Source organism: Chrysemys picta, chromosome 10 (genome assembly GCF_011386835.1).
Source record: "Chrysemys picta bellii isolate R12L10 chromosome 10, ASM1138683v2, whole genome shotgun sequence".
Classification (NCBI taxonomy): Eukaryota; Metazoa; Chordata; order Testudines; family Emydidae; genus Chrysemys; species Chrysemys picta.
The window spans coordinates 80,204,119-80,264,901 of NC_088800.1; the positions used below are offsets into that span (position 1 = coordinate 80,204,119).

A 60,783-nucleotide genomic window follows, 5' to 3' on the forward strand; every position below is an offset into this window, starting at 1 on the left:
ACCTCCCTGCTCTTCCGTGCAGGAATGAACAGGTGTTAGGATAGCTACAGAACTGAAACACACAGACACCCTCGGCTATGGAGGACAGAATTTAGACTGGTACAGCAGGGGCCCAGGCACGACCACAATACCAATCAAAAGCCATGAGACTCCCCGTTAGCTGGTGTAGGGCCGCACTCTGCTCAAAACAATCGCTCTAGCCAGTCTTCCGAGTTAACCTCGGACCTACTCCAAGCGGCTTAAAATTCCATTCTGCCAAGCCGGGGCGGGGTTAGGACTCTGGTTACTGAGCAAGACTAACAATAGCTTGTTAGCCATAGTTCTCAGAGCGCTTTCTGCAGGTCAGTGTCACTATCCCCACTGCACAGGTGGGGAAACTGAGGCATGGAAGGGCAAAGTGATTTGCCCATAGTCCCTCAGCAGGCCAGGAACAGAACAGAGGTCTCCTGAATCCCACTTTAGTGTTCTATCCACTAGGGAACACTGCTTATACCAGTACCTCTACACACTGTGTACACTGCGGTTGCCCTGACCTTCCCCGTTTGTTGCCTGGGTATGTTGTCATGTGTTAAACTAAGACTGCAATCTCTGGAGCAGGAGCTGTCTTTTGGCATATGTCTGTACAGCACCTAGCACCACAGGGCTCAGCTCCAACAGGAGGGGACATTACTGTAATACACTTCATTTGTTTCAATACCAATTCCAACACTGAAAATGGACAACTGTTAGGGGCAGCTGGAATGAGCAAGTGTTGATGTTCCAAGAAAAGCTCTTGAGAAATCGGTTTGGGGGCTTATTTTATTGAAAACAATGACCAAGTTAATGGTTACAGACCATTCTCGTAAGCACAAGGTGAGAGGGCCTTCTCCCACGGCAACAATTCTCTCTCTCTCTCTCTTTCTCCAAGCTCAGCTGGGTTCCAAGCAGTTACTTGGAGTTCTTCCACCAATCCTCCGAGGGAAAGCAACAGAGCCAGAAGAATAAAGGCCTTGGAGCGGAAGAAAACGGAACGGTAAAGCTGAAATACCCCAGAGCGAGATTTACTCCCGGTGCAGGCAGTCAGAACAATACCTAGGCATTATGTCAGTCACAGGGTGCGAGATTTGCTCCCCCGATGGGATTCCCCCATACAAAGGCAGAAGGAAAGTCCTTCCCATGCCATCAGGAGGAGAGTTGGAATCCAACCAGAGCCAGGGCTCTTTCGGGCAAGGTGAAAGGCATCCAAAACCCACGCAATAAACGATAGCCAATCCCCAAAACACCGGGGGGGAAATAAAGGAGGGAAAAGAGCTCAAAGTCAAAATAAAACAATCCCAACTAACCAACAAGGAAAAACACCATCGTACAGCGCAGCAGCAAAAGGTGCCGTCCCAAGCCTGTAGAGTGGCATCTACCACAAGTCTCATGAGGGTTCCAGGTGGTTTGCAGCGTGGGCGAGAGAAAGGAGCAGCTGAAAGCGTTCAATCACTTTCTTATTTGAACCATAGACCAGAGTAGGGCTTATCCGTCTCCAGTCAATAAACGGCGCTGGTTGTGGAAGGGATGGTCTAAAATGGGACATTAACCAGAACAGCTACTGCAGAATAAGCTATTCTGCAATAAAACGACCGCTGTGGACACTATTCCAGTACAGTCAACTTACCCTGGAATAACTGCTCTGCTCTGGAAGTGCACTAATTATTATAAAATAAAAGTGGCTCATTCCAGCATAGTCTCCACAAGGGGAGCTATTCCCGTCAATTTCCCCTTGTAGAGAAGCCCTTAGATGGACTCTGCAGAAAAACTACAAGAGCCATGAACTCAGGGCACCTGATTTATAAAGGGGCAGAGCACAAGTCAATGGAGCTGCACCCTGAAAGCCAGATCTCCCACGTACAAAGTTCCAAGAGGGGTCTTTAAAGAGGTTCGGTTAAAAAGATGCATTTTTACCAACAAAACCCAAATAACCCCACAATTCTTAGGCCTTGTTGTGACCCATCCCGGCCACCCCAAATGTAACCAGAAAGTTGCTAGCATTCACCAACCCACTAGCCACATATACATTTGTATGTTCATCAGTGGATTTAAAAATATACATATATATATATACACACATGCACACACACAAATATGTATTGGAAAGGGGAAAAAAAATCAGAAAACTCATTCATTTTAAAAACGTCATCCACATATGGCATGTGCATTCTGTGATCACACACAGCAGACGTTCCCCGGCCCATTTAAAGGCTTCTATGGCTGCGGGAGGGGGGACCCATCATCCGGTTTTCACAGTGGATTTGTTAAGGAAGGGGAAGCCCCCTTCCTCCCACAAGGAAAGGGTTTAATTTATAGCTAGTTCGATTAAAACTAGGAAATGAGTTACAAAGTCCATTGTATATACACATCAAAATGTACAATTACCGACACCACCTCTACACATCATTGGCTTTACATCGATTTTTTTTTGGTTAACACAGGACTGAGTAGGTATTAAAGCAACCTCAGAAACCAACAAGAGTCACAGTGCTGGGTCAGTTCTTGAGCTCCGGGTAGGAGGGCCCAGCCCCAGGGGGCAGAGGGGAAGGGGGACAAGTCATAGCCTCTATGAACATCTGAAACCCCGCTGAGGGTGGGATTTTGGCACCTAACTCACTGACTGCCAATGGGAGCTGGCCGCCTAACTGCCTAGCCAATCCCAGCCCGGTTTATTGGGGGAGGGGTGCCCGTTGAACCCTCTCCCCAAATACTATGGGCTTGTGTCCATTTGGACAGGGGTGCACTGGCCAGTGTGAGTGGGGAAGCGGGTCACCGATCCGAGACGGGAACGCAGACGCCCAGGGAGCGTGGGTGCAGGAGCTTAGAACAAGCTGGGACTGTTTGAACAGGCTTTTGAGTGAGGGTGTGTGAGGGGGGTCACTGTAACAGTCTAGGGAGACCTGACCTGTTTGTGGGTTTGCCTCAAGAGGGCTCTGGGAAGGGAGGGGCACCTCGGCTTTCGAGAGCCACGCACTTCTGATCCTGGAGCCATGACACCCCCCGCCACCTCTTCCACAAGCAGCAGCAAACTGCAGCTGTGCACAGATTTCCACAGACCCCTTTCTGAATAGAGCCCTGTGGGATCCCCGCAGCCAGGGTACTGGGCGGTGAGGGCGGAACAAGACTGAACTCTGATGGAGGCAGCCCGTGCACCCTCTGGCCCCCAGTGGCTCAGGAAGAGACCCCCCTCCCCACCTCTCCAGGTCTCGGAGAGGCAGGGACAGGAGACTGGAGAGTGCAAGAAGGATCTCTTGGCTCTGCTGCACAATAGAGGGAGCAAGTGCAAATATTCTCTGGACCCTTCACTGCCGAAACCAGACTGGTAGTGGGGGAGGGCACTTTCATACTCCCCCGGCCCCATCCTTGGGCATAGCAGATTCCTCAACTCAGATACCAGGAGTCTGGTTCCCCTGACACAACTGAGGAGGAATGTCTGGCCCCAGCAGGTCATCTCCTGAACCCACTCGGTCCCATGGGTTAGTCAGTAACGGCAGTGACCACTACGTGTGTCAATTTCCAAGGTCCTTCCTGTGTCCCTTTCAGCGTACAGGTGATAAAAACCAGAGTGCCCCCGCGCTCAGCTGGCTTGGAGATGAACACAGGCAGGGGAGATGCAATTTGTGCAAACCACCGTGAACATGAGTCCTCATTCTCTCTTGTGCAGGGAAGCCAGGACGTTGGTTTGAAGTGACTGTACGTGGCAGCGAGGCTGGTGAGTTAGGAGTCTTCCCCGAGGATCTCTGTCACGAAGGAGACCATGTCAGTCTCTTTGGTGTTGTGCAAGGTAAAGAAAGGATGTTCCTGCCAACGAGAACCAGGATGGGGTCAGCTTGGGCATGAGGAAGGACAACACTGAACACAATTGTGGCAGGAGTCACAAAGTCAGCAATACATTGTGGTGGCTCTCTTCCCACACAACCATACCCCTAGGCAAATACAACAAGAATGCCTAAGGTTGGTACATTGATCCTTTTAGACAGCACGTTTGAGGCCCTGGGCTTAATCTCAGTAGGACACTGAGCTGAACAGATTCATTTCACACTTTGTGACCTCTGCTTTCGAAGTATATGCAAGATTCAAAGACCAAAGTCAGACACCGGGGAGGAGTCAACCCCACTGCGCCACAGGTAGCAGAAGCCAGTGTAACCAGCCGATGGGCGTGTGTTACAGCTCCTCCTCTGTGCCGGTCAGCAGATTATCTGGGTTCTTACAGCCCCTATTCATTCATAGCTTTAGTTACAGGCCAAGATTTTGTGAGATCAAAGAATAAAAATCCACACTCACCATAAGTTCTAAATAGTTCATTCGTTCTGCAGGGTTCTTCCTTAAGCTGGAATAGAAAAAAAAAAAAATGTCCATGATACAGTGACTTCATCCCAGGAGTGGGAGACCGCTAGCCAGCATCCCCGTCTTTCTATTAGGCAACTACCAGTTCTTAACTCCCATTGGTTACACAAGCATTGGCTTTGAACCAAAGAGCCTAGCAAATCAATTAGGCAGGCAAATAGGAAAGCAGTGTCGGAAAGCAAACACAAATTTGTTAGTCTCTAAGGTGCCACAAATACTCCTGGTTCTTATTCCTGGCCTGGTAATCAATCACATGAAAACCTCACCCTTCACCTTGTACAGCCAGAGCACGTGCAAGCTATGCCCAAGATGAGAGGGTCTGGTACCACCCAACAGGACGGATACCGCATGCCAATACCTAGTCCAGAATCATAGGCCCAGCTAAGAGCCGAAGGCTACTACGGTGCAGATCCTAGTTGTGCTTAAAATGGTGCGCGAAGCGCAGCCCAGCTGAGATGTGCTTTATCCTCTGAAAATCCCAATCAACCTTCACCCAATTTTAAGTGGCAGCCAAAGGCAGCGTTGGGCAGCAGATGCACCAGGATGCTCTGGGTTGAGTTTCTGCAGCTGAACCAGTCATCACCGAAATTCCAACAGGGTGAACCGTACAAAGCGGCGGAGCAATCGGTTTCTTTTCAGCCGACCCAGCTGATTCAGGGCAGGAAGCCAAACCGATCTGTGGGGCGTTTGCGGCACAGATTGCAGGAGAGCGGTGATTCGGGATGAGGGGACAGGGAAGACTTAGGGGGGTCCCGAGGCAGAGTAAAGGTAAGTTTTGTGCTTTGATACAGGAGACCAGCACTCAGCATCGGGAAGCCTCCATAGGCTCTGACGGGAGACTGATGGGGTTCAGTTCAGACACTCACCACTGTGCTGTGAAGTCCACAAACTCCTTTGAGAAGCGATCCGCAGGGAGCTGGGGCGAAGGCTCCTCTACTACTTGCTTGAGTTGCTGGAAGGGGGTACCCCAGGACTCGTAGGGGAAGCGGAGAATGGCCATCTCGATCTAGGGGCGGAAGGGAGGAAAAAGGCAGCCATGAGGAATTGGCTATACTGCATGTCCGTCCTCAGACTGCTCTGCAGCATCATAGTACTTAGATAGTTCTCTGGGGTAGGGACGGTCTTTGTGTTTGTACAGCACCTAACACAAGGGGTCCTGGGCCATGACTCAGGTTCCTAGACACAACAGCAATACCAGCTTTAGGCCGATAGCCCCCAACTGGACACCAGTAGGTAATACTGTTTCAGTGAAAAAACGGTGACGCTTTTAAATGAACTTTGGTCAGAAAGTGAAAGTTTCCTGACAAAACGTTCCAGTTTTTCATTTAAAAAAAAAAAAAAGAAACCAGAAGCTAAAATGCTTTTCCACAACTCCAATTCTCCCCCCCCCCCCAAGTTTTTGGCTTCTCACCCATATACACCTTTACCCTGATATAACACGGCCCGATAGAACACAAATTCGGATATAACGCGGTAAAGCAGTGCTCCGGGGGGGCGGGGCTGCGCACTCCGGAGGATCAAAGCAAGTTCGATATGACACGGTTTCACCTATAACGCGATAAGATTTTTTGGCTCCCGAGGACAGCGTTCTATCGGAGTAGAAGTGTATTATATATTCTCCTAGGAAATTTTGAAAAACAGGATTTTTTTTTTTATTTTTTTTTTTAAATGTCCCTTCAGTATTACTCTGCCCGTTTTCAACATGTCCATCATGTGGCATCTGGGCATCTTTTAAGATTCCTAACACCCTCCTGAGTTAACACTAACCCCTACAGGGAATATTACTACACAAAAAGACACGCCCATGGAATAGGAAAGCCAATGGAAGAGAATTAGTTAGCAGAGAATTGGCTATGCCAGCTTGGACCATGAATCCACCAAACCTGCTATCTTTACTCTATCAGCAGCCTTTGCTGCATGTTTCAGAGGCATGCAAAATCCTACCAGGCACCCAGAGGCATCATGTCATGCTGGCCACGTAGAGAAAGGATGTTTACTTGGTGATCGGCTTATGCCCAGAATCAGGAGATTCAACCACCTCTACCCTGGCCTGCATAATTTCCAAATGTTCTTGGTCAAAGTCAGGCTGCCTCGTCAAATCCAACAAAAATCTCCAGCCTCCTGCGGGAGCACATTCCAGAGGCTTCTTTTCTTTTAAGTCTGATGGTAACTTGGAGCTCGCGCAAAGGAGGGACAATAGGAAAGAAGGGATTGATCAGCTCCGAGTACTCCCCACATACTTGCTTACTGCCCTCCAGCTCTTCTTTCAGAGCTACAACACTCAGCCTTCCTCCTCTCCTCTCGACTGCACGTTCTCCCGCATCTCTAGACAGCTTCGCTGCCCCTTCTCCGGAGCCACGGCTGCAGCTGTATCTTTAAGGTACATCGCCACACACCCTGTCTCGGGAGCAAAGATTGGGGAGGGGGCTCATGCGGTTGGCTCCTAAAGGAGAACGCTGCGGGCCAGTGGCCCAGCAAGCTCTGGAAGGGTTTGGAACGCGTAGAAGCCAGAGGCTAGCCAGCTTCATGGCCCAATGCAAGCTGTGCTAAGTTTAGCCTCTGCCGTTTATGCCCTTAACTACTACAATGAGAGTTGCCCTGTAAAAATTCTACGTAGTGCTGCGAGGGACAGCGGGGTAGGGCACCGCGTTACAGAGGATTCATGCCTGCCCTCAGACAGGCACTGTTACCTGCTGGAAGAGTCACTGCCTGCCTGGCACATGCCAGGATGGGAGGGCAGGCAGGAGCCCTCAATGAGCTCTCTGACACCCCGCAGGGACACTGGGCCCACAATGCAGCAGCCCCAGAAGGCTTTGATCTCATGTTTGGTGACCAGCCTGGATTCGGATTCTAGCTGCCGGAAAACTCTGTGCAACCCGCCCACGAAAAGACCCTATTTGGTACTAGCCAACCGTCCCGAAAACATGCTGGTCTGAAGTCATCAAGCCCCATTAGGTTACAAAAACAGGAAGCCACCCCAGAGGAAGACATTAGTAAGAGTCACACAGGTTGGGGCGAAAATCAGCTGCCTGCTGGCAGCATTTCAGTGGAGCCCTCCCTCTGGCTTTTAAATAAGCTGATAGATTTCCTCATTCACACAATCGCTCATTGCACGGCTTCCTGCATTTTGGGAGGAAAACTGAAGCATGATCACATTTCCAGGCTGCTGCGCGGGTGTCCAGTCAGCTCAGCTCCAGACTGGATGCAAATTCAAACAGAAAAAACGCACAAGTGTTGGAGGTGGCTTTTGCCCGGGGGGGGGGGGAGGCGGGCGGAGAGAGAGAGGGGCAGCTGGGGGAGAGAACATTTGCAAAGGCAGTTCTTTGCAGCATGCACAAACCAACTTCATGAATGTCACGGTTAAAAGCTTAGGGGAAATCCTAAAAAAAATTCTACCCACTCAGCCTCTCTATCTCTTGGAAGAGGCGAAAACATTTCCCAGGCTTTAACTTCTTTGAGCCAAGAACCGGGATTTCCTTCGTCCATTGGTGCCAGAAGGCTTAAGAGGCTCACTGAAACAGCAGTTTCTTACACTTGGTAGATAAGCTACCCTAAGCCACCACTACTATGAATCAGATTTATAACCAGTTAGCGGCGTGGCTGGCTTGAAACATTCCTTGTGTCCACGCATCACGAGAGCTATGTCTTCCCCACCCTCCCCAGCTAGAGGTCTTGAGACTGGTGCAACTCACTTCTTGCAGCACCCAGACCCCAAAAGCTGTGCTTTCTGTAACTGGTTTGGCTGGCCCTCCTTCCTCCCAGCTCTCTGTGCAGTGGAATATCCCACATCGCATTGACCCATCTGCTGCTCTGTGTGCATGTTCTCCGGGCACTATGGCATGACTTGCCCAGATATTCCCAGAATGCACTGTTACACAGGTCAGGCACATGGTACAAACAGCTGCACTGGCAGAAAGGTTGTTGCTTAGGTACAGACTGAACCACGTTCCTTGTAACCAGCTATGGAGACCATGCCCCCGACTGGCACGAGAGGGAAGCTGGAGGGTTGGCAGGGCCGTAAATGCGGTGTTAAAAGCCTGGACTCCTGGTTTCCCACAAGTAGCACCAGCACCCTCTTCATCAGTCTGGACCCAACACCCCTGGGAGCCCACAGCCCAGCCTGACATTTTCATTTGCCTGCCAAGGGATTTAAGCCCCTCTGGAGCGGGGAGTGGCTCAGAGCTAACCTGATACTGCACAATATACTTGTGAAAACCACAGCCGAGGAGCAAAACAGCTGTACCGGGGAACACAAGAACGGCAGTCTGTTGAGGGCCAAACCCAGAGGCCCTTACTGTGTCTTCATCCAGTCATGCTCCCATAGATGTGAACAGGAACTGGCCTTAGGATTTGGCCTCTGCTGGAATGTATCCTCTTGGGGTGGCAGTTTCCAAACCGCTTTAAGCATGACCAAGCTAGAAGCCGGAGTTAGGCCCACCTGGCCCTCCCCAGCGTGGTCACACAGACCACAGAGCGCGAGCACCATTACCATTGTGATTCCAAGACTCCACACGTCGGACTTCACGTTGTAGCCCTTCTGGTTCAGTTCCGGGTTTATTCTCTCGGGCTGTAACGACAAGATGGAAGATGCATTCAACTCAATCTCATTTGCCCAACGTAGAAGACAGATGGACAGACACCTGCCAGCGTATATCCTGGACTACGAAACCCAGCCTGGGTGGGCTCCCCATGGGCTGATGTTAGCGTATAGGCTCCCCAGAGAAAAGGTTACCTCTAAACATGACTGATCAAAGCAATGTCTTGATCAGCCTTATCTACATTAATTCTGTTCTTCTTTCCCCACATTCCAACTCCCAGAAATGGCTTCTACTGCAATTGCTGCTATTATCAGTTATGGTGGCCCTCCTGGTGCCAGGCACTGTGCAACCATCTGAGAAAAGGACAGGTCCTGCCCCAAGCAATGTGCAGTCTGCGCAGATAACAAGACAGCAACAGGTGGATAACGCTCGGCGGGGCACTGGGAGGACAAGGCAAGCAGTGAAACAATCCTGATTAGCTCAGTAAGTAGAAATGTCAGCACACTAAGTGTCTAGCCAATGAGGAGGCAGCCAGCTAACCAACAGGCATCTTCTGCCAACAGCCAGGCTGGTAAGATGATTCCCTGTGCTATTTTGAGGACAGAAGATGGCAGGGGAGCAGCCTGGGTTACAGTGACAACGCTTGGTGCCCAATCCAACAAAGCCCATGCTTAACTACGCGAGTAACCCAGCTGACTCAGTTATACAGATGTGCAGTGACTTGAGCGGGGCCAATTACATGCTTCAAATTAAACCAAGTGCTTTGCTGAATCGGTGCCCCCAGAGAACATTCTGTGAGCAGTTCCATTTCAGGGCAGGCCAAGGGGAGTGGGCGGGAGTTTGTTTTCAAACTACCCCATTCTGTTCCGACTTAAAATTAGGAGCTCGGGAGGGGACAGACCCACCCCCAGCTGATCCAAGGCAGAATGCAGGCTCAAGATGACAGACCAGATTACGCATCCACACACACTTACAGCCATGTAGGGTTTACAGCCAGCGTCCATGGTCTTAGCAACGGAGTCCACCAAGTAGCCACTGATTCCAAAGTCACACATTTTCACATGCCCCTCCTTGTTAATGAGAACGTTGGAAGGCTTCACATCTAACAGGATTACAGAGAGGGAGCGGATTACGCCTTCAATTCAGAAAGCACAAAAGAAGTGAGCGACAGAGTTAAGGAGGCTTAAAACCAGGAAGTCAATGTTTCTATCTGGTAGAGACTTTGCAGGGAATCCTGGCTGACTCAAGGGAGAGAGGATAAGCCAAAGGAAACAAGACCAGATGTCAAAAGCCCCATTGATCCTGGATTTTAATATTATATGCTCTTATTTTTAGTATGCTTTGCACTTCTACGCCCTTATATCCCAGGACAATGAGCTAAGCCTCTACCTCCTTAGGCAGCAGACAGATCTCCTCTGATGCAGAACCTGAAGCACAGACGGATTAAGTGACTTGCCCAAGGTTATGCCTCTGCTATAGCAGAGCAAGGAAGAGGACCTAAGTCTCCTGACTTCCAGGCCCCGAGTTTTAGCCATGAGTTCATCCTTCAGCCCCTGGCCAGCTGCAAGGAATTTGAGGGGATTTTTCTAACAGTCTGCAATTTATGCTCATTCTTCAGGAGCTGAGGTTATAAGAGTGGGCAGTATGTGGAAATGAAATTGTTCCACATTCAAGCTGGAAAGGAGAAAAGGCCCAGAATCATGTGGTGGGATAGAAGAAGGCTACGTTTTAGTCATTGGTATTTTGAGTAAAAGTCATGGACAGTAAACAAAAATTCACAGCCCGTGACCTGTCCATGACTTTTATTATATACCCCTAACGAAAATGTGGGCCGGGGGGGTGGTCTGGGGGGGGCACGCGGCAGCACACGGCCCAGGACCCCTGCTGGTGCTGGGGGCTCAAGCAGCCCCTGAGTCAGCACCAGCCGTTGCAGAAGTCACAGAGGTCACAGAATCCGTGACAGACACACAGCCTTAGTTATAAGGAACAACTTCAATGAGTCATAGGTGCCAAACATCCCTCAGGGTCAGGCCCTTAGGTTTGAAGCTTGTCTCAAGATTCTGCCAAATGAATCCAGGAGCCAGACACACCCAACATCCTACAGGATTTGTGCCCTTTGAAGATGGATTCCAAGGAGAGAGAATCGTGCCGGCTTGTCATTCTAGTCACCCAGCACTTACCTCTGTGAATCACTGACAGTTTACTGTGCAAATGCTCCAGTGCTCGCACAATCTAGAGAGCAGAAGAGAAAGAGCTTGTTAGACACACTGAACCTCACAGCGTCAGCCTTTCCCAGCAAAACCGCCACCAGCTTCTAAATGAGTATGTGTTCGAACAGGTGGCTTGTGCCATTAGCTTCAGGGCAACTGCGCCGGCAACGCGTGGTCTCCATGCGTACATATGAACGTCACAATGCTTAGGACCTGTGCAGCATGCATGCCAAGCCCTGGGGCACTGCAAGCTTCCAGAGTCAAAGGTGGGGTCCGCCGGGGGATGGTACTGAAGGACACCACACGGCATTCGCCGAGAGAAAGTCAGCCACTCACAGACACAGCGATCTTCCCGAGAATATCCTCGGGGATCGTCTTCTTCTTCTCCAGCACCTTCTTGTAGAATTTATCCAGAGACGTGTCCATCAGCTCCATGCAGATCCACACGTCGCCCTAATGAGGAGAGAAGCAGTTCATGAGGAAGAGGAGGAGGAATTTCCTTGCACAGAATCATCCTGAGATCAAATGAAGGTGCCAGTCCCTGCCCTTTTGATGCTTACAGCAACAGCTTACAGGTTTGCCCGCAGCAGCTCCTTCTGTATCAGAGCATCATGTCTGCCTGGGGCGTGGCGGGATGAAGACACATGGGCCAAAACTGCACTTAGATACCGTTGCAAGTACTGTTTTAGGGCCTGGTCCAAAGTACAGCGACGTTGATGGAAAGATCCCCATGGATGCAATGGGCTTTGAATCAGAGCCTTAGTATGGAGGTGGGACAGAGGAGGAGAGAGAGACTACCCCTCCACCCAGTCTCCTTGGCACTTTGTGGTTGTAATATGGTGGCCTAGGATCTACTCCTTCTGGAGAATTGACGGATCTGTGCCATGCTGGAGTCCAACCATCCACGGAAACAGCCCATGCAAAATGGCAAGGGGAGGCTGGATATGGGGTTCTTCAAGAAACCATTTCACCCCATACCATAAGCAGGTTAAGACCTGAGCTGCCAGGGTGCGCCAGACCTAATACTGCCCCGTTACCTCTCGGAAGAGGGCTCCATAGAAGGTGACTGTATAGAAGCAGTCTACTGTCCTCATGGAGATGTCCAAGTCCATCAGTAACCTCTTCTGCTCCTGAGTGTTCACCGTCGCTCGGATTCTCTGAGAAAGAAAAAAAAAGTCATTAGCTAACGGTTATGCTCTTGGGCCCACACGTGACACCTTAAAGCTCCAAGCACTTAATGGGAGGTCTAAGGGCCCCATTGTTAACCTAACCTTCACTAGGCCTCTCATCTTGCATCTGCAGTGCTGACGATGCACAGAATTGCACCCACACCTTACATCATTTAGATGCGTAGGTCCCAGATTTCCAGGTGGTGTGCATGGGTACCACTGAGGGATAGGAGTCTCCACTACCATTGGTTGACTCTGTGGCAGGCACTGAAGCATGCCAGCCCTTGAACGGGCACTTAGACATCCAAGTGGCCTACACAGCAGGTCCAAGTGACCGAGGGCACGAATAAAGTGGCTGGGATGTCATGCACTGAGCTTTGAAATGCTTCGAAGCTTCATGCCCTGCCGGAGTAGCGCTCCATTCCCTGCAGGAAGGTGGGTTCTGCTCATGCTTTCCCACTCGCCTAGTAAGTGCCTCCCCAAATCCAGCCCCACCAATGGAATGCTGGAGTCACACACGGAGCTAGGCAGGGTCTCCTTCACATCCAGGTACCCAAGGAGATGGGGGCTCAATCCAACAGCCAGTGGAGTCACTCGGGTTCTCTCCATCGGCTCCAACGGGAGCTAGACTGGGTTTCTAGAGGAGCTGCTCCCTGCTCTCTAGATCCTCACGCTCCGCTGCAGGAGACCCCAGTGTGCTGGTCTCACCTTGACAGCCATGATGGTGCCACTCTGCGCATGCCGTACTTTCTCCACCACTCCATAGGCCCCACGGCCCAGCTCCGAAATGGTCACCAAATCATCGGCCTCCACTTCAAAGTTCTGTAGGAGAGAGGACACATTACAGTCTACAACAGCACCGACAGGAAACGGATGAAACATGACTAAGAGCGGAGGAGCTACAATCCCTCCCCTGACTGCCACACACGAAAATGGACACCAACCACAGAACCATGCCTTGACCTGAAGTGTCCACCCCAGACATTCACTTTGATGAGACCGTAACACACTGGTGTAGTTCAGTCATGACTCCTGCTAGAGGTGGCCCACAGGACTATAGCAGCCTGCAGAATACGCACAGCTAGCGAAGTTACTTCTTTGGCTCAAGTGATAGACCTAAAATTTGGGTCCCAGGTTTCGTCCCCACTGACCGCTGTGTCTGTAAGCAGGTCAGACGAACAACTTCACATTGCAAGGGCAAGGGAGGTTAATTAGCCCACTTTTCATTTGTCCCACCACAACTTGACTAGCGAATAAGAGGAGAAACACTGTGGAGCGTCCACTGGACATACTCAACCATGCTGGAAACCCAGCACCATCCAGTTTAGACCTGTTCCGTACCTGTTGCCACTGCACAGGAGATGCTATCATGCAAAGAGAAGACCTACTTAGGGCTAACAGCATCCAGTGGGCTGAACTCAAGTCTGATTTCAGGCCATCAGAGCGCCTCCTCCCACCAGACCCCTGTGAAGTTGGCTCCGTCCAAAGTTATTGAAACGTATCCACATTTGACAATCTCCCAGAATGAATCCATAGTCACACTAGGTGCTAGCTGCAATCAACGAAGTGGTGGCCTAGGCTGGGCTTCTACCTGCACTGGCTGGGACACACTTCACCTAAAGCATTTCCTAACAGCACAGACTGGGCCAGCACTCCACGCTAGACAGGGACCAGTGTCTGCAATGTGACAATATTAACGTGAGAGACTCAGCTGCCATCGCAAGCAGACGTGGCTGGGAGAGCGGCACATAACTTGCTACGCAATATGCTCTAAAGACTGCAACTGCACCGCACGCTGCTAGGTTACTGCCTTTGTGAAGTGATTTAAACAGGACAGCGAGCCGGGCTCAGCGAACCGTCCCCTTCCCCGCCTGAGCACCTCCGCCAAGTGCTTCCACACCATGGTCTCACTAAGTGGCTTTGCTCAAGCATGTGAAATCAATTAAACACACACTGGCGCCACTAACCCACCTCAGATGAACTCTGCAGCGGCCCTGTTGCAGGGGGAGACATACTGTGTCTGACTAACAAAGTCATATGCTGGCTGTTACAGAAGCCTGGGTACTGTATATTTTCCCAGCCCCATGTCTGAGATAACTGCTAAGACGGGAAAGCAGATTCCTTGCTGCCTTCCTCCCCAGGACCTGTATGAAGCCCAATGCTCCACGAACACTTGGCAGTCAGAGCCCAATATTGTATCCCTTAACCCACAGCAAACTGCCATTACACACACACACACACACACACACACACACACACACTCTTCTTGGTGTCAGAATTGCTGGTGCAAGGATATTTCTATAGTGGCTGAATAAGCAGCAAACCTGAGCTGAATGCTGGGCCCGCTCTACCCTGTACCATCTTGCATTCCACACGAAATACGGGGAAGCCATATGTCAACCTCGGGTGCAGCTGTGACCCAAGTGTGACCTCCAGCAATCCTGGGAACTATGGAACGCTATAAGCCTGTCCATCCCCTGCTCCATTCTGCTTCGCAAACTTTTCAGACTCCAGCCAGGCAGCAAATGTGCTGCTACAGAAGCTCAATCAATAGACCTTTAGGGAACCTTATCAATGGGCATGCGCATCGCAGCTATCCAAGAGATCTTCCTCTTTCTGCCACTTTAAACTGACTAGTACCTAGGGACACGGAAGGAATGTCATTCAGTGCTGATCATGGATCCAAGCTTTTCTAGTTGGGTGAACCGATGGGAGAGAGAAAATGTTGACTCTCCAGCCCTAAGACATACAGAAGTCCCTTGTTTTAAAGGAACAATGCATTGTTATCGGTGTAAAACCCCATATATTCAAGGCAACTGGAACTAGGGAAAAGAGACTTCTGCCTTATTTACACTTCTTAGGAAGGACGGCCTGAAAGGTGAATCTTCCCTCAACTCCCCAAAAAAACATTAATAGTCATCTTGTTGATACCTTGGAAACTGCGATCTTGTCTACCCTAGGAGAGACTGGACAGCTGGAGAACTAGCAAGATTGTCAGGAATCGAAAGAAGATTGGAGATGGATAACAAGAGTACACAGATATAACAATACGGATTAAAAAACCCTATGAGGTTTAGAAGGATCCAAAACAGATTTCAGGGCATAAACCAATCTCTAACTAATTGGGGTTAGGGACAGACTTCCCTGGGGGCAGGTTATCCCACCACTGCCTCCTGTACCTTCCTCTGAAACTATGGCTACTAGCTATTGTGGGATCCAAGTTCCTGGACCAGATGGTCTGATCCAGTCTAGCAATTCCTGTAATGTCCCTCATGCCAATGAAATGAAAGCTGGTTAATCAAGGAAGGGATTTTAATTGAGACTGTTTTTCTTTTAGGTGTTAAATGCAACAAAGTTAGAGTCAACTCCACTCATCCCTTCTATCCTGGGCTGGGATAGCTTCCCGCACATCTGAGAGTCACTCAACAGTGCTTCCTTCGAAGAGATGAAGACTAGAATTGACGTTCCTGATATTTCTAAGGGTTGAGATTTTTTAACACACCCCTTTCCAGCCATCTTTATACATAGTGAGGAGCAGAAAGGGCTGACGCCCCCTTTGCTCTTTGCATCATCAAGTTTGTTACATTACAGCTCTTGCTACAAGGCAAAGCAGAATTTAAACAGGGGAACACAGATGGTGAAGTAGGACGCTTGCATGGCTGCGGGCCGTCTTCACCCACTCCAGGGCTCTCCCTACTTTCCATCTAGATATTATATGGCCATCGTCCCCTGGTATCTGTGCACCTGACAACCGTGAATGGATTTTATCCTTGCGACAGCTCTGTGAGATAGGGATGTGCAAGCCCCATTAAACAGACAGGGAACGGAGAGACCCAGGGTAGATTAAGTGACTTGCCCAAGGTCACACGGGGAGCATGTGCCCATGCTGATCCCATCTCTTGAGCCCAACCCACAGCTCCATCCGCTAGATTATCCTTCCCCCCCCCCTACATAATCATGGGCTACTCCCCCAAGATTTATTCGTACATCCATTCAGCACAACAAAGACCAATCCGTTCCTCGCCCCGAGAATTGTGCGAGGAAGCTGCGAGCACTCCGCCCAGCCAGCTGCAGCCCTCCCTTTGCAAGGCAAGATTGGAATGGCCCCTGGTTTTGCTTTGGTCTTCAGGAAATCAACTATTTACACAAGAGTCAAAGCTAAGCTGTGAGGAAGGGCGGGTAAGGTAAGACATTTGTTGCACAAGAGAGGACACTGCTCCAGAAACAACGCCTGCAGGTTACACCCAGAGTGGAGGGGGGAACAGTGCTGTGTGCCCTAAAGATCCCTCTCTGTATTAGCCACCGGACCGTGTAATGGTCAGGGGAGAACTCTGCCACACGTGGCCTTTTAACGCTCAACACCGTCCACTAACGCCAGATATCTCTGGCCCCCGTATGGTCCAGGAAGCAGGGGAGTTCCACGCCTGAGCTCAGCCGTCAGGCATGCACTGCCCAGCACAGGAAGACGCCAGCCGCTTCCCCTGCAATACAACACATCCTGGAAGGAGCTGGCTAGGGCAGGGGGCAGGTCAGCAAGCAGAGTTAGGCTGACCGCGAGACCCCATGCAAATCACTACCCAAGGGGGCTGCCTCCCGTCGATGGCAGCGGACGAAGCGTGCAGCAGCAGGCTCCCAGCTCCCAAGAGGGCATCTGCGCTGTGCACATTTTTATGGGTTGCAAAGATACAGTGGACTATGGCTGGGTTTCAAGGCACAATCGCAGGTGCCTCAATGCCCCCTCTCTGCCCAGGCCGTCTCCCTGCCCCATGCTGCTCCACTCTGATGTGCAGGCAGCACACAAGTCCCTGAGTCACAGGGAGCCAGAGCAAGACCCCGGCACACAAAGGGGAAGTCAAGGGGCTGTAGCGACGTTCATACCACAGCACAGCAGCCCGAGGGGAAAGAGGCCGCATGCACCTGCCGGAGAGGGAGGGGACGTTTCTGGCCAGCCAGTTCTGTCACTTGTTTAATTAAAACAAGCGGCACGTACACTGCACGCTCAGTGGCATCTAGTATCCCTCAAGGTCGGGAGGCAGCGTGCAGCTCCGCGCTGGGACTGCTTGGACCAGCGAGCAGAGAGTCCTTTCCCTGAGCTCCAGCCCCCGTAGAGCACCGCACTGCCAGGCTGCTACAAAGCATCTCTTTCTCCCCCCCAAACTATTAATATGCACATTACCCAATGGCCACTCAAACAAAGGCAATTGGGCCATCTTGCGGGAATGAGCGCAGGCTTCCCCTTCCCCCTGCACGGAGGGCTGGAGATCCCGATCTTATCTGACTTGCCACCTGCCCAGGATGGAAGGTAAACAGCTAGTTATAGCTCTCCTCTAAGGCACTATTTTTAGCCCCACTGCCAACAGCCTGACACGGCCCCAGGAGGGCCCGTAACAAGAGACCGAATGAGCAGAGGCAACAGCTATTTCCAGCTGGTGTTTTTCGTTAGATCACTAGGCATCGCAGGGTAAATCCAAGGGAGACAGGGGAGGAAAGGTGTGGAGTCACGGAAGGGTTCTGGCACCGTCCAAGACCCAGGCATGGCTTCTCTTTAGAGACCTGCAATGAACAGCCCTGGGAATTAGCAACACAAGCAGGGCTTCGTTAGTGAGAGTGCATGGAGCTCACTCTGACTGACTGCAGCTCTGCACACTGGAGGAAGGGTCCTTCACCTCTGGGCGAGGTCACCTTCTGCCCTTCAGCTGCACAGTGCTTCACACAGCTGGGTAAACTCATTCCCTCCCACATGGCTTCGGTGCAGTCCATTGGCCCCGCGATAAGGCAGGCATTGAAGCAAGCCACATGACATGCCACGTTGCCCTGTAGCCAGAGAGAGGATAAGGGCCCTGCTACTACTGCCAAGGGAGGGAGATTTCCGCTTGCTCAAGCAGCAGCCCATGCCTGGTGTAGGGGCCAAGAGATCAGGGTTGTAATCCCAACCCTGCACATGGGGGATTGTGCCTGTTCTCTGCAGCACGTGGATTTGTTCCAGAAGCACAATAGCTTTGCACACCCACCACAAGACTCTCTATCCTGCAGGATCCCAAAGTGATCTAACCAAGGAAGGCCAGACCTACACGACAAACTTTGGGCGACGCAAGTGACGTCGGCATTCAGCCACCCCAGCTGGTACACCGCTTGCATCAATACAAAGCGCAATGTCTTCTGGGAAATTTTTGCAACGTGTTGTGTGATAGACATGACTCGCCCAGGGATCTCTGGAAGCTAAGGGTCAAGTTCCCAGCATGCAACTTTCTCCAGCCCATAATGCTATCCATAGCCCATTTAAAAAAAAAAAAAAAAAAAAGGACATGAAAATTAAGTCCCTCAAACCCGCGTGGCTCATTTCGCTGTCCGCCGTCTGGGACAGAAGCAGGGAACCCGCAGAGCTCTGTTCTATTCTCATGAGCATTGCTGGGCCGGTGGCCTAAAGGAGACAGACTGGGGCTCAGAAGACCCAGTTCTGCCACAGATTTTCTGTGTGACCTTGAACAAGTCTCATCTTCTCTGTCCCTCAGCTTCTCCATGTAGAAAACAGAGACAATGCTGCCCTACAGCACAGGGTGCATTTCGAAACCCCGACGTAGAAGGTGCCAGAGACCTATTCGCTACACAGCCCAGGTGACGGCCCCCACCTCTGAGGCAGAAGGTGTCACTAGGCTGACAGTGGATGCACAGGACCGTGAGATGGGGGAGGTATTTTGGGCAAGCCTCCGTCTCTTACAATAAGGGGCCAGGGGATCCCCTCATGTCCATGCACAGAAGAAGAGAGCCTCTCTTCTTAAAGGTGCCGCCTTGACGAGCCCCACAAGGAATGCAGCATGCTATCTGCCTCTGAAGAACAATGGGTTTTGTCAGCTCGGTCTGGATTCCAACCAACGTGTCTGAAGAGCACAGGTTTTGCACTCCTGGTGCACTGATCCCTTAACCACCTCCTGCTAGAATCACTGCTGGTCTTGTTCCTTTCTGTACTGCAGGGCCCGCTCAGGGAGCCAAGGACTCCACTCCAGCAGGCCTCTGAGCCGCATCATCCTATTACTCACTCTCTCCGGCACCTACCATGACTTGGGTGGAGTTCTCTGGCCTGTGCCATGCAGGGGGTCAGGCTGGAGGATCGGAATGGTCCCTTCTGGCCTTAATCGATTAACTGCTAATTCCCAATTCCCCACCCCACCTCCATCAGCTCTACCATTTGGCCATTCACCTTTTAGACCCTGATGCAGAAACTCATCACTGAATGTGGGGAAGGTTTTGCAGACTGAAATATCAACCCATTGTAGAAACTCTAAGGGAGGCAGCAGGAGTGCACGTTGCCACCAGGTTGAGCTCAACGCTCTTTGAAATGTAAGACTGCTTTCGTAGAGGTTTGACAATTGGTGAGATGGGACAGACAGACGGATCTGACACACGTGCTTAATTATGGGGGTGGCGAGGTACGAGCAAGGACCAGAAGAAGGAAAAACCATTGAAACATACTTTATCTCCAATCGTAATGAAGGTTCTGGAGTCCAAGTTCCTCGGGGGCCTGCACGGAAAAAAGAGAAGTTAGCAAGGAGATCAGCGACTGCAGGTCTCAAACTCATGAAGCGCTTGCATTGCCCACATCTCCGTCCTTAGGGTCCCATTTACAAATACAGGCCTCTATCCTGCCAGCACTGGAGTACATACGTAGCCTTCCTCACGCACGGAGCCTCCGCTGCCTACTCGCACGATTCAAGCGATGCACGTGCTCCAGTGTTTGCTGAGTCCGGGCCATAGTCAACCCGAAGGAGTCAAATACATCCAACCAATGGGCCAGTGGAGATTCTCTCACATCAGGAGAGCAGCCAGAGATACTGATTTATGACATTCAGTGATTTCATGGTGGACTAGCCCAGCCAGTCACATCATGACATCCACCGTCAACACAACATAACTACCAAGTAGCATGAAAAACCCAGCTATAGAAGACAGAAGCTATTTCCTAGATGAGGCATTTTGTTTACTTAAGGGCCTGTTTCACTCACCTCTGACACTTCATGCATCCGATGAAGTGGGCTCTAGCCCACGAAAGCTTAGGCCCAAATAAATGTGTTAGTCTCTAAGGTGCCACAAGGACTCCTCATTGTTTTTGCTGATACAGACTAACACAGCTACCCCTCTGAAACCTGTCACAAGTAGACCTAACATTTTAGTGGCACTGTGCTGCAACTATCTACCACCTTCAATTATTGTTAAAATATATTTTAAAATCTAGGTTTATTTTCCATCACTCAAGCATGATTACTTCCCCCCTCGCTGCCACTCCTCCTTAGCTTGGAGAATAAGAACAGCTAGTTAAGTTTAGCCTCCGGGTTCTCGTGTGCTAGCACAACATTGCAACGTCTGCCTTCAAGGAATGGTTTCATTCCAAAGCAAAAGCTCTGCACTGCTCTCCAAGGTCACGGAAATATTTCTGTTACACTTTGTAAAGCTCAGAAAAACCTAGGTTTGGGGCCTAAGCTATTGTATAGCATCCCTTTTACGAGGAGCCCTCTGGGAGTGAGGACAAGGACAGGTAGATAACAGTACGTTCACACATTAGGCTTTCCCCTTTGGAGACTTGCATTCAAATGTTGAGAGGAGCATAACTGAAGGAGCCTGATGGTTCGCCAACTGGTGGCCTCTGCTAGGAGCGGTTTAGGAATAAACCTGGTGCGGTGCTGCAGGTCAGGACAAAGGGGCGGGCAGGGCCTTGTACCTGTCTGCATGCTGCCAAACTCTGATCACTGCTACGAATGGTTCTCCATCCCATGTGCAACCAGGAATGGCTTCCACAGTAAACAGGAGAGAGACACATTCCAGTGAGCTGCGATACAAGTGGGCGCAACACAGAGGCACCGGATTGCGGCAACACAAACAAACAAGATATTCTGGGCCCTCCTTGTACCAAGGCATTAGTGAGTTAATGACTGAAATTAACACCGATGCAGCAAGATTCCAGCGGCCTGTTAAATAACAGTTCCCAGCTCTGACGCCCGCAGTCGGCTCACAGGTCACATGGCGCTTCTAATCCTAACACACACAACACTGCAGCACGTCAGAGAGATCAATGGCTTGCAGCGTGGATTGGTCAATGCCACTGCGAGCTGGGCATCTAGGCGCTACCACAATACCGAGAAAAAAAGGTTTAAAAATTAAATGTACACCAAAAAAATAGAACTAAAAGAAAGCTGGATTTCTAAAATTGAAATGGAATATTCCTCTTGCGTTGGCAAATCTTTAAATCTTTAGCCTGAAATCTCAAGGCAGACTTGCAGGAGCATGGAAAGACAGCACTCAGCAGCAGCGACTTACGTTGGGTTCACGACAGGTTGCTTGATAGGGGGACATGTTATTTTCAGATCCCGTTTTTTCTTGCCTTTCACTGAAAGAGAGAAAAGACACCTGACAGCTACAGACATGTTTGCTAATTCCCCTCTCCCCAAAGCATCTTCCTACCCTGCAAATATAGACTGGCTACTGCAAAGTTACGGCCATTTGAACCCCGGGAATGGCTGGCTGCTTTCCATTATAGCTGGATCCAAGCAGAACAGGAAGTAACTCGGGGGTTCAGAAATGGTTTGAAGCCAGATATCACAGCCCAGTCTTAACCTTCCTGTGCCAGATCGTTCGGCCCATAAGGGAAACTGATCTACCTTGGGCTTCTCCTTAGTCTAGTCTTTTGTTCCTCCTCTCTCCAACTGCTTTGGTGGTTTCCTCCTCCTACCTCTCGAGAACAGTCTATGTCACAGCAGAACGTAGCCAGCAAGAGACACTGAAGAGCAAGTTGGCGGGGAATGCTCTCTTCATGACTGTCCCATTAAGGAACAGGGCAACTCCAGCACAACTGGGCTTCGAAGGGCTCTAAAAACAGACAAGTGGTGCAAGGAACCAGATGCACCAGCCTTTTGTTTCTGGGGAGACCAGAGGCCTGATTCTCCTCTGCCTTGCACCTTGTCATCAACACCTGTAGGAAGTGGGTGTAGTGCTACCAGCTGTAGGTGATAACAGGGCAGAGGAGGATCAAGCCATTGGCTTTACATTTTGTGTCAGTCACAAGTGAAAACAGGCTGTGGGTCTCGTCACAGCCACTAATGGACATTTGTCCACATCACAGCAGCCCAGGCTAGAACACCATTGTCCAAGGACAGCAGGACAAAAAGGGGCCTGGCAAAGCACCTTGGCCAAGCTGTGTGCGATCACACCGCTCTTACGATCTCTGATGCACTTTTAATTACGCAGATCAGCTTAAATAAATCATTTTGCTGGGCACCTACCTGGCTTGGGTGGCTCTAAAGATCCTCTGGGATCTAAAAAAAAAAGAGAAAGATTAGATCAGTTGTAATGGAGTAAGACCAGGCTTGGTACAAATCAAGCCTCCATGCTACTGGGTAACACAAAATTCACTCCAGCGCTCAACACACATCTGAAAAGGAAAGAAGCCCTGTTTGTATTTTCCGCAAAGGTAGGAGAAGCTCACAAAATGGAGCTGCAGCAGAATTGGAGAGGATATCCTGCAATTAAGGTGTTCTGTCAAATTCGGCAGAATTCATTAGGCATAGAAGCTGCAGTCTACAGCGGAGACTCTGCAAAAAGAGCACCTTCAATAAGCCGAGCTCCCCTCTTATTTTATGCGTTAACTGTGCTGGGTTGATAGGAGATCTTTTGGCCACATGAGGTCGCCGCACCATTAATGTTACATGACAGAAACCCAAGCCACCAGATCCCACAAGCTTCACTCAGCACAAGAGTATCGCTGATTTCATCCGGGAAGAGCTAGTAGGCAGCTGTTAAGAGGTTTTAACCCCCGTTTTACAGACACTAACCTACCTGAGCATTGTGAAAGTACCAAAGGAAAGATTGCAGCTCTTTTAGCGCATTGACCTAGAAGACACCTGAAGAGAGGAGTGTTCTAGTGACCTGATCGCAGGAACTCCCCGGTTCTACTAGCAGCTAAATGCCCGTAAGCAAGTTACAACCTCCCTGCGAAGTGGGAATGGTACCTACCCACCTGCCTCACGGGGGCATAGTCAAAGTGTGTCCAAGTCTCTGAACACAACAGAGGGGGAGCAGAGATCTCAGAGTGGAGACAGCAGGACATCAGTGCTGACTGGCAGCAAGGCTGCTGTGCGTACAGGAGAGGAGAATTCCTGCAGTAGCATCAACCGACCCAGAGAGGCAGCAATTGCCACGGCCCTCTGTGTCCTGATCAGACAGACGAGCCGTACATAATGTTCCCAACACAAACTGTTGCTGTGCATGTCACCAGATGCCCCTGACAATAAGAGCTCCTGAAATACACTTCTCATCTTCCCCTCCTCCCGCAAACTGCAGCCTGGTTAATGGCTCAGGACATGGAAGGGGGGCAGGGTGGAAAACGCAGATCTGAAGGTTTCTGCTAGGAGGCCGTGTGGATTCCAGCCCCTGGCACCCCAGTCAAAGAGCTTAATAATGCCACCTGCTTTCATACCACGCTGTAGGATGGCTCAGAACAAATGCCAGGAGGGAAACGTTATGCAGACCACCAGATCAGAGCAGCCACTGGATATCAGAGGCCCTTCCTCCACCACCCACTGCCTTTCATCTCCTCTGCTCCAGAGTTCAATGGAGCAGCAGCCTCCTTATGTCGCAGTCAATCCCTGCGATCTGGCGAACGTACACAACAGCGCTGAGCTAGAGCACTGGGCAAGCCATCCATCTTTGGTCACCCAACGGCCGACCACGCCCTGGCCTCTGGCTGCCAAAGTTCACCCCAGGAAGATTTGCTGGCACCAGCTACACCATGAGTTGCCCCATAGGGCATGCTCGGTTAATGACCATTGGTACCACCCCTTGCAATGGAAAGGTTAATCCCTCTGGGGTGTTCTCTACCCCTGTCCAAGCCCTGAAGAGACCTGGTGGAGACCCTCCTTGGAGCCTGTCAGTTCTGCTCCTAGACCAACTGGGACGCTGCTGAGCAAGGCAACCCCCTTCCCTCTCCCCAGGCCCAGTACCAAAGCACACTGCACCAGCAGCACTCCCGTCCTATCCCATTGAGGGAGGTGGGCTCGATCAGTAGCCCCTTCTTACTAGCCTCGCCTTCCCCATCATGCACCAACAAAACCAGCCTGGCAGCTCCCATATTCATTTCCACTGTGCAGTTGCAACACTTGTGATAAGGAAAAGGATCGTAACTTGTGTCACAATGAAATTCCCGCCACCTTAGCCAACGACACTCTTGGGGGGCCGAGGTGCAAGCTCTCTGACTAGTCTCAATAGCAAGTGGCCAGCTCCTAATGGAGCAAGCTCTGCTGGAGGGTCTGCCTTCCGTTTAACGAGCTGTCAACGCTGCATGCTAGCAAACCTGAAACCGACTGCTGCAGTTTTTCCTCACCGAGCCCAGCTGGGTGAGGGAAGCTATAAATAACCCTGGGAGATTTACACTCGGGTGATACTTCTCTGAATACTTGCTTGAGTACCATAGGAGCAAACACGAAACAAAGCACAACTCCATTCACCAGCTCTGAAATTCCCCACCCCCAGAAGCCAGGCGTTTCCAGGTGCCGCGAGCTCACCTCAGAGCCACAAAGTAGAGCCCTCTGACGCCAGCTCAGATCACCTCTCTGCTCTGCCCAATTCGCCTGCAGCAGCAGCGCAGAGCATGCACCAAGACTCACTGGCTTCTCCTGCACTTCATTTTGGCCCTGAATCAGCAAAACTCTTTAGCACGTGCTTAAGTTTAAGCACATGCTTGACTCCCCCCCTACTTAGCACTTAGGGTGGAATTTTTCCAAATGGGCTTAAGTGACTTGGGAGCACACGTCCCATTCACTTGCAGGGGCGAATTCCCTTTCAGTGGGCCCAACGTCCACAAGTCTGGAAAATCCCACCCAGAAGCACATACTTAAGTTCCATCAAAACAAAGGGATTTCAGTGCTTTGCTCAGTCAGGGCCTTTTAAGAGAACTCTGCCTCCTGCCCAACCCCCCAGCCCCAACAACGGGATGTAACCTTGTCCAAAAGTAGAGCCCTTTGCTCCCGCACTTCCTGCTGTGTGCATTCGCCCAGTCCGGTGCATTGATAAAGGCCGTGCAAGCCTCTTAGGGCGAATTCAGATGGAGTGAGGCTCCAGGTCTCAAATTGCCACCCGGCCATGCAGTGTACACGGTCCAGCTCCAACTACCCACTCAGAGAAGCGGTTCTGTGGGTGGGGGACGGGTCATTCTAAGAGGGTCCTGGGGCACTTGTATCCAGCACGAGTCCCATGGCTTTATAAAACACCAGCTTCCCTTTTTTTGTGCCTGCAAATGAGAACGAGTCAACATCTGCCTGCATGCCCCTCCCAATGAGATGCCCACATGCCTTTGTGTGCACCTGCAAATCATTATGCCCATAAAACTGCATCTGTCCTCGTTTGTGGGCACAGAAAGGGAGGCTGGTTTAAGGCCTCCATTGGGAGCCAGAGCTGAAGGGGGCTGTTACAAAGCCTCTGTCTCTGCTGGAAACTGAAATGAGCAGGATCTGGTTTAAAGGAAGCTATTTTGCTTAATCCTTCTGCTGCCCATTTACCCACTATTGCTCTGAAGTTACCATAGTAACTACCAGCAGCATATACAATGCCGCTTCTATGCTACAGGCTTCATTGAGGCTTGCAGCACCGTGATAAGTGACGCATTCAGCCGGTGCCTAGGCAGGCTCCAGGTACCGTTCTGACTCGCTGTAGACTCCCATCTTGGCCCTGAACATAAGGGTCAGTCCAGAGGTAGCTGGGGCCAAGTCAAACATCTCTGCACTACCTTACTTAATAGATTGCATGTCCGCAGAGAACAGTCCCCTTGCAATGGCAGAGAGGGAGGATGGTGCAGAGCTTAGGGCGTTCGCCTGTGACTCAGACCTGAGACGGATACCCTGCTCTGCCACAGCCTTCCCATGTGACCTTAGGTAAGACACTTAGTCTCCCTGGGTACGTCTACATGACAGACAGACACCCGCAGCTGGCCCGTGCCAGCCGACTTGGGCTAAGAGGCTCAGGGGTTATTTAATTGCCGAGTAGAGATTCGGGCCAAGGCTGGAGCCCGGGCTCTAGGACTCTGCGAGGTGGGAGGGTCCCAGAGTTCAGGCTGCAGCCCGAGACAGCATCTCTATTCTTCAATTAAACAGCTCCATGAGCCAGAGGCAATGCGGGTGTGTAATTGCAGTGCAGACATAGCCTCTGTGCCTCAGTTTCCCATCTGTAAAGCAGAGATTACAGCACCGTGGTTTTGCAAGGACAACACACACTGAAGACTGATGCACCCCGCTATATGGTCCATGGCGGGGGGGTATAGACTGAAAAGGCAGCTCTCAGGAATGGTTTCAGAGCTCCTGGTGAAAATGGAAGCATCCTTGCCCCTCACTCTGCTAGAAGACAAGCACAGGACCTCTGTCTGCTGGTGAACATGGGGACTTTGTTGTTTCTTTTACACATGCCCCCGCCCCTTCCCCCAAACGTAGCTCTCTGGTGCAGCCCAGCAGAATAGCTGCGCTACCTCCGTGTCAAAGGCGGCATGCACAGGAGTGACCTACTCCAGTAAGCTACCAAGGTAGCTGCTGCAGTACAATCTCTCTACAACGGTGTGACTCGCCCCCTCATCTAGGCACACCCTGAAGACACTTCCTGACTCAGATCTATAAACCATGACTAAACCAAGGCACGGAGGAGAAACTAGCAGGCTCCGCACCCAACTCCCTTGCTCTGGCAGTGCCTTTAACATCGATCCAAAGTACCCTCAGCGCTCACCCAGTGTCACATTGATGACCACGTGCGCAGCTGCTACAACGCACACACCGCTCGCGTGGGAGCCGGTGACCTGCAGCTGATCTCTGCATTCTAGCTGGATCATTAGGGCTCTCCCCAGGAAGAGGAAAACAGTAATCCTCTAAAGGGCTCTCTGTACTCTGGCAGCAGTCTCTTGCTCCAGAGGCAGACGCATACTTAATAAGCCCAACACTGCGCCAAGATCAGCCAGCACATCTCCAAGCGCAGACCAACTCTACCACTAAGGCAGGCTCTCGTGACCCCAGGGGTACTTGCCACAGCAGAGCTGTGTCATTCTTCATAAGCACAAGAATTGAGTAGGTCAGTGCCAGGCACTGCTCCTGGTAGGTAGGGAGGTGCACTGTGATTGCCTCCTGACAAGCAGACAGACACCCCATTTCAGAGCAAAGGAAGGGGTGGGGGAAAGAAAGAGAGTGGGAGGAGAATTACAAAATCCTGCAACTCAAGACCTTCCATCCTGACCAGCTCCTGGTAAAGCACCCATTTCCAGGCCCAGCAAGTGGCTACATACGAGCTCTTAACCACGTGTGTCATCTTGATTACCATCTCTCCCACACACTTGAATTCCAACAAGGTTTCCGCTAGCGATAGAAACAAATGCTTCCTGCTGCCTGTGAACCCTGGACTCATCCCAGCTCCCCAATGCATTGGCCTCTAGCACGAGAAGCTTAAGAAATACGGGGGCAGATCCTCAGCTGGTGTAAACCCGGGTAGCCCCACAGTCTTCAGCATAGCTCCATCGATTTACGTCAGCCAAGGGTCAGGCACGTATGCAGCAAGGATCATGTCAGAATTCAAATGAGACAAAGAGATGGTAATCGGAATGACATGATTTCAGGGATGCAGAGCTCAAAAGACTTGTGAGCCTCAGCTAACTCAAAAAGCAACAAAGAGTCCTGCGGCACCTTAAAGACTAACAGACGTATTGGAGCATAAGCTTTCGTGGGTGAATACCCACTTCGTCAGGTATTCACCCACGAAAGCTTATGCTCCAATATGTCTGTTAGTCTATAAGGTGCCACAGGACCCTTTGTCGCTTTTTATAGATCCAGACTAACATGGCTACCCCTCTGATACTTCATCTAACTCAGTCAACTCCTCAGAGCCACAGAAACAACACATGGCCATACTGGGTCACAACAAAGGTCCATCTAGCCCAGTATCCTGTCTTCCGTCAGTGGCCAATGCCAGGTGTCCCAGAGGGAATGAACAGAACAGGTAATCATCAAGTGATCCATCCCCTGTCACCCATTCCCAGTCCAACAGCAAGTACTCAATTGCCTTAGGGTACATTTACACTGGGAACAATAGTAAGGTATTCTCTGCACTGGTGCAGCTCTCCTAATGTGATGCTACCAACAGAGGAAATTGTCAGTGCAGACAAGGAATGGGCACACTGACTACCGTGTCCTCGAACACTGCTGAGTGGAGCCACCATTGGTTGCACCAGCGTAGGGGAAAAGTTGGCAGGCATTCCTTGCGTAGGCAGGGTTCCAGTCCCCAGCATGCCACCACAGGCGCATCTCTGCGTCCTTTATGCTGAGAGAGGAACTATTTCCCTCAAGAGAAAGCCACCGACTGAATTTCTCATGCCACAACCTTGATAAAGTTAAAAACAGCCAATTGCATTTCCTGGAGCTGTTTAATTCCACCTCCGTGTATGTGTGTGTGTGTGGTACCTCTCCCTACTGGCTGACGTGGGTGGAAACTAGCAGGACAAATCTTAAGAACTGTAAATAAAGCTATTTGACTGAGCTGACCTTTGAAATGCAACCTCTGCTGCCTCATGGCCTATCTACTCCCATGTGCCAGCCCCAGGAAAGGCCCGGTGCAGAGGAAAGACAGCGGCGCTATAGAATCTACCACACAGAGGGAACTGGGGCGAGAACAAGACTGTTGGCTTGAGGGTGGGGGGAAAGGAAGTTAGCAACACCTCTCTAGAGGGTTTGATTTTGTATCCAACAAGTTCTGTTCACCCTTGGACAGGACAGTCCGATCACTGATTTGGGGATGAAGAAACGCATATGAAGGAGGCGGCTAGATGGGATACCCCGTGTTTCATACCCCAGCCACAGAAGAACAGTCAGATAACAGTCAGCTTTAAGGGCAAGATATCAGAGCAGGTGTCAATCTCCTTTGCTAACGGCACCACCAGCTGAAGCAAGGAAGGGAACTGGCTCCCAGCAGAGAGCCATGGCAATATTTGCACCACTCTGCAGCCTGGAAAGAGCCATCAAAGGGGGGGGGGAGGGGGAATGCTAAGCGCAGTCAGTCACCCCACTGGGCACTTTTTAGGAGAAGCCGTCTGTAGACTTTTTGCAGAAGTTGAAAACAAAGCGCAACAAGTGAACCGGGAGGAGGGAAAAAGCAGTTCATAAAAAGCCCCTTCTAGTCAGAGCTGCCTGCAGACGAACAAAAAAAAAGTCACCTGTTAACCTCTGCTGAATCACAGCTCTGAACTGCAGCTGGTTCCCTGTTGGGCACTCAAGTCTAGTGCAACGGGACTTTTGTGCAAAAACAAACAAACAGCCTGTTGTGTGTGGCAAATGCTTAAAAAAAAAAAAAAAGAGACAAGTTTAGCTGCAAACCCTGCAGATTTTTCCATACTCATGCCGGCCTGTACACCTACAACTGGCATTTCAACCCAACGCCTGCACGTTTCCAGTCGCTTTAAAAATAGCTAACTGGCCGCAAATACAGACCCCCTCCGAGCAAGGTTACAAAGCAAAACCGCACAGAACGAACTGACAAAATTCCACAGCCCTTTTTTACCATCTCAACGGCTCTTCAGATCTTCCCGCCACGTGTTTTGGAAATTGCAACATATACCTTGTTTCTTGTCCATGGTTTCCCAGAAATGAAGAACAGAAACGGCACGCCTTGAAGCAGATGCGGGGTGGCGGGGGGGGTGAAGAAGGGGGCGATGTCTGCAGGATCCAGTGCACAGAGCTTGCTGCAAACGGCACCGCTTATTTTAAAAAAGCATGCATGGTCCAAAGTACTCAACAGCCCTTTCCGATGATCTCTCGTTCCTCCCCTCCACGCCCCGCGCACAAGCTAGAAGCCATTAGATCATTCTACGTTTTCTGGGCTGGAGGAAAGAGGAAAAGAGAGAGAGATGGCAGAGTGCAGTGTTCCTTCGCAGGCAGCTGCCGAAGTTGGCCAGTTTCAGCTCAGATTACACTTTTGAAAGCTCAACAGTTGTAAAAGCGGCAGCCGTGAAAGAGCACATGACGTCAAACAGGAAACTGGACCGGGGCCAAGGATGGAGGCCATTGAAGTACAGGGTTTTTAAAATGCATCCCATCAGGGCACATTTCTGGACAAAGTGGGTGGTTAAACCCAAGCTGGGTTTTAAAAAGGCAGCTTTTACAGACACACCCCTTCCAACCAAGTGTAGACAATTTTAGATCAAAGGCAATAATGAAACAGTTAAACATGACAGCTGTGCAGACAGGCTAATACCAGGTCTCCCTGTTAGTTTTTTATGTCACCGCGCACAACCAGGGGACACAACGCGAAAACAGAGGATTAGAATTCTATCCTGCTTTCCACAAAGCTGCAGGGCTCCGAAACCACACAGCACGGCCCATTACTGAAAGGGTGTGTGCTTCACTTGAAAGGAGGCCTGGTCCCTGGCCCAGTGAGCTTGCACTCTCAATAAAGCAAGATGCAAACAGTGAGACCTAATCAAAAGAAAGAAAGAAAATGCAAGACAAGGACAAGGTTTATAAACATAAAGCTGCGTGTTTGCTTATGTCTCCACTTCTGTCTTCTTAAAGGGGCTTCACTGAATTAAAGACTTACTGCAATAGAACCTGACAATGCATCAAACTTTTTTGGGTTTTGTTTTTAAACCAAAAAAATGTAGCATGCAGGGTTGTGTGTTTTAACATACACACCGTTGTGCAACTATGAAATTTCTGTTCATGGAAAATGCCTTGCCCTCCTAGTGATTCATCTCACCTATCGGAGCTTTGCATAACAGCTTGCAGTCCGGCCCACATTGCAACCTGTGTCAGCAATACAACAGAAGCTCCTTGGAGCAGGCAAGTGCCAGCTGCTGTAGGGAAGAACTGCAACTGACTGCCATGACAATAACTCTGCGGTGGGGGGAAAACAAAGGGCTTGTTTAAAGCGAATAAGATGAAGGCGCACCAAGTCATGCAGTAGAAAGCAAACATCAAGACCATGGCTTATGGTCCGGGTGTCTGTGAACTGAGTGCAAAGAGAAGAAAGATGCTTGTATTTATTTATAGAGCAGGTGACATCCAATTGCTGTGCTTCTGACAACTATTACCACAACAAATAGTGCAAACATTGTTCCATTACAATACCAGGCTGACAGCCATTCCAGGATGGCAGCCGTGGTGGCATCTCAGAAATAAAAATCACTGTATGGTCTGTACTTGTAAATAAAGAGTTGCAGGCTGCAGGGGAAATCTCAATATTTTTGCACAAGTGTAGGTTAAAAAAATAGGGTCCAAAGCATGTTTATCCTCTCCCATCCCTCAAATCAGGCCAACCAAAGCCAGCTTGGTACTTAACGCTTCAGCTTCAATCTTTAATAGGCACATGCTTTTATTTGTTTCCATCACGAGTCACCCTGGGAAAGATATTGCATCAAGTTCCTTCTTTACCTTAAACTAATAATAGAAACACGTGCCTGATTCACTCATGAAATATTCGCTCATTGTGTAGGCCACGCTGGACCTTGTGCACTGGAAGGAAGAAAGGTCAGAGATGGAGATAACTGTACATACTTAACAAGGCTGCTCTAATTTTAAGTAGTGTTAATAACAGTCGAGGATGTTTTCTTGGGGGGGGAATTTACACCCCCAGGCTATAGATTCGGCTGAGATTTTCAAAGTTTCTTAAAACAGGAACTGCCAAACAGGATGAGACCAGAGATCCATCTAATCCAGTCTCATCTTTGACCTCATTCAGCACTGGATGATTCAAGAGGAAGATGTGGGATAATATGATACTAAACTGCTCAAGATAGTTAAGACCAAAGCAGACTGTAACGAACTTCAAAAAGATCTCACAAAACTAAGTGATTGGGCAACAAAATGGCAAATGAAATTTAATGTGAATAAATGTAAAGTAATGCACATTGGAAAAAATAACCCCAACTATACATACAATATGATGGGGGCTATGTTAGCTACAACAAGTCAGGAAAAAAATCTTGGCGTCATCGTGGATAGTTCTCTGAAGATGTCCACGCAGTGTGCAGAGGCGGTCAAAAAAGCAAACAGGATGTTAGGAATCATTAAAAAGGGGATAGAGAATAAGACTGAGAATATCTTATTGCCCTTATATAAATCAATGGTACGCCCACATCTTGAATATGGCGTACAGATGTGGTCTCCTCATCTCAAAAAAGATATACTGGCACTAGAAAAGGGTCAGAAAAGGACAACTAAAATGATTAGGGGTTTGGAACGGGTCCCATATGAGGAGAGATTAAAGAGGCTAGGACTCTTCAGCTTGGAAAAGAGGAGACTAAGGGGGAATATGATAGAGGTATATAAAATCATGAGTGATGTGGAGAAAGTGGATAAGGAAAAGTTATTTACTTATTCCCATAATATAAGAACTAGGGGTCACCAAATGAAATTAATAGGCAGCAGGTTTAAAACAAATAAAAGGAAGGTCTTCTTCACCACACAGCACACAGTCAACTTGTGGAACTCCTTACCTAAGGAGGTTGTGAAGGCTAGGACTACAACAGTGTTTAAGAGAGAACTGGATAAATTCATGGTGGTTAAGTCCATTAATGGCTATTAGCCAGGATGGGTAAGGAATGGTGTCCCTAGCGTCTGTTTGTCAGAGGATGGAGATGGATGGCAGGAGAGAGATCACTTGATCATTGCCTCTTAGGTCCACTCCCTCTGGGGCACCTGACATTGGCCACTGTCGGTAGACAGGATACTGGGCTAGATGGACTTTTGGTCTGACCCAGTACGGTCGTTCTTATGTTCTTATAATCTGCTGCTCATACTTGGTCTCATCCTGATCTTTAACATGGAGATTAACGTAAGCCCCTGAAGCATGGGGTTTAGTAACCCTTCTCCATTTATTAGCAATAACTATTATAGCTCTGGCTGTTCTTGTTATCCATATAAACATCCCATTCATCTTTTAATCTTATTAAATTCTTGGCCTCAACAACTTCCTGTGGCAAGGAGTTCCACCGTCTATTTACACTTGGTGTGAAAAAGCGTTTCCTTTCATCAGTTTTGAATTTAACACTTTCAATTTCATTGAATGTCCCCTTGTTTTTGTGTGATGAGACAATGAACAAACTCCAAATCTACCTTCTCGTGTCTCATTCCCGAAGCTGTGAAAATGTCAACCTTAGTGGATGTGAGGAACTTGAGAAGAGTCCCAGTCAATGTTTAAGTTTGTGTCAATAATATCAGTCTCACTAACTCCTAGTCCAAAGGTTTGAATGTTCCGCAGACTCCTGCACCACAAAGGATGCAAAGTAACTTGACATGCATCATCCAACATTTAGTACTGGGCAGTTAGACCCTTGAACAAAAGGCATTGTAAGTGTTTTACTAACATTAATTTAGCCACATGACATCCCCATGTAGTGAGTAAATTATTCGCCATTTCTCAGATGGGTAAACTGTGGCACGGGTGGGTTAAAAGGACTTGCCCAACTGAGTCCATGGCAGAGCTGGGAATACAAAGCAGGGGTCCTGACTCAATCTGCTCTAACCAGTAGGCAACACTGCAGTCTTCTCAGCTTTCAGAGTCCATGCTATCTCCTGTACATCCGCAATCCTCAGTAAGTGGAAGAGCACACCCTAAACACAGCAGTGATCTAAAACAGCCCTCCCAACAAAGGCCTGTTCCACCACCCTTCCCCTCTAAAGGGTTGCAAACAAATATGCTTTTGGAAATACTGAGTCAGGGTTAATACCTAATCAAGGATAACTGAAGAAATGCATGGAAGATGCAGGGGCTTTTGAAAGAAATCAGAAAGACTAGTAATAGCTGGCCCCTTAACACCAACAACTTTAGCAGGGTAAGAACAGTCCCTTTCCTACCTCTTAAATGTTTGGGAGGGAAAAGGATTAAGAGTCCCTTAAAATAAGAAACATAAGGCAATGCTACACAGATCTGCCAACAGGAGCTGTGCAAATAACCAATATTTCAGTTCACTAAGCAAAAAGTTAAAAATAATTAGCTTGGAGGGGGACGGATAGCTCAGTGGTTTGAGCATTGGTCTGCTAAACCCAGGGATGTGAGTTCAATCCTTAAGGGGGCCATTTAGGGAACTGGGGTAAAAATCTGTCTGGAAATTGGTCCTGCTTTGAGCAGGGGGTTGGACTAGATGACCTTTTGAGGTCCCTTCCAACCCTGATATTCTATGATCTAAACATTTATTTCAACCCAAAACATTCCCGCTCCCCCCCCCCCCAACTAATGGGGGGAAGGGACTGTTTTGTCTTTTTTTATTATTATTTTAAACAACTTTTTGTTTGGAATATTGTTTTATTTAAAAAAAATAAAAAGCTTTGTTTCAGAAATGTCAAAATGTCCCGTTTTCAAGTGGAATAAATTTGGCAAATTTGACAGAGAGATTCATGAAATCTTTTGGTCGACTCAAATCTGCATTTAAAAAAAAAAAAAAATTCATCCAGTTCCATCTCCAAACACAGGAATTTTTAGACTAAACTGACAGGGACACTGTTTTTGTTCTGTGTGTCTCCAGGGGCTAGCACAGTGGAGTCTAAGACTGGAGCTGCTAGGTGCTATCACAATAGAAGTAGGAATTGATTATATAGGAGGCCGGGGGCAGGGGAAGGGTTAAACAGCCAAGCGGAGCTGAGCAAGAGAAGAAACCAACGCCATACAGACTCCTTAAACTCTTGAGGGGAAACAGACCTTGCAATTAAAATACTATGGAAGTTCCACTTGGGAAATGTCATGGTCACTTAGAGACTGCATAGCAGAAAATCCAGCTTCCATGTCTATATCTACACCGAGTTGGCTGCATTCAAGAACTCATAACTGCACAGAAAGGTTTCATAGAAAGGACCATAATCCAGCCCCCCAAAATTGCTCTAGTTATGGAAAGGGGTGTTGTTTTAATAGAACCTCTTAATGTTTCTCTATCTTACAATAAAAATGCAGTGTTATAGCTTGATGCAGTAACATTCCTCTTAGCAGACATATCTGTGCCTCCCTACAGCCAAATAATCAGAGAGAACAGTCTATTCCCAGCAACAGACAATCCCCAGTGTTACAAGATGCTGTACTGTGCTTCTACCAGTCTACAGTAATATGCACTTTGCGCACAGACTGTAAGGCAGCTACCCTTTCCTCTGTACATATGCAACACTGATGCCCCCTAGGGTCTGAGCGTGCCCTATGCAAAGGACATCCAACAATCCATGTGTCACAGTCGAAGTCTCATGTGCTCTGGCAAGCTGCACCTGCACCTCAATCCCACCGCAAGGCCCATGGATTCGGCTGCACGCTGGTGTGGCGGACTAGAAGTTCTGCAGCAGCTCTATTTATATGCAGGCTTTCAAATGAATCCAATATGAAAATACAGTCAGCTCTGGGTTAGTTATTTGGATATTAAAACCAATGCTATGCCGTGCCCACATTGACGGTTTTCAATACAACAGATCACTGTACTGACGATGCCTGACTGCAACGCAGGGGCTGGAAGTCAGGGGAAACCTGGGGACTTCAGCAGATGCAGCTGGAGCTCTGGGGACCTGGAAGCAGCACCGGATTTGTGGGAGAAGCACATCAGCTGCTGCTCCCGCTGAATGTGACCAGCAGCAAAGTAGTTCACAATATTGACATTTAAATTGCCCGCTTCAGGTCTCAGAGTTAATCCCCCATCAAGATTCATGGAGCAGATAACACCTCTCTGAGCTACTGGTTTGGTCCATCTGCACTCCCAGGTAGACACCACTGCACTGGTTACAGTCTCACGGTGTTCAGGTTACCTGCACAACCACAAGCGCTGGGAAAAAGAGGTTGCGGTTTTGTTTGTTTTTTAAATGCAAGACGAGATTCTCAAGCACAGGGCTGGTTCTGCAGCTGCAGGGCTACGGCCTACAAATGGCTGTGATCATACCACTAGCATCAGACCTCCAGAGCGGTGAGGAAGCTTCTCATTTATAATGAAGACGGATCACCCCTCTAGGAGGAGGTGAAATGAGGAACCGCTAGCTGGTGTTTGTACAATGCCTTAAATATGCAACGTTGCTATATATGTGCTAAGAATGTGCAACAACGGCTCAGATGAACGCTCAATAAGATGACCAGATAATGTCTCAGGTGCACCAAGGCTCAAGGCAGAGGGCCAAGCACAGCTCGCGGCGCGACCGGCCCCGCAGCACACAGGACAGCCACGCACATCCGCATCCTCAGCTCTTTCGATGACTCCTTCCATCAACGCCCTTTTTCCGTGGCCGGATTTTCAAGTTAGTTCTCTGTCCTTGAGAGGAAGGCACTCGCAGGAGATCCCTTTCCCAAAGAGCCTGCTCAGAGCAGCAGCGTTGGCCACGCTTCCTCCCACAAACAGAAGTGGTCTGACTCAGACTCAAGCGGACGTCGGTGACCGCTCTACAGCGGCACACAGCACTAAACCACCTGCCTACCTCTCCTATTCATACGGCTCCCCATCCAGCGGGGCACAGTCCCCCTGCTTGAAGCTTGAACATAGACCTAGTTAAGCATCTTCCTATGCAGACCCATCCATGGGTAAGCGTGCCCCCTTGCTGAAGCGGCTGACTCCAGAACCCAACCCCTCAGCGCCGTAGTGCAAGGTCTAGTCAGGCAATACAGAGCCCCAGCTGGTAGACTCGTTATCCTCAGGCAACCTCTAGTCTGCACACTTGCTCCGAACAGCTAACCCTAAAGAGTAAAAGATTCTCACAATTATGAGACTTGGGACTGAAAGACAGGCTCCACTGACCCAGCTGCGCGCACACTTGGGGGGAGGGAGGCAGAAAGGGGGCTGGCATGCAGCCACAAGACAAAGATCTGGAAAGCAATCCCAGCCCAAATGCGTCTTAATTGTTAAGCGAAGGCAAGCGAGACTAAGAGAAAAGCAAGTTCTATGCATCCTCTCTCTCCCTGCCTCGCATCTCGCTCCAAGACCAGAAAGGTACATAAGCACAGAGGTGCTTGCCATGGAGAGCCCGAAAAGCCATTAGCTCATTTATATCTTGAATCCTTCCAGAGAGGGATTTTCATCTTTGCTGCAAGTTTAAAGCTGACTGGACACCTGCTGTAGCAAATGGAGCTGGGTGAAAAATAAGCAAACTTTTCCCATCTGCAGCTGTGTTCCCTGAACGCAGGTCAGAGGCATCGTGAAAACAAACACAGGTGTTCTGTCTGGCCCAGAGACCACAGTCAGGCCCTTCTTCAGAAAAAGCAATTTCCAGTCTAAGAATAAGGCAGGCAGCTGCGTGGAGCATTTAGAGGGAAGTTTCCCCCTCTGGGGTCATAACTGTGGCGTCACTGGGCTCTGTGGTTATTGCTTCTCAGCACTCCAGCTCAAACACACACGTCTTGGTTTGTTTATCTAACCTCTGGCTTTGAAACGCCCCTTGGGATCCGTGAGTCCAGCTCACTCTCACAGGCATATGGGTCCCGCAGTAAAAGAAAGCTTGTCAGAAGCAACAAGTATATTTGTGCATGAAACTCCAAAGCTTCAAGGAGGTGCCACTTGTACGATCAGTTGTCTGATTCTGTTCTCACTAAGGCAACCTTCTCCAACCAGGAGAGGCTGAGAAGAAACACAAGCTGGACAGAGCTCACCACAAGTGAAAGTCTTTTAGTTAACAGTGGTACAGAGATTTTTTCCGGCTTCCAGTGACGATCTACCAAACGAATCGCTGCTACTTTTATTTGGACATAACCCCAAATTAAGTACATCTTCAGAGGAGAAACTGTATTCATTTGCACCTGGCTGCATCATCATTTCAATCCAGGGGGAGGCTTTGATTATATATTATAGAGTAAAAGAAATCAAACTGGGATGCTAAACTGACAGTGCGCTGAAGACGACAGACCAATGCAGCATTACATTTCTCTTTAATTTATAACGGACAATAACTTGTATAACTCCCTCCTCATTTAGACTAGTAGTTCTAGCTCCTCCATTCCCACAGCAAACCAACCGTGACTAAATTTCCTGTCCCCGTTATATTCCAATTAGCTTTAAGCACAGATACTTTAATAGGTTCTGTCAAGTCTCGTACACTAAGCTCTATTTGGCTCTATGCATAATGGAGAAAAAAAGAGTTAGTTTTAATTCCTGCTTAGTTCCCCACAAACCTTTCAAGAAGGATTTCTCTATCCCCTGTCAGCTGGGTGCAGTCGGAGTTTGGAGGATTCCCATATCATTGAGGAGATAGTGGGGGTGCAGGGGGAAAAAAAAAGCTTTGGGGACCTGGAAGCAGCCCCAAAATAATCTGTTGTTTTGGTCCAGGTCTCCATAAGCAGCCACTGACCTTTACCTTAGGATATTGGCATCTCGATTCTCACATGCAAAGCTCTGCATTCGATAACTGCCAGGTTACGGGCATTAATCCTAACCACTGACAGGTAATGCTACCAGGTCATAATGAAAGAGGTAGGTGATCAGCTTGGCCCATGTACCCCACCAGCAACGCGGCAACAAGAATTAAGAGAACAAGTCCTCACTTCAGCAAGGTACTTAGACACGGGCTTGACTTCAAGGACAGCAGTAGTCTCATCAAAGTCAATGGCGCTGCTCACGTGCTTGAAGGTGGACACATGCTTCAATTCCTTGGCGAATCAGGGTCTAAGTGCATGTCAGTGAAAAGATACGTCAGCCCTCAAACAACACATTTCCAAATGCCAACATCACAGCCTGCGCTGGAAAGCCAGGTCACGCTAGGTTATCCTAAATAGGGGAAGAGGACAGACAGCAACGCAATTCACTGTGTCAGTGTCATGATTTTCTGCACCTATCGCTTCCGTCTCTCAAATCAATTTATTTTAATTGCACAGAGAGTTTCCCAAAAAGTGAAGTGAAAATAAGCTATAAACTTTGCAGGTGTTTTTGTGTAAAATCCCATCTGAACAGCTATCACTCTGCTCTGTGGAAATAGCTTTTGCCAGGCAGACAGACTAGTCCCAACATGTCAGCTCATATCCTGGGTCAAGGTCTAGCAGGCTGTGAGTCAACACAGCTTTCTCGGCTGCAGCCTACAACCACTGGGAAGCCCTAGGCAGTCCCTACATGAGGCATTCTTTAAAAAAAAAAAAAAAAGCCTCCCTTATGAAGGAAGCCCAGAATTAGCAGTGCCACGGGGGGCCATTCTGCAGCGAGGAATGTGAAAGTGGAGTAGAATGGAATGTACAGAAGTCAAAGTTTTAAAGATTAAAAGGGAAAAACATGTTGGCTTTCTTCCATGCAATTGTTACAGGCAGAGCTCACTGAGGGGAAGCCACGTGTAAAATCCCAAGTGGGAAAACCCGCAATTACTGCACAAGAAACTCCTTGTGAAGCCAAAACTCAAGTGCAAACTTTCCTGGCGACTTGGGCTCCATATACAAAAAAGGAGTCAGATGCACATGACAACTGCCTGGTTGCAGTGGGACAACCAGTGTGAGAAGGAATGTGGTGGGTGTCTAAATGAGGAATGTGTTGAGGCCAATAAAGTTTGGATTCATACAAAATTCACTTACAACTTTCTCCTACAGTAGAACCTCAGTTACGAACCCCTCGGGAATGGAGATTGTTCCTAACTCTGAACAAAACGTTATGGTTGTTCTTGCAAAAGTTTACAACTGAACATTGACTCAATACAACTTTGAAACTTTACTATGCAGAAGAAGAATGCTGCTTTTCCTTTATTTTTTAGTAGTTTACATTTAACAGTACTGCACTGGATTTGCCTTTTTTTTTTGGTCTCTGCTGCTGCCTGATTGTGTACTTCTCGTTCCAAATGAGGTGTGTGGTTGACTGGTCAGTTTGTAATTCTGGTGTTCGTAACACTGCGGTTCTACTGTACTTGTATTAAGACACCTTCTGCCATAACATCTTTATTCTCAAATCATCTGCCCACGTTTACAACTACTGACCCAAGACTTCAGATGCTCACAGAAGGCAGTGGCTGAGATCTATTTAGTATGTGTAGGGCCCTACCAAATTCACCGTCAGAGGATTTTTAAAATTGTAAGTGTCATCATTTAAATCTGACATTTCATGGTGCTGTGATTGTAGGGGTCCTGACCCAAAAAGGAGTTCGGGGCGGTCACAAGGTTATTGTAAGGGGGGTTGTGGTACTGCTGCCCTTACTTCTGTGCTGCTACCGGCAGCAGCGCTGCCTTCAGAGCTGGGCAGCTGGAGAGCGGCAGCTGCTGGCCGGGAGCCCAGCTCTGAAGGCAGAGCCACCGCCAGCAGCAGCGCAGAAGTAAGGATGGCGTGGGATGGTATTGCACCCTTACTTCTGCACTGCTGCCTGCAGACCTGAGCCCTCAGTCAGGAGCCACTGCTCTCCGGCCGCCCAGCTCTGAAGGCCGCAGCACAGTAATAAAGGTGGCATGGGATGGGATTGCCACCCTTACTTCTACGCTGCTGCTGGCGGGACGCTGCCTTCAGAGCTGGGTGCCCGGCTAACAGCCACCACTCTCCAGCCACCCAGCTCTGAATGCAGCACAGAAGTAAGGGTGGCAATACCGTAACCCCTCTAAAATAACCTTGTGACCCCCCTGCAACCTCCTTTTGGGTTAGGCCCTCCAATTTCAGAAATGCTGGTCTCCCCCGTGAAATTTGTATAGAACTGGGTAAAAGCATACAAAAGACCGGATTTCACATTCTGTGATGCATTTTTCATGGCCGTGAATTTGGTAGGGCCCTAAATATGTGATAGAAGCACCAATTGGGAAAGGGCCTGATTTTACTGCAACATGAGGGCAAAGAGACCAGTGCTATGCCTGCCCCTCAGTGGAACACCCTAGGCATTGACTTGGCAGTTCCAGTTCTCTCAGATCTCAAGTTGCCCCTCTCCACCACGCATGTTGAGAGGTAAGCGGCAAACTTGCTCAAAGCCGGCTGTGGCATTCTACACCTCAATAATGCTGGAGACCATCAACCAGTGAGAAAAGGTAATAAAGAGTTAATGAAGGGAACGTGCAGGCCAGAGACCGGTAATCTCCCTTAATAGAGCACAGTATACTCGAGTAATTAAAACCTAAGTAATTAAAACACAGGGAGAGGTCATCAACCAGAATAGCAGCATGGCCCCAAGCTTTAAGAAATCCAAACCCTGCCAGAGAGATCAAGCTAAACTCCAGCAGAGGCTGTTACAGTCAGGCCTGCACGGATCCCATTCACAGCACCGCCACCCACACACACAACTCATCCCCGCAGCTTGCATCCTCTTTTATACTGTTGCTTTATTTGGTTTCTGTGAACACTGAGCTTGTCAACCAATAGGGAAGGGAGTCAACAGGAAGTGCAGGAAGGACAGCCTGCTGACAGGGTCTGATTTAAACAGGCAATGCTGGGTAGAAATGGTGGGCCAGCTTTACTTCTAGCAAGACCAGGGAGATCTAGTATGCCAGCCAATACACTTGGACATGTTAAAAAACAGTGTCATTAAGATGCAACTTTTGCTACTGGAAATGATTTTCTGGATGCAGTCAAAGGGCTGTATTTGTGCCATCTGAAGCAGGGTGGAGGAGGGAGCACTCGTAGCTATGCATTTCTAGGACACCTTACAAAGGATCTCAAAGGGTTTCAAATATTAGTTGAGCACTAGGTAGACAAGGGATTTTATAATGATCACTTCACCCACTGCTGCAATGCAATTTGCAACAGCACTACAGGACAGGAACTGACCGCCACCACAGCCTGGAGGGGGAATTTAATTAGCCAGACTGTGCTTTTTCAAGAGACTGTGGGGTTAGCATATTGGTCTCTTGCGGAAAGAATCACGTCATCTTTAGTAGTAAGTAGTAAGAAACACTTTCGTTGCCTTTCATCACAGCTCCCTGCAGAAGCACAGGATGCTAGGGCAGTGGTATCGTAACGGCTCAGAAGAAATGCCCTTGATCAACACCATCTCCTGCTTGGATCCCCGCAGGTCTCCCATCCGAGTACTGCCCGAGTCTGAGCCTGCTCCGCTCGCAAGATCGGACAACCACTATGGCTGCAGAGAAGAGACCTAGCTCCAAAAGACAAAGGAGCCACTTAACCAAAGGGAAGAGTTCCTCTTCAATGACAGAAGAATCACACTAGCTTTAAGACCGCAGAGAAACCCTGCATGGAAAGATGTGGACGGTAAGAGCAGATACCTACTTGACTGCACTGAGGTATGCAGACAGCCGAATGCCTGCGTAGGGGACATAGGGGTGTTCTGTTCTTGAACAATTACGATCAGCAGACACAGCAAGGGAGCCCAGAGCGCATCCCTGACAGGCAGTTGCACCTGTTGCAGAATCTGCCAAAATGCATTTTCTTGACCCATGCAGGAAAACTGCTTTTTCAGCCGTCCCCATTAAGTCCTTAGGAAGACTGTGTTTATACACATGCACCATGAAGGGATATTTATCGGGCCAGCTAGTCCAGACCCGCAGATATTTCCCAGACAACCCCACAGCTGACTCACGCAATTACCTGACCCCGCACATTTATGGTTTGTCAAACGTATTACGGCCACCTGCCAGCTCTTGCAGCAGAACATTTCCCCCTTATAACATCAGCTCCCCAGCCTTTGGTTCGTACGTTGAATTGCCATTCTGCATTATATTTACTAAACACACAAGGCCCTGACCACCTTTATAATAAACTTCAGAGACTTCCAACTGGACCAGAAGAGCCCCCAGATGTGCTACTCTGGGCTGGTCTACACAGGTTTTTTGGAGCAGAAGTAGAGCTAGTTAAAGCAGTACAAATCAATGAGTGGGGATTGCAATTATACCAGTAAATAAGTGCTTATACTGGCATAGCTTATTCATGAATTGACTGGACTACAAGCACCTTTCCCTCGGGATAGCTATGCCCACACTAGGGGATTGAACTGCCTTAGCTTTATCACTATTAAAAAAAAGATCACCTCCTACCCAAAATATGTTCAAATCAGTATGAACACAGAGTGTAGACCAGGGCTCAGTATAATCACACAGAGCATTTTATCCGCTCACATCTTAGCGCCCATGGAAAGGAAGCTATAGGCAAAATCTCTTACAAATTCACTCCTCTACCCCAAGACTAAGATACCACGATGCTATGTTGGATCCCAATGGGGAAATACAATATTTGTAGCTCAATTCCCAGTCTTAAGAGACCTTCACCTGCATGCCACTCACGCAGTGTCCACCTCCCCCAAAAATAAAGGAGCAGTAGCGTTTACCTGATGCTTTACCCAAATCTAGTGTCCTGGACTCAATATCAACCTGTCCCCCCACCCCGATCAGATATTCATCCTCATGATCTGCTGGTACCAAAAAGAGCTCCTGAAAAATCAAAAGTTGTGTTACTGTTTTTATATCCCTGGAAGGTGCCAAAAACCTCAAAGTCAACGTGACGAACAAGAGTACATTAGCCTTGTATACAAAAAGGACATGCATCACCAGTTGCCTTAACCTCTCTCTACTCCTAGCAGCCCCTTGGGCAAGGAGAGCCATGGCATTGCTGGAAACATACAACTGTGACATCGCACTCCTGGAACTTGGCACCAGCAGCTGGACTCAGTTCTGGCAGACACTGGTGCCAAACCACAGCCTATGGTTAGCCACCTCTTCTGGGAAATTACTTGTATTGTGCACTGTGGAGGTTTACTCCTTTCCAGCATTAGAATTTTTTTGGGGGGGGATGAGGTAACTTTGTGGTAAGTTTTGTTTCCCTCCCCATCCTGCCTTCCGTTGGTCTACACTAGACTTTTTTAAATCTGGAGTGAACACGATTGTAAAATACATCCAGTTAACTGGCAAACTTGTTAAAGCTTTAAGATATGTGGCCCGGAACAAATATTCGGGGAGCGTCTACACACTAACCTCTACAAAAGGTGTTATCAAGGCACTCAATTAATTAAAACGACTAGTGTACATGAACCCTTGGAGGGAAGGAGGGAGGTTATAGTGCGTCTAACTAATTCAGTTATTTTATGCACCCCACATCATCTTGTTTCACTCTGGAAGTTTCTACAGAGCAGGCACCAACTGGGCAATCACCTTTATGCTGTACATCATCAACAGAGTTTCTTCTCCTTATTTCCTTGTAGGTGGACCCATAAGGGGGGTGGGAGGGAGAGCGGGAAAAGTGGTGTCATTTTCTCCCCAGTCTGCTGCTGCCATACCCCAGAGTAGAGACAGCACAAATCAGACAACCCTTTGAGTCTGCAGTGTTTAATTTTGGAGGTGGAAGGAATGTTTTGGATTAAGATAATTTTTAAAAGAGTCTAAACTCCATCACTGAATTTTATTAGACAGGTAAGAAGGTTCCAGTGGTTAGGTCACTAACCTAGGACATGCGAGACTCAGGTTCAATTCTCTGCTCCGCCACAGACTTCCTGTGTGACCTTGGGCACTTAGCCTCAGTTTCCCACCTGTAAAAATAGGGAAAATAGCACTTCCATACCTCATGGGGTGTTGTAAGGATAAATATTGAGACCTACTGATGAAGTGCTATATAAGAGACCTAGCTATTATTACCTGGAATCTTTAAAATCAAGATCAGGTGTCTATGTGATATGCCCTAGTTCAACCACAAGCCACTGGGCTTGATGCAGGAATTCCAGCCTGGGCAATGCAGGAGGGGAGACCAGGTGATCTTGTGCCTTAAAACCTATGAATCAAAAATGTTTTCATATTTCTCATTTAGAAAGCGTTATGAAGGCAGCCGCATGCAAAGCAGCGAGATTGTACTGAATGTTTGCCTTTCTCAAGGGCTTCAAAGGGATGTGTTTTGACATGTAGTATGACTGCACTGTTTTAGGGCTCGTCTTCACTGCTGCGTTTTTTACCATGGGTGCTATCCTGAGGTAAAAAACCACAGTGAAGACACAGTACAAGGTCAGCACTATACCCCTGCCTGGGATTGACCTGGGTGAGTTTACCTTGAGGAAAAAGTAACATGCCTGGTCTTTCTTGTCTTTGCTCATGCACGCTAGTTACCCTGAAGTAAAAAATACGTATTTAGCAGTGAAGACCAGGCCTTCATGTCTAGCATGCTCCGGATGCAAAGGAAGACAGTGATGGGGAGGAAGGGGAGCTGTTTTCTGACCTGACATGGTGGGAAGAGAATAGGAGTATCTAACGGTCAGCATAACAGATTCCTTCCCCAGGGATGGCACCTTGATGCAATTGGAAGGCTCGTGCATTCCAATCACCCTGAGAGCTTTGCTGGCAGGAGTTTTTAACTCCTGGAAGGACCACCCAAGCCAGACAAGAAGCAGGCCACTGGTCCTCCAGAGTGGGGTTGAACGACAGGCCAACAACCTGGCCTCCTTAAAAAAAAAAAAAAAAAAAAAGGTTCCACTCTAGAGACACAAGGCAGCCATTCCAGTAAACAGCATGATGGACAGGGACAGCACAGCCCTGTTCATGCCCTAAACAATGTCTAAAGGCACTGGAAGGATTCAGAGCCAAACAGATGCTTACGACAATCTTCTTACCTTCACTTGTATCACAGTCAAAATCCCGGGCTACGTTTGGCCCTTAGGAATATTAAGCAGAATCCAGCCAGCAAAACAGAACATCAACACGCAATTAGAAATACAGGGATGTCTAAGCAAAATATTTTACTGGCTCCAAAGGAGTTCTTCCTGTCTGTGAAATGGCAATAGACACAGTGCAACAGAGTTTCTTCAGGAGGAGTGCAGAGAGAGCTTCTCTATGCCTTATAATTGTTAAATGAATAACATATACACTACATTAAAATACAATCACACTGAAAATTGGGAATGCTCCTGCTTTTTGCAGGTTCAGAACTAAAATTCCCCGTTGTGCCTCCATACTAAAGCATTCACTATATACAAGGCGACCCACTGCAAAACCTGGACCGAGCCTCCAATATGAATGCCTTATTTTTTGCCTGACCTTTATTTGAACGCAACTGGGTGTTATCAGGTGCAATAACTGTAGGAACAGTATGGACTGCACATGACAGCTCAGGAATCTAAGTCCACTGAATTGCATAACCATTTAACCAAGCTGCATTCCACATGGAAGGCAGTGAATAATCCACCCAAAGGGTGCAGTGCCTAAAAACGCAGGCTGGACTAGTCAATGCTAATTCACACTATTTATTTACCCACACCTGAGCAGAGCATATTGCCAGGAAAGCAGCAGTTCATTCACAGATGATTTTTCTGTATCTCCTGAAATGCAGCTGCCCTTTAATAAAAGTCTAGTTTCAATTCAAGCCCCACTGCAAAGAAAAATTTGACACACCTTTTTTTTTTTTATTAACCCTCTCTTTTAAAATCTAATTTTGCAGCCACAATAACCGCAATCCACACAGAGGGCCATTGCTCCAGGAAAGACAGATCCAGCAGTTCACATAAGTGTGCATGAAAAGGGAAGTAAAAGCAGATGGGTTTGAAAAGCAGAGGCTCTCATGCATGACATCTGACATTTCTCAGTCACTCATTCCTTCCTGTCTCAGAGGAGAATCTCAGACCACAAGAGAAGAATGTGCTTTTGCTACCTTGTTACTGGTGCTACAGAAACTCCCCCAAGCGCAGTTCTCATACAGATTCTCTTCCAGATGTCCTAGTTGCATTTCTCCTCATTTCAATGCTGTAACTTTCTACCTACCTTATTGGGGGAAAGCTACCAGGATCTTTGTTTCTCAGGACACATAAAAACACCTTTTTTGCATCCCTTTCCACCTGCCTCCCCCTCTCACCCCCCGTTTTAGAACCCAAATGTCCCCTTAATTCTTTTAATTAAAGCATCTGTTTTTCAGAACAAAGAACAGCATGGACTTCAAAAACAAAGCACAGTAAAAAGCAAGCCACATTCTGAGCCTCTTATCTGTGACAGCATCCCACTTAAATCTATGGAAGGGTGAATTATACACAATTGCAAAGCTGAAGGCATAGTTACACTTTATATATAGTCCATGCAAGGTGTTTATGCTGGACAGACAGAGCCTCCCACCCATCATCATTCCATTCACAAGTGTTACATGCAACAGTTCGAAGTTACACAGCATCTAAAGAAACTGCAAAGGTCGAAGACAATGCTACGAGTAAACAGAAATGACCGTCTAATTTTGAAAGCTGCAATGGGATATTTGTAGCTCTTCCATTTGAGAGTTACAAAGAAACGGTCCCTGTTTCATATCCTGATCAGATTAAGACCAAGAAACGGAAGCAATAGATAAGAGGAAGCTGACTCTGCCAGACTCCACGCAATGAGTTTCCCCAAACAGAAGCGAACGCTGGAAATTCAACCTACCCAAGAGGACGGCCACAGTGATCTAATGCCGCGATGGTCAACGAAAGGCAGTCTGTGCAGTCTAATCAAACTAAGCCTTTCTTGCAGAGCAAACAACAGGCGAGCAGTGCTCACCCACCAATAAGTTCCTGTCCTGAAGGGCTTATGTTTCAAAGGTACAAAGCAAGTCAGAGGAGAACAGAATGGTGGTGTGCAGTCACGGTAGCTGAGCACTCATGGGATGGGAGTAGAGCAGTGGTTCTCAAACTGTGGGTCGCAACCCTGTTTTAATGGGGGTCGCAAGGGTTGTCTTAAAAACTTGCTGGGGCCCAGGGCCAAAGCTGAATCCTGATCCCCATCGCCCAGGGCCGATGCTGAAGCCCGAGGGTCTGCCCCCACCCCCCATCCGGGGCAGCGGGGCTCAGGCTTTGATTCCCCCTCCATGTAGTAATTTTTGTTGTCAGAAGGGGGTCGCCGTACAATGAAGTTTGAGAACCCCAGGAGTTGAGGTTTCCAGAGGAAGCAGTTGCTTGGTCAAATAACTGGGCGGCTGATCCGAACATAGATCACAGCATAAGAGGAGACAAAGGAAGCAGACCAGGAAAATGCACAGGTCAGACAAAGGGTGGTAAATGATATGGACAGAGATGGAGTTATCAATCTCAGGCCCATATGAGAACCAGGTAATCAGTATACTTGAATGGACTCAAAAATTTAACTATACATACTAGAAAGCAACAGGGCATGCATGTGTTAGATGACGCAGAAGGGCACCCAGAAGGACATTAGCAGCAGTTGTATTTCAGGCAGGCACTAGCTCTTCTCAAAAGACTAGAAAGGTCAATCCATATAGCCAGCAGCTTTGAAATGCAGATAATTTTAAAATACCCGTTTTCCCCCAAGCAAGTATGGGCATGTTCTGAAGGAAGCATAGTCCCTGCACTCACTATCTGCCTACAGGCGAAGAACCTTGCAACTAAGTGCATGATTCCTTGCAAATCCTTCTCCTGTATTGGGCTCATGCCCTGGTCTCATCCAGCTTCTCAGCAGAGCACCGACTCTCAGCACCATCGTCAGACAGAAAAGCTGCTAAGGAAAGAGAGAGGCTCACCTCTCCTTTCCATCGGGCCCACTCACTATTGCCTCTTTAAGCAGCATAGCTGACCTCCTTCCATCCAGGAAACTAGTTCTAGCATATGTTCCCTTGCATATGAGTCAGCAGCTCCATTCAGAACCATTATATCGCTGCTGATTCATACCACAGTTACACAGCAAACAGGAAACTCAAGTTCACATTCCCCCTGTTTCAGACACAATCATTTCAAACAAAGTCATATTTACGTGTTGTTCATCCACTCACATGAGCCCTGATTTCAAGTTTCCTGTGTATCATCCTGGGACAAGAAAAGTCCCCCAAAATCTAAATCCAGTTTATTCCAGTGACAAACGAGAAGCAGTAATTAAATCTCATGCATTCCTTTCCTGCCTTCATCCTGCTGGCCATCACTAATCACAGATCTGGAGTGATCTGCCCCCTCTTAATCAGAATTATCAGGAATCATTTTTCCTCTCCACCTCCACCCTTTCCTTTCCTCCTCAACCCACCCCAATGTAATTTCTTATTATGTCAGCTGCCTAGTTTAGGATTGTAAATACCTCAGGGCAGAGAGCTTGTCTTCTTACTCATTGGTAAGGCACAAGGCATACCACTGGACCTATACAAATAATAACGTCCATGACACATGCTCACGTTTGTTAGCTGCACATAACAAGGACACATGGGAAAATCTGGCAAGACCTGACAGACATGCACTCGTCAAGTCAGGCTGTGTCATAACTCAGAATCAATGTCAGATACAGCGAAAGATCAAACACAGCTCTGCTCAAAAGCCAGGAGCACTAGAGGGACAGATGTTGCATGTAAAGGAAATACACAGGAATTTTCTCTCACACTATTGAAGTTACATCACAGGCTACTGCTCTGTACCTGCACCACTCTCATACACAGAAATTTACATTCGCAGGACACTGCAAAGTTTACTAAGCTGCAACAGCGATTTTCTTTTAAAAACAAAAACAAAAAAAACCAGTTGCTATCATCTTTCCCGGGGGTCGGCAACGTTTGGCATGCGGCTCGCCAGGGTAAGCACCCTGGCGGGCCGGGCCAGTTTATTTACCTGCTGACGCAGCAGGTTCGGCCGATCGCGGCCCCCACTGGCCACTGTTCACCGTCCTGGGCCAATGGGAGCGGCAAGAAGCCGCAGCCAGCACATCGCTCGCCCGCACCGCTTCCCGTCGCCCCCATTGGCCCAGGACGGTGAACAGTGGCCAGTGGGGGCCGCGATCGGCCGAACCTGCCATGTCAGCAGGTAAATAAACTGACCCGGCCCGCCAGGGTGCTTACCCTGGCGAGCCGCGTGCCAAACGTTGCCGACCCCTGATCTTTCCCATAGCTCTATTTAAGTAATGCAGTCATGAAGTCCCAAGAAACATAATTTTATTGCACTTTTGCCTATGCTGTTCTTCGAGTGGACATTTCCTCCAGAATTTGCAACTAAAATCTTTGGGATTGAATGGTTAACTGGCCTGACCCCCCGTTTTATTTTTCTAAAAAGTACAAAATACACAAAAATAATGATTTTGCATCATGACAATGACACAGGTCATTACTCAGATTGCATATGAAAATGCTGACCCAGCTTGGCTACAAACTGACATCAGAATGAAAGAGAGTGATAACAACTGGTGTGTGTGCACTGCAATACAAACCCTAACTTTTGACATACCAGCGGGCACTTAAAACTAATATTTTGTTGTTTTTATTTCTCATACTGTCTCTAGTAGACATTTATTCAGCTGAGCAGACTGACTGTTTAACCAGTAGGTTTAGTTACTGTATTTTAGTCTAACGTTTCCAATGAAAGCCAGTCAGTCTTGCTCAGTTTTAGACTGTAACAAACGCAACACCTCAACAAAGGACAGACACAGTACACTGCCCCATTGATCCACCTATGGAAATCACTCGTCTGTTTATTCAGCCACAAACTTACTGCAGTAATTGAGCCAAAGTAGTAACGTAGTGCAATAAAACCAAAGCACTGAGGCTTGTAATCAGCATATTTCTCTCTATGAGCAACTTTAATCGTATCCAGCTTTCTAACATCTTAGGCCACAATCCTGCAAACACTTGTGTGTGTGCACATAGTCCCATTGACTACTATGGAACTACTCACCTGCTTCAAGTTAAGCATCTATGTACGTCACAGCAAGATCAAGGCCTTAGATTGTAAATTCCTTGGAACAGGGAACCAGTCTTTCATATTTGTTTATATAGAACAAAAATCCTGCTAGGCTCTTTACAAAGAACTTGAATACAAGAGAAGATTCTAGTCTACATAACTGAGGTAAAGTAAAAGAGACACAACTATTGCTACCTATTAATTTCTGGCTGTAGAGCAAGTATGCAGATAACAGGTAATTTACACATGAAAGATTAGGCAACAGTCAGGTATCTTCCCAGTTTATGTAACTCTACTCAAGTAATATACAGTCCATATTTCAATGCTTGAGTCAGGACTGAGGAATATGCTTGTAAAGGTTTTTTGTCTCTCTCGCTACACCCAGAAAGAGACCAATGCAAAGCCCTCCATCTGAATGCTCTGACACCATATTCAACACTTTTGAAGCCCAGAGCTTCAGTAATGCCATAGCTCCTTCTCCAACCACCACTTCCAGACCCCTGACTTTCAAACAGCATCCAAGTTGGAATAGTAGTGGGGAAACATTTAGTCTGATCCAACTGGAATTATATGGGTTCATAGAGTTTGTTCTGATGTTGGACTCTCAGGCTGTCAAGCCTTTGCAGTTGCGCAGGAACGGACCAAATGGCGAACAATTGCTACGGCCGACTGCGTTGAAGAAGAAGAACTGGAATTGCAGAGATTTCACTCACTATGACCAGGCTACAACTCTGGTTGTTAATACCACAAATGTTTCCCTAAGTGGCATCCCCATCCATGAGCAAACAACACCAACACTACTGTGAATCCACCTTGCATTAAAGGTCTCTTATTACGGTGGGTTCCTGTAAATCAGATTAGCAGTATCAAGACACATGCAAATCTGATCTTGTCCATGAACCAACCCTGTCCCACCCACCCTCTTTCTTTGATTTGTGGCTGCTCCTGTTGCATTAATGCCATCCTCCACATACCCAGCAACAGACAGGCTGCCCCTTCCCAGTCTCAGCCAATCTCAGCCTTGTATAGAGGGTCTCCCGCAGCAGCATTCCACCTGTAGGTAGCAGATACTCTTCCCCAGCTATACTGGACGATGGGAGAGGAAAAGAACTAGTGATGTGAAACGTCAAAACATGCACCTGCCACCAGGTGCAAGTGGCTGCCTGGCCAGCCACCGTGCTGACAGAGCACACACCAAAATCTGCCCCACTGGCTGGAGAATTGTAGTCAGTCAAGGAGCTCAGGAGCAGAGTCAATCTAAACTCTAGGTAGTTACAGGGGAGAAGAACGAGGAGGTGGGCAGAAGATTTTAGGCGAACCAGGCGCACCCTGTAACCGAGGAGGAGAACCAGAGAGCATGCTGGCCAATGGATGCAGATGGGGCAGTGGGAGAGACAGAATATACCCAGCTCGGGATGTTGGCTAGAGGTATAGAACCAGCAAGGAGGACCCCCCGCCTGTAACCCAGCACGGCAGAGGCACCTCCAGGCGCACTGGGGGGGACCCCCAGCCCGTAACCCGAAGGGGGAGCACCCCGCATGGAGGGCAAAGGGACCCCGTAACTTGGAGGAGGCACCCCCAGCGCGGCGGGGTCCCCGGGGAGCGCATTGGGGGGACCCCCCGCTCCGTAGCCCAGAAGCGGAGCACCGCGCAGGGGGGGACCCCGTTGCCCGGAGGGGGGACCCCCCCCGCCCGTAGCCCAGCGAGGAGGCTGCAGCTGGGGTGAAACCCCCCGATCTTTCCTACCTCTTGGGAGGGACATGGCTGGTCTCGGCGCTGGGGCGGCGGCGCGGGCCGGGCGCTGGGCTGAGCGGAGCTAGGCGCTGGCGGAGGCCGGGGGCGCTGCGCGGGATCGGAGCATGTCCCCGGGCGGCACGAGCCCGGCTGGTGTAAGGCGAGATACTGAGCGCCGGGCTGGCGAGCCGCGCAGCTGGGCCGAGCGCAGCCAGCCACGCCCCCACAGCCGGAACTCTATCGCCATTGGGTCCTCGGATGAAGGGGCGTGGCCATACCAGAGTAGCCACGCCCTCCTGTCCCACAAGGCGCTGACCTCCAGCCTAGATGCTGAGATTTGGGGGAGAGGGGGAAATTCCACCCCTCCCCCCGGACAATGACCCACTTCCTGACCCAGGATAGTCACTCGTTCCCCTTAGGGAGTCTGGTCCACTGGGGCGAAATCCGCGATGGCCACAAAATGTGGCCGCGTCACATTAACCCATAGCCGCCCTGTGGCAAGAGTGGCCACGTTCCATTCAAAATGTGGCCAAGGACAAGTCAGAACATCGCCGGCCTGTCCGATTATTATAAACGGTGCCATGTTGCAGCAAAATGTGACTGCACCAGGTTCAAAAAGTGCTGAGCACATCACGTCCCAAACGCAGCGACATCTTGGCAAAACGCTGCCACCGAGCATCAAAACGTAGCCGCGATGAGGCAAAATGTAGCTGAATCTTGTGAAAACGCAGACACCGTGCAGCAAAACATCACATTGCAACAAAGCATCCCTGCGTTTCATCATCAGAGTGTCATCGTATTGCTTTCCAAATGTTGCTCCGTTGCATCAAGCTGAATCACGTGGCAGTGAGATGTCATCAAATTCCATGGAACTGTCATTGCTACACCACAAATCATCACAACACAGTGACACTCCACAAACCACCTCTGAAATATGCAGGACACCAGATTTCAGGGCAGATGCCAGTTTAGGCTTTCAGGCCGATACTTTTACCTCAAGGAATGTTGCTGGAAGAAGACAAGTTACCAGCCACAGGAAGTCTGGTATTTTCTCACTCCCGTTGCTGCTTTCTCTCCCTGATGAATCCCAATCCCACAGCCTCCCTCTCTGCTCTAAAGCCCCTCCATCACTCCTTATGCTGCTGCCTTCCCTCCTCCGTCAATCCCACCATCTCCTTCCTTTCCCCAGCCTGAAAGAGTCTCTAGGATACCATGTGCCTCTCCTTCCTCTTGTATTTGACTCTGCCACCCTTCTCCAGAGCCTGCAATTCCCTAATGGTTTGTAGTCCCTCCACACACTGCTGCCTTCTCTCATCCTGCTCCTACTGTCTCCTTCTCAAGATTCTGACACCATGTACGGATTCAATGATCGTCCCCCATACATAGCTATGTCGTGTTTACGCTCCATGCTTTTAAGGCAGAGGTGGGCAAACTGCGGCCCGCGGACCACATCCAGCCTGCGGGACCGACCTGCCTGGTCCTTAAGCTCCTGGCTGGGGAGGCTAGCTCCCTTCCCCCGCAGCCTCAGCTCACTGTGCCGCCAGTGCTCTGGGCGGCGGGGCTGCAAGCTCCTACCGGGCAACGTGGCTGCGAGAACCGCCAGCCTGCCCCGGTGCTCTAGACTGCGCGGCGGTGTGGCTGGCTCCAGCCGGGTGGCGCGGCTGCCAGTCCTGGTGCTCTGAGCGGCATAATAAAGTGGTGAGGAGCTGGGGGGGTTGGATAAGGGGCAGGGGGTCCTGAGGGGCAGTCAGGGGACAGGGAGCAGGGGGCAGTTGGATCAGCATGGGAGTCCGGGGGGGCCTGTCAGGGGGCAGGGGTGTGGATCGGGGTTAGGGCAGTCAGAGGACAGGGAGCAGGGGGGTTTGGATAGGGGATGGGGTTCCAGGGGGGCGGTTGGGGCAGGGGTCCCAGGAGGGGGCGGTCAGGGGACAAGGAGCAGGGGGGATTGGATGGGTCGGGGGTTCTGAGGGGAGCAGTCAGGGGGTGGTAAGTGGGAGGGGGCGGATAGAGGGTGGGGGCTAGGCTGTTTGGGGAGGCACAGCCTTCCCTACCCAGCCCTCCATACAGTTTTGGAACCCCGATGTGGCCCTCGGGCCAAAAAGTTTGCCCATCCCTGTTTTAAGGTATGCACATTGAGAGGAGAAGCAGGTCATCCATAACGCCCCATCCTCTGCCTCACCACACTGTCACCCCAGGTACCAGGAAGAACCCCCTGGTTTGTCCCTAGGACCGCCGCAGAATCGAATTGATAGGAAGGCTGTTTGTAAGACTTGTTTGGGGAATACTGACATTTCAGTTGTGCTGATTGTGCCACCTAGTGGGAGGAATATTAAGGCAATCACAGTTGTTAGGCCAAGAAATGGATCCGATTTGACAGGTAGCCCATGCTAAATGACATATTTTAAGGGTCTCTGAATGGCTCAGAGATTGATAATGAAATACTAAGTCTCCCACCTCTAGGTCACTGGTTCAAATCCAGCATAGGAGTAACCAAGCATTGTCACGGTCTGATAACAGACTGGTGGCCTCTGGCCATTTGCCAGTAGATAAGTGTCTACCTGGTAAAAATCACTGCATCAGTTGGCCCCGTTGTGGGCATCAGCAGAGAGGCCAGAAACTAATGACACTCTGGAGAACCTCTGTTTCAGCTCTACAGCTGGCCCTTCCAGGTTTCTTTAGCACAAATGTTGGCTTTGCATTTTAATAGCCAGGGTTTATCGACCATAGTGAGGGAGGCCTTGCAGCGGCTCTGCTCCAACAGGGAGCTGAGTGCCAGCATTTCTTCCAAGGGAAAACAGACACTTCCCGGTGCTCCTTCTTGCTCCCTCATCATCCCTGCCATTGTCCTGGGCTCACACAAACCCTCAGGAGCTCCTCTGCTTTCCCATCACCCTCTGGCATGCTGCTGTTTCCTATCTCTGTCCTGGTCTGCAGCATTAAATGAGTGCCTCTCCTGTCCCATCTCTCCCGTGCTTTGCTCCCTGGCTCAGCCCTGTGTGGTGGGTTTTGTATTATGGACAAACATCCAGCAAGTGCTAAGGTCAAAACGTTCATGTTTAAGGAGCCCGACTTAAGGCATCTCATGTCTGCTTTTCAGAGCTGCTGAGTACCCATAGCTCCAAATCAAGAGGGTGGGAGTTTCGGATGCACAGCAGTTCTGGCAATCAGCCCCTAAGTACCTCAGTTAGGGCACCCAAGAATGGAAGCACTCATGATTAGTGGCCACTTTTGAAAAGGGATCTGTAGGCTTCAGCCACCAAGCACATTTTTTAATGTGACCCACAGAGGACTCAAATTCATTAGAAATCCAGTGGAGAAAAGTTAGTGATTTAGCCAACCAGCCAACCAACCTTCTCCTCTGCCCTGAGCTTTAATCAACTGTACCGTCCCTCCACATATTTTAATGGCAACATAGGCTAGGAAACTCTGCTTTAAAGGACAAGCTGAGTAAGCTGCCTGAATAACACACGCACAGACAGATCACCCACATAAGGATTTTATATTCTCCACCCACCTTCATTCCACAAATTCTTTTATTGTCCCGGTCTCTGTGAAGAATGCACACAGGGTGGGAGGGGACAGTCCTCCTGATTGCATCTCTACCAAGGGAAAGCCAATGGGAAGAGAGGTCTAGGGTGTCACAATGGCTTCACTAAACCTTATGTTCAGAGGAGACTTCCGCATCCGAATTGGAATTGGCAGCCATATAGTGCTGAATGTCTTCAATAGCCAGGCTTATGAGAAGGGTATTCAACACATTAATAATCAGCATCATAATGCTTAGCACTTGTAGGGGATCTAATGGCTGGAAACTGAAGGTAGCCAAGTTCAGACTAGAAATAAGGCACCATTTTTTAACAGTGAGGGTAATGAACCATTGGAACAACTTACCAAGCACTTTACATTTACAATGAGCTTACCGTTGTCAGCTGACATTCTAAAATAGACTGTTTGGTTTTTAGGGCCAACCCCGTCCTGATCCCCTCTCCCCTCACTCTGCTCTGACACCCCAGGATGCACTATGTTTTTTACAATAGCTAAGTAAGTCCAGTGGAGCACAGGGCTGGCCTAAAGTAGGTAGGCGTGTAATTTGCTGTCTGAAATTAAATCGGTTACTTTTTATGCTGTGGTCCCTTTTTGGCCTGAGTGGCTAGTTTGGGCCCCTGGGGATGTTCCAGTTGGGAGCAGAAATTGTGGTAGTCAGGTATTTCTTTAATGCAGTTTTGTTCATTGACAATGAAGGTACACACAAAGAAGCAAATAGCAGAAAACAGATTCTTTTGCTCACAACAGCAAGAAAACTATTTTCAGCCTGCACCCTGAGCCAGAAACTTCCACCCCCCCACCCCATCCCACCACCCCCCAGGTTTCTTTCAGGGTGAGACACTGCATTTTCAGCCGCTCCTTCTGGCTGGCTGTGTTGCTTTCTGGTCCACTGTGTTCATCTTCACACACACAGAGCTGTACACAAAACAATACGCAACGAACATTCCTGGGTGTGGTCACATATTCCCTTTATCCTAGATGGGCTTGTCCTTACAATTATGTTAACAGAAGAGAGTATTCAAGCTTCTCAGTCGGTCTCAGTGAGGAACCCATAACGAGGTTTCGCCAGCTAGTGTGACCACCTTTTCAAAAGGCAAAAGAGGGACACATGGAGGGACACCCCCTCCATGACCCCGCCTCCTGCTCCTCCTCTTCCCCCTGAGGCCCCACACCCTGCTCCTCTTCTTCCCTTCAAGGTCCCACTCCCTAGCCAGGCCAGAAGCCATAGCCAGGCCATGGTAAGAGCCACCCAGGGAGCTCGGGCCACTGTGGGGAGCCTCAGACCCTCCACCTGCCCTGGACAGGGGGCCGGGATGCCCAAGAGCAGCCCTAGGCCTAGGCCCCCGAGACGCACCATACAGGGCAGCTGTTACTACTGCCCCGCTCTGGTTCTGGCCTGGCCAGGGAGTGGGGCCTCAGGGGAGAGGAGAAGCAGGGGGTGGGGCCTCATGGTGAGGGGGGCTAAGGCACACCTCAGCCCCACCACCACCACCACCACCAGGAAGAAGCTGGCTCCACCCCTGAGCCTCAGGCAGGTGCACAGCAGTGCTGCAGGGAATTCAGGACAAATGCTATCCCAGAGTCAGTCAGCCCAGGACTGGGACTTGAACTCTGCATTTTGGGACTGTCCTGCCCAATTTGGCATGGGTGGTCACCCTACACCCAGCTCATAATGGTACAGTTTTAATACAGCTAAATTCAGGGGCCTAACTGTTGGAACAAAGAATCGTGGGTCATAGTTACGGGATGGGGGTCTGCATCCTGGAAAATAGTGACTCTGGAAAAGGAGGCAGGCTGGAAACCATCTGAACGTAGATGAATAGATTATAAAGACGGGGGGACCATTGAAAACATCTAGTCTGCCTGCCTGTGTAACACAAGTCATGGGTTTTTCCTGAATTTCTGTTTGAACTAAAGCGTATTTTTTAGGAAAACATCCAATCTTGATTTTAAAATTTCCAGTGATGGAGAATGCATCACTGCCCTTGGTAATTTGTTCCAGTGATGAATTACTCTCACTGTTAAAAAATTGCACCTTATTTCTAGTCTGACTTTATCCAGCTTCAACTTCCAGCCATTATATCTTGTTACACCTTTGTCTGCTAGATTGAAAAGCCCTCTGTTACCGAATTTTTGAGCTCTCAACATGATGTTGTGGCCAAAAGGGCTCACGCGACCTTTGGACGTATAAACAGAGGCACTCTGAATAGGAGTAGGGAGGTGATATGACCTCTGTATTTGGCATTAGTGAGATCATCACTGGAATACTATGTCCAGTTCTGGTGTCCACACTTGTAAAAGGGTTTTGAAAAATGGGAGATGGTTCAGAGTGCAACGACAAGCATGTTGAAAGGAAAACTTGATGTATAGTGAGACATTTAAGGAGCTGGATCTATTCAGCTTATCAAAAAGAAGGTTAAAAGGCGATTTGATGGTGGTCTACAAGTAACTACAGAGGGAGACAATATCTGGTACTAGAAGGCTCTTTAATTTAGCAGAGAAGACAAAACAAGATCCAGTGGTTGGAAGCTGAAGCTAAAAATATTCAGATTGTGAATAAGACACATATTATTAATAGTGAGGGTGATTAACCCTTGGAACAACTTCCCAAGGAAGATGGTGGATTCTGCATCTTTAAAATCTTTAAATCAGGACCAGATAGCTGCTCTTGTTCAACTACAAGTCGTCAGGCTTAACACATGAACTACTAGATGCAGTTCTCTGGTCTGTGTATGCAAGAGATCAACTAGCTAATCTTAATAATTCCTTCTGCTTTAAAACATATGAGTCTATGAATCAGTAATAGAGTCTGAACTCTAGACTGGCAGCCACACACCTTCTCCTGTGATCCCAGATCTGAACAGGGCTGGGCTTGATCAGCATTTGAGTGGAAAAAACCCTCTTAGGTACCACTGCAGGAAGTGGTGCTGGTGACATAGTAGGTGGCACTTTTCCCTCTGCGTGAATATTGAACCAGTAATTCTGCTACTGCAGGTGCTGCTTTTCCAGTTAAAAGTAAATTCTGTGAGGTCTTGACCATTTGTGGTCTCCAGGAGCCTCTGGGACTTTTTGCAAATGCAGAGGTGTTAACCTTCATATCTTGGCAAATTCCATCACCAGTAATTATATGTAGCCTCCCTGAATTTCCCTTTTAGTTTAAGTCAAATTAAGTGTTGTTCTTCATTTCCTCTCCCAAACCACTGTGCAGCATTACTCTGCATTGTTAAACAGGTGCTGGTATCCGCACCAGCGGTGGTTGCCCTGAAAGGGCTAAATGAAACAATCCCTCCGTATTTCTCATCTCAGTCTCACATTGCTGTGTAGCTTAGTTAAACTAATGTTTCTAAAGTGCTTTGAGATCCTCAGATGAGAAAGGTGCTGCGGAAGTATCGCTACAATATTTTATCATCAAAATTCGATATGGTAACATGATGTCATTACTAAGTAGAGTATAAGAATATACAAAACATCCTTGAGTGTAATAAAGAAAAATATCCAGCAGGAATTTCATGGTCTGAATCCTGATGACACAGAATAACAGGCAGTTCTGGGATTGATGCTGGTGATCTTTGACGTCAATGGCAGAACTCCCATTGTCTTCCCAGGATGAGGTCCTATTCTGAGCACCTTTACCTTCTCTGCGGCCTGCGACTCCTTCTGTCTGTCTGCGCTGATTGTCCTAGGCTGCCGCTATTGCTTTGCTGAATAAGTGTATCTGAAAGGTCAGAGGTAGCTCTAATTGCTGGCCTGAGGCAGAGGCAACCAGGCAGAGATACAGATGAAATTCCCAACAGAGCTCAAATGTTCTTATAATTTTCCATATGGGGATGGATTTTTAACATTCCTAAAAGGCCATCACACATTTCTAAACTATTATTACATGCTGTGGGTCAGTGTGTGGATTTGTAGGCTCTGGAATGAAGAAATCAGTGTGTGAGTAGGTGGAGGATCATCCAGCTAAACACTCCAGGATCTCAGACAATGACATGCAACAGTCTTGCCTCTCAGTGGCTAGAAATCTGATAGAAATGTCAGTTACCAAAAGCACTTGGGAATTCTCCTTAGTTCAACTGGGAGAGATGCTGCTTTGGCATTTGAGTACCTGTTTTGAAGTCCTAGCAAGGGTATAATCCTCATGCAACATGAAGATAAATCCATAGCATCAACATATTTTCAGAATGCTGCTGAAAGAATCCAGGTGTGTGGAACTTGCTTTTGTCCACATTAAATCAAATTCTCCCTTTCATTTAATTCACATGATTCTTGGTAAATCTTTCCCAGGACTATCTGGAGCTACCCAGATGACAGCATTGTCTATTAGTTATAGCAGTGGGCTACTAGTCAGGACTATTAAGCTTAGCTCCTTCTATTAAGGTACATATATAGCACCCATTACTAGTGTCTGAACGCCTCATAATCTTTACTGTATATATCCTCGCAACGCCTCTGAGAGAGAAAAGATACACAGGGACTAAGTATCATACCTTAGGTGACAGAGGCAGAGAAAGTAACTGAACCCAGGTCTACTGAGCCTGAAGTTAACATGCAAACCACTGGACCATCCTGCCTCACTTATGTGGGGTGTGATCTTGGACAAAGACTTGATAACGTTAATTAATTCAAGTTTGTTAATCTCCTTGAGATCTTCAGTTTAAAGGCACTATAGATGGACAAAGTATTACTAATTATTAAATATTATTCCCAGTTCCCTACCATTTGATACAGAATAACAATAATGTAGTCTTCTCCAATAATCTTTTAAACTGTATTTTATTAAGTTCGTCCAAAG

General features: G+C 48.7%; 1 protein-coding gene across 5 annotated transcripts; it reads right to left on the reverse strand.

Moving 5' to 3' along the window:
* Window positions 1-780: 780 nt before the first annotated feature.
* Window positions 781-52,649, reverse strand: MAP2K3 (mitogen-activated protein kinase kinase 3). 5 transcript variants are annotated; one of them, XM_005289052.5, is made up of 13 exons: window positions 52,461-52,649; window positions 22,551-22,583; window positions 21,589-21,658; window positions 19,750-19,798; window positions 12,988-13,101; window positions 12,148-12,267; window positions 11,447-11,563; window positions 11,081-11,132; window positions 9,875-10,002; window positions 8,852-8,929; window positions 5,229-5,368; window positions 4,300-4,345; window positions 781-3,816 (listed from the first exon to the last, which is right to left on the reverse strand). In XM_005289052.5, exons 1-13 carry the CDS (start codon window positions 52,474-52,476, stop codon window positions 3,733-3,735), a joined length of 1,047 nt encoding a protein of 348 aa, XP_005289109.2. In that variant the 5' UTR covers window positions 52,477-52,649; the 3' UTR covers window positions 781-3,732. The 5 variants fall into 5 exon arrangements, with proteins under 5 accessions (XP_005289109.2, XP_005289110.2, XP_065416229.1 ...); XM_005289053.5 differs by lacking the exon at window positions 52,461-52,649 and adding an exon at window positions 29,899-30,296; XM_065560157.1 differs by lacking the exon at window positions 52,461-52,649 and adding an exon at window positions 29,498-29,613.
* Between the last annotated feature and the right edge of the window lie 8,134 nt (window positions 52,650-60,783).

Coding starts and splice junctions, on each gene's coding strand:
- MAP2K3 (XM_008164728.4), bottom strand. CDS start 23,374: ATGTCCTGCTGTCTCCACTCTGAGATCTCTGCTCCCCCTCTGTTGTGT. Junction 22,584..23,280: donor TGCCCCCGTGAGGCAGGTGG/GTAGGTACCATT, acceptor TTTTTTTTTTAG/ATCCCAGAGGATCTTTAGAG. Junction 11,133..11,446: donor TCGGGAAGATCGCTGTGTCT/GTGAGTGGCTGA, acceptor TCTGCTCTCTAG/ATTGTGCGAGCACTGGAGCA.